Here is a 72,089-nt window from a genome sequence, read left to right on the forward strand (position 1 = left end):
CTGCTTGCTAATAGGTTCCATCAGGCTTTTTATTGAGGGTGGTTTTTTTGTAAGACATACTAAGTGACAGTTACATCTCAAGATTTTGCATCAAAATAACTATGCTTGTATGAAACTTCTTTATCTTGCATGTTTTTACACTTTCATTCCATAAAATCTTATATACTCTTAAGTGACTCTTTCTTTGAAATTTGCAGCAGGTTGCTCTTTTTCAACTCAAAACATAAACAAGTGCTGGCTGTTCATGGCCCAGTACCACACGTAAAATATTTCATTCATATATGAAACCCTGACTTGGCAGATCAGATAAAAAAAAAAAAAAAGCAGAATACACCCTGCACCCAGACCTGCTTTGTGGCTGGAAAACTTAGAATTCTGCTTTATTTGGGATGTTACGGTTATTTTGCCATCCGTTTCTGGTGGCTTTTGTGCTGTCTTTTTCTTCTGCATCACTAACCTCAGCAAGTGAAGAGAATTACATGGCTCAGGGTTTATGCATCCAGTTAGTTCTCCAGCCCTGCTATTTCTTTCTCAAGTGCATGGTTGCAAAAAGCATGAGGTATTCAGCTGTGCATGAAGCAGCCCTCCAAGCCAGGTGCAGCCAATGCACCACATTTAGTTGCCAACAGGAGGGAATGCAGGGCTGACTGAGGAAAGCGTCGGTCAGGCTCTCGAACCGCAGGATGGAACAGGTACATTTTCATGCTGCAGAGTAGTCCTCCTGCAAAAGGTGATGCCTCTTGCTGGACTGTTCTGTGCAGGAAAGCAGCAATGGCATTTAGCCAGAGCCATAGGAGTTACAATTTACCCAGCAAGAGCAGGTGCTGGTGAGCAGCCAGCTGGAATCTGGCTTTGCTAAGTCAAAACAGGACTTGAAAGTAGCTACCACGTCAGTGTTGGGCTCCCCTGCCTTCTGTTCTTGATAGTTATATCTGATTTATCTGATAGTTATAGCAACCACCAGTTAGTTCTCCACCTATGCATGCCCTCCTTTTCCTGTGATAATGTCACCGAATCACAGAATCATACAGAATGGTTGAGGTTGTAAAGGACCTTCGGAGGTCATCTTGTCCAACCCCCCTGCTCAAGCAGAGCCACCTAGAGCTGGTTGCCCAGTACCATGTCCAGGTGGAATATCTCCAAGGAGGGAGACTCCACAACCTCTCAGGGCAATCTGTGCCAGTGCTGAGTCACTCTCACTGTGAAAAAAGTGTTTCCTTGTGATCAGACAGACCCCCCTGTGTTTCAGGTTGTGCCCATTGCCTCCTGATGTCAGGTACTAAACATTTTGCTGTAGCAAGTAGAAGCAGAAATGTAACCTCTGTTACACCTATGATCTATAGAAAAAAGGACAAAAAGGCCATCTACTAACTGAATACTTTGCAGTCTAAGAAAATGCCTCTGTGTTCTTGTTGTCAGTTGAAGGGCTCTTTACACGCATTTCTCCATGGGAAGTACTCACGGGTTGGTCTTACATTTCAAGGAACTTTTCCATCAAGCTTACTTTTTGACTCTGTCCAGCACAAAAAAAGAGCAAAATAGGTTTGTTTTCTTATATATGGGAGAGGATATACCTCTGCACATGCCACAACCTCTGCCTTTTTACCTTCTAGGTGATGTATCTTCAGTTTATGCAAATGGTCCTTGCTACACTGACTTCTGTAGCACTGTACTGGTTCTCACCAGCCTGTCCCTAGGAGTTACGGTCTGATGTCAAATAGTTATCTGATATGTACGTGCATGCATCATACATTTACAACACAGTGTTCCTTGCTTTCTGCCTCCACCTCTTCGTCTTAAGATGTCCAGTAAAAAAACCCTCTTAGTTTCCAGTCCCCATCAGCAATCTCAAATATACAAAAGTGGGTTGTGGATTAGATGAGCGTTGAGTAGAACTGGCTTAATGTCGATTCCAAATTTATTTCTCCTTGTCTGCAACTCCAAGGATGGTATCTGCAGAGGACAGAGGGCTTTTTAACGCTGTGTTTCAGGACCTTGGTTCTGCTTTGTTAACTCCGAAGATGTGTGATATATATGACAAAGGCTGAAAGCCATTAGAGCCCCACGTTCAGTTGACAGTACCATTTTACACAGTAGTTTATTGCCTGCATGTTATCTTTCGGGAAAGTAGGAAGCATCATTGATTTCAACTTGACTTTTCTTTTGTTCACTTATCAAATAGGCATTGTGGAAAAACTCTCGGCTTTACCCAAGTCTTTTCTTTAAATATCACAGATGATTGAGTTAGGCCAAAATACAGCCCTTTGTGAAAAATGAATACAGAACCATAGTGTGAGTATGACTGTTGAAGGAGTTTTCCTAGACTTTGCTGAAAACAAAAAGTTTTAAAGTATGAGCTGTTTTCTGACACTATTGAAATCTCTGAGACAGCAGTATTTTACTGCTTCATAAGGGCTGGTGAATGTAACTCACAAATATCATTTTCATTTGTCCCAAATCTGCCATTGTCTCTGCTAAGTCTTTATGTCATTAAAACTCCCATTCCTATCACAGCTGCAATCAGTGGAGCAATGCGGGGGATGAGGTAACATCAAATAGATCAAACAATTCAATTCCATGACAACAGGGTAAAAAAGCTTTCCTAATTTGAACTAAACTTGATATTTTCTTAAGCTTTCTCTTTATTTGTGAAATAATGTATTAGCCACAAGCAAGAAAATGGTCAGTGAGAGTAATCTTACAGAAAGCTCACAGCACTGAGAGGAGGGTGACCACCGCTTTCAATTTTGCAGGGTCCTGACTGTGCTGTGATATGGCTTTCACAGCAGCCATATCACAGATACACTGAAAATGCTAGAGGGGTCTCCATTGTCCTTGGCTGTTATCTTCGCTCTTGGTCATAAATCTATGTTAGAAAAATGATGAGAGACTCAAAAGAGGAGCCAGCCTTGACTCTTAGTGGTGGGTCTAAGCTGTGCCTGCCGATGTAAAGATGAATGTTGTCAAAACGCTTCCCATTTCCTCTCTGACATGGGTTTTAATTGCGCGTGTTTTCAGTATTTGTTAATTAGGAGCAACTCAAAAAAACATAGTGTGAGGACTGGCAAAGGTTTATCCCTTCACTTGAAAAGAAATGAGGAATAAAATATCATAAATCAGAAAATCAGACTCTTTAAAATGTTTAGCTGCGTACCAGCACCCTGCCCAGTGACAGACACTGAGTAAGCCTCTGTAAGTAGCATTGCCAGTGATACTGGTTCTACCCTGCAGCACCCTGGCTCTCCTGGCACTGGGGCTCTTCTGAGAGGGCCTCCCCCGCTGCCCTGCGCCGTGCCAAACTGGCTGGTGGCCTCCACTTCGGGCAGCTGCTCACTTGGGCTGAGACCACAGCGACATTCTGAAAACTGAGCAGGTAAGTTAGTCAGAAGGGATAAAATGTACTGAAAACAAATCAAGAGAAACCAGGGTAATGGAGACCGATTGATTAATACAATGAAGCGTGGAAATTTTGTCCCTTTGTTTGGTGTCCTTAGGCTGTGATAGTTCTACAGTTTGTGTAGCTGCTTTACTATTTAATGCTAGATCATTTGAAAGAATGGATTGATCTATTGACATTTATAGCAAGGTAGGCATTAAAATACTCTGCTTGACTAGCTAGGGATTTTCTGTCTCGCTGGAGGATTCTGAATACATTGATAAGTAAAAGGAAACTGATGAAAATTTCCTCTTAGGTTTTGCCTGAGCACTGGACTCCATCCTGCCTTTTTCTATTGTTTTGTGAGTCTAGTCCTTTTCTCACGTGCTTTTCTTCCAAGTATCTAAGGCTAAAATGTTCCAGAAAATCATAGGTTTAAAAGTGCTCTGCATTAGCTGGGTGCAGCAGACATGTAAGCAGTGACTTATGTCAGTGATATTAACCCCATCTTCTTTAACAAAGAGAAATTGGAACTAAGCATATAATCTATGAAATCAGGCTGTCTTGTCTGCTTCTTGTAGCATAGCATAGATTTTTGTCCAGTTATTCTTGTATTGAACACAGATCCCTGTGTTTATGTGGTGTCTGGGTTTCAGACAAGATACCTTGTACCTATTAGAAGAGTTTAGAGGCAGTGGATATTCTTTTCCTTCAGTACTTTCTTCCAGTGGTTAACCCCGTTCATTGCCAGCGTGCGTAACTTCTCTTTTGAAATTGTCTAACAGATTTCAACTTGTTGGTTCTTTTGCTGTTGACAGGCTCTCTCAGCGTGATAACTGTGTGTAAGACCTATCATCTGAATTTGCCTTTCAGTCAAACAGAATTAAATCCTTTAAGGTCTTCTTTACACAGCCACGTTCCTCAGCTCAGAAGACTTTTGGCCCTCAATGCTGCTTCTTTAATAGCCTTTGTAGAGTATGTTTAAAATGAAAATGTATTTAAAAAGGAAGTTCAAGTATCATTCTTGCCAATGCTGTGTGCTGTTGTGAGAGAACCACCCTTTCTAGCTTGCTGTTCTCTCTTGAACCATGCAAGCTTTGTGTTAATCCCCTCAACCTGAGCATCACCCTGCAAGTTGTTTTTCAGTTTTTTCGTCTTCTGTGATTCCTGCATCTTTCATACCGTAGAGCATCTATATAACAATGCATAGGGGAAAGAAATGAAGTGCTATAGTCAAGTGCCTTTGTCCCTCAAGCAGGTTATTGGAGATTTGTGTAATAGGGATATGGTGGGGGCGAGGTAACGCCATGAAATCTCCTAAGAATTTTAATTTGTTTTTGAAAGGCAAATGTGTTCCTCAGCCAATTCCAGTGAACCTGTATTTAGTGAGTCTTTGGGAGAGATATTCAGCCATTCTGGAAAGAAAAAGTGAAACAGTAGATCTTTGAGATGGGAGAAGCCAGTATGAGTGATCTACTCTGTCAACATGTTACTTAGCTCTGTAGGACTGACCACTTCAGTGCATTTTCTGGGTTTTGTGTGTGTGTGTGGTGTTTATTCAGGGAATTTGTCCAAGCATTCAGTTTCAGTATGAATTAGTCTTACTTTGTTCTTTGCATTTTATGTGAAAACACCTGGAGGGCCATGCATTCGGTAAGTTTTAAATTGTGGCACTGTTATAAAGTTTCAGGCTCAAGAAATATGTTAGAAAGGATCAAGGTGTTTTGATCAGGGATTAAGTGTGAGAAAAGTTGGTTGTTTCATAGACAGAATGCACAAGTAAAAGTTGCCTGCACCAATGAGCCAAATTTTCTGACCATTAAGAGCGAAAGTCGCAGAGATTCTCTGGATTCATTTGCCCTTTGCTTTACTTTAAAGTTTTGCCGTAGAAGTTGCATACAGAGGGTAGGCTCAGGTCTCTTACAGCTACCAAGGAACCAGGATGCCTCAGCAGCCCTGGTTAGTTCTTTCTGCTCACAGAACATGGTGGTGGTTTTCAACAGGGGAAAACACCTGAGGATCTCATCCGTGTGGTATCACTGCACAGGTGTCACTCTGCACAATATTGTTGCAATACCAATTTTTTATGGCTAAAGAAAACCATTTGCTGTGTTTTTCCTATTTTTATTCTGGTTTAAACCCAGAAACTTAAATTCAGAGTATGCAGTTTTCATGGCATTGTATTTTTTCCATCTGTTTGCAGTAAACTTCCAATACGGTTTAAACTTTCTTACTGTTCAGAGAACTGACCAATCTCAAACTGTTTTGTGAGTTTGAATATTACTGGATGGACTGCTGTAGATAAGGAATTCTTAGTGCTATCTTACTGGGATGTGATACTGTGGGGTCGTTTTGCTCTCCCTATCAAAACAGCATGGATTTTTTTTCTCACACTGCTTTTTTTTTTATTTCCTTCAAGTACTTTAACTCACTGACTGTTTAACTGATCAGTGTGACAAAAATTCACTTTTAGTTCAGCCACTGACTCTTATAAATGCTAGGCTTGAAGAAAAGCATCTTTTTAATGGCTCTTTGAAAACTGAGATTAAAAGCAATCAAAGAATACAGATATTTCTTGACTTGGGGCTATGTTTGAACACGTGGAGTAGAAAAGGCTCATACAAATCTAGTTAGGCAAACAGTTTAGTTTCCATAGCCCCCCCAAGAAGGGAAACTGATATATCTGAATCTTTGGAATTTCTTTGAAGTTTGTTTCAGAAAGCTGATATGTTTTCAACCCCACAAGCCCCCACAATGCAGTGTTTCTAGCTGTCGATATTCTTCTACATTCTTATTTCCCGTCAGCACCATAACATCACTGTCATGAATCAAGAGCATGCACTGGTGATGATCAGAACAGCTCAGTCAGAAAAGCCCCTGTGTTACAGGGGCTGGGCAGTTATCACTTGAGAGCATGGGGATTAGTGGTGGAAGCCTTATTGCTTCCCCTGAATTGATAATTAAAAAAATAAAGTGTCTTGTCCTTTGGTGAATATGCTTGTTCCTTTTTGAGTTGTAGAATGACAGCAGTGTGAAAAGTATACAGAAAGGATACAGAAAGGTTAAAAATTATAGATATGCAGGTGACTTTATATACTCTCAAGTCTTCTTGCATGATAACTAGTGAACTAGCGTAGGCTGATTGGCACTAATACACAATAACTACAATGAGATTAAGAATGTGTATTCCCTTTTTTCAAGAAATACGGGTTCTTTAGATTCTTCCTACCAAAAGAATGACATACCTATTTAATCAAAATCAGAACATTTTTCATTGCCCTCAACTCAGAGCACTTTGCTGCAAATCGGCTCAAATTAGTCTGGTATGTCCAGTGTCTCTCTGCGTCTGCCTTCCTCTTTTCTTTAGACTGTATCATAGGTTGGTCTCGGTGCCTTGTGCTGGAAGGATATTCCCCTGACTGTGTGATACGTGATACCGCATAGGCAAGCAAAATCATCATGAACGGTGCCTCTGCCCAGTTACCCATCAAAGAAAATGTGTAAAGTTGCCCAGATTCTTAAGACCTCCTGAACACAGCGTCGAGTTGACTCAGAACCAAATCTTTTGATGCAGAAGTGTAAGAGCATCTTAAATTAATCTGGTTGAGAGGAATGTCTCATGAAATGGAGTTAATATTTCTGATTTGTCTGTCTTATTGAAGCTGTGAGTTCTCCAAGTTGGTATTTTGACCTTGCCTTTGTCTCTTTTTTACAGAAACCTCCCAAGGCAAAGTTTGTCTCCTTTGAACTTTCTGCATTCTTTTCTGCCTTTCCTCTCCTGCTTACAGAATATTATAATACATGGGTAAGGCTAATTCTGACCCCACCAGAAGAATTTTTTTATGCCTTTTTCTCTTCACTGGCCAGACACTGTTGCTGCAGTACAGAACCAATTTCATCCTTGTCAGGTAACAGAATTTACTGCTCGATTAAAAAGTAGTCCAATGTAGAGCTTCCAAATAAAACATGTATCCTCATGGTTGTCCTTTTTTTTCCCCCAGTGTCCTAAAATGACTACAGGATGCTACTGCTCTCAACAAAGCTGCTTTTCTTTAATGTCAGTGCTAGCCAGCTCGGCGTTTGGAGCGTCAAAAAGATTTTTAGTCTCAGCGTCCCTGCTTAGAGGGACAGAGATTGTAGGCACATAGCAATTAAAGCATTTTACCTCTCATTACTGGCCATCTTTTTTTCAATATAATTCTAGCAAAGGTCTGAATTGCAGAAATCAATATTTTTGCTGTTAATACTATCAGAAAAGAAGCAGAAGTCTGTGAAGAGGTTGTCAAGGACCCAAGTTGCTCATAAACCGTATGGAAATGAATAGAATGGAAATTCAGCTTTGTAAAAACTATAGAAAGTAACCATTAAAAACCTGTTAAAAGCATAATACAGTAATATACAACAATCTTAATAGAATTTATGTTACTTGCTTTACCTTCTCAATCTGTATTATTCAGTGGAGAGGATGGTCTTTATCTGGGGTTGAATCAAAGCAGCATATTATTTCCAAGACCCTTTTACATTGTTATAGGTCCCATGTAGTAAATACACCAGACATTCACACAGGGGCATTAACATAATATGATGTTAGCCCAAGATTGTTTGCTATACCCCTTGTACAGTATTCCTGTTGGATCCTGAGCAGTTTTTTGTATGGGATCACTAAAAGCAGGATTTAGTTGCCTAAAGATAAGGAGTACCTAATCCAGATACTTCCAAAGGAGACCTGGAGCATATCAGGAGTGAATATGCAGCTCTGGGGATGAGGGGGTGAGCCGTGGGTGGTTTCTCCTTGATCCTGCTGGTTAAAAGACAAGGCTTAGGGAGGAGCAGACCCATCCTGTGGGTCACCATATGGTGTCTCGACTGGTGGTGTTAACAGGGATTTGACTTTTAGGACCGTGGGACCTTTTTTAATGATCAAGGACCCATGGGGAGAGGCAGGATCCACCTAACAAAGTGGAGCAAAAGCATCTTTGTCAAGAGGCTGGCCAACCTGCTGAGGGTAGCTAGGAATGAAGGAGGAGGGAACTTACTAGAGTGAAGGAAATGATTATTGCCCTCTACTCAGCACTAATCAGACTGTATTTAGAATATGTGGTCCAGTGTGCTCCCCCCACTCCCCTTCCCCAGTACAGAAACAAGTATTTTGTTTCATGACATGGACTGGGGAAGACACCAAGGTGGCCAGGCCCTGGGAGGAGAGGCTCCATGACCGGGGCTTGTTTAGGCTGGGGAAAGGGTGTCTTGGGGCCCCCAGCAGCAGCCCTGAGCACCTATGGGGAGGGGACTCAAGAGGTGGAGCTAGGCTCTTTGTAGCATTGGGAGATGACAAAAAACAATGTGCGTAAATTGAAACAGGAGAAGTTCAGACTGGAACTAAGGAAAAACTTTTTACCCGGAAGACAATCAGAATTGCTCAGAGAGATGCCATTTCCATCCGTGGTGGTTTTCAAGCTACAACTGGATAAACCCCTGAGCACCTGGGCTGATGACAGAGCTGACCCTGCTCTGAGCTGGAGGATAGATCAAAGAGATCCTTCCAACCTGAATCATCTCGTGATTGTATGCTCCCATCTTGAGGCAACTCAATTTTGCCATGCCAAAGCCATCTGGCTCATTTTGTGTGAGGCTAGATGGACACACGGTCCTGAATTGCAGATGTGATAAGGATTCATGACAGACAAAAAAGGTCAGTTTTATCTATGCCAATAAAATATAAAACCTGTATTTTAAACTTTAATATAAAATTTTAATTTTTTTCCAAATTCAGGCCTTATGAAGATTGGGTTGGTTTCATTTTTCAAACTAATGTAGTATCTTTGTGCTTCACTGTTTCTATGAAGTGGTTTGTGCACAGTCTTTGTGCAGGTGTTGCAAAATAAATGTGTTATTTACGAACTGGTCACAGCAACTAATGTAGAAGAAAATCCTTGAGGAAATTAATAATTCCATAACAGGATTTTAATCATGTAAAGTGAAGAAGGGATAGGATTACAAATTTAATAAGGGAGATAAAACCTAGAGGTGGGGATCTGCTCATTAAGTGAGCATACGCTGTCTCATGAGTTGACTTGAGTCCTGTGAAAGAAATAGCAGGTGAGCATGTAATTAAACCGAACGTCCATGAGTACTGCGCCTACGTAATGGATACACACAAAGTAGAGGGAATTTAAAATTGAATTGACAAAATCTGCTATAGTTTTTCTTACCTTTTTGTATGCTTCACTACCAACCTTAATGCTTCCTGAAGTAAAAGCTTTTTGGTTTTTTTTTTACCCATTGTTATATCTTTTAATTCCAACGTGCCAACGTGCATATCATGCCAACTGCTCAAAAGAGAAGCAAAATAAAACTCTCAGATAAATTTCACATGCAAGTTACAATCGTTTGGGTGGAATTGAAGCTTCTGCAAAATTATTGATCTGACACATATATATTTGTTGTATATGCTCCAGGTTGTGTCCGGTATCCATGAAGACAGTCGCTTCATGAAAACAACCAGGTTGCAAAATGCCGTCGCGGATGTTGTCAGCTTTTCTTACACTGAAACTTCTGTCCTTGGTGGCCCCTTTCAGGTTGCAGTAGGGCACAATGCAGTCTAACTACAACGCAGCTGTAGCCGTTGGCACTGTGAGCTTTCAATGTACTGAAAGACTTTATTTTTCACATAGTGTGAAATTTGATAGAATGTAGATAGAGTATATACATTTCTCTGGGAGAAAAAAAAAAAGGTTTATATACGAAATTGTAAATCACCAGTATTTACTTTAAATTTTAATGAAATCCAATATGGTACAGACTGCATAAAGCACTTCAAACCGCTTCTTCGTACATGCAGAGAAGTATAAATAAATAGGTCTTTACTCTGTCTCAGTATTTTAGTTATTTAATAAAATTTTCATAGGTAAAAATTTATACAGGAAAATAAACTTATTTTGGAATACGATGGCACAGCCTCAAAACATAGCTTTACAAGTCAGACCAGAGGGGGATTGTTTATGTATAAGCTGAGTAGAAAGAACATACAAATGAATTATTGCTGATAGGCAAAGGGCTCAGCTTGTAAAAAGGTAAAAGCAGAATTGTTCTCACTGCAAAGTACTGTAGGAATATTTGCAGGCAAACAACATGTGCTTTATATCTTTGCTAGAGTAGATAATGACCCTGTAGTGGCAATGAATCTTCTGATAAGACAGGCTTAAACAGTTGAGCGTGTCCTAGCTTATATTAGAAATGGGTTCAGGGCCCCATCGGCTTGAACCTGTGACTCATTTCCAGTGAAAGTGTTTCGAACGGTTGTACATGGTCGTTGCCGTTGGTCTCCTGTCTCGCCTTCACTACTGGTCAAAATGTCTTTGCCCTTTAGACATTGTCCAGGTTGAGCTGGTCAGAACCAGAAAGGATTCGGAAGGAAAATAAATATACGAAGCAGTTTACATTTCACAGGCTTTGAAGCTGATCTGTCCCTTTCTCAGGCTTCATTAAATTTGATGTTTATATCTTTTAAAGTAAACTAGTAATATTTTTCAGGCAAAGGAGAAGTGTCATACAGGGTGGTATCTATTAAGTGAATTTTTTGAATTTTTTATCTCGATAAAAAGCAGTTGCAAAATGGTGTGAAAGACTGAATGTGTTTTACTTTTTCAAGTTTCTATATACAATTTACATGCAGAGGGTCTATTCCTGTGTAACCTGCAATGATGAAATGACTGGCCTACTAGATGAGGGAAGAGCAATGGATGTTGCCTACCTGGAATTTAGGAAGGCTTTCAATACTGTCTCCCGTTAGATCCTCACAGAGAAGCTGATAAAGTATGGGCTGGATGAGCAGACAGGGAGGTGGACTGAGAACTGGCTGAATGGCCAGGGCCAGAGGGTGGTGATCGGTGGCACAAAGTCTTATTGGAGGCCAGTAACTAGCAGCGGACCCCAGGGGTCAAGGCTGGGTCTGATCCTGTTCAACATCTTCTTTAATAATCTGGATGAGGGGGGCAGATTGTACTTTCAGCAAGCTTGCAGAGACACAAAACTCGGAAGACTGACTCTTACCCCAAAGGCTCATGCTGCCATCCAGAGGGACATTAACAATCTGGAGAAATGGGCTGACAGGGACCTCATGAAGTTCAACAAGAAGCACAAAGTCTTGCACCTAAGAAGCAACAACCCCGTGGGCCACCCACATGCAAAGCAGCTTGGCAGAAAGAGACACGGGGGTCCTGGTGAACACTGAGTTGAAGATGAGCCAATGAGGTGCCTGTGCTGCAAAGATGAGTAATCATATCCCGGGCTGCATTATGAGTGTTGGCAGCTGGTGAAGGGAAGTGATACTTCCCCTCTACTCAGCACTAGTGAGGCTGCACCTGGAGTACTGTGTTCATTCTGGGCTCCTCAGTGCAAGAGAGACATGGACATACTGGAGAGAGTCCAACGAAGGACCTCATCACTAAGATGATGAAGGAACTGGAGCATCTTTTTTTATGAGGAAAGACTGAGAGAGCTGAGACCATTCAGTGTGGAGAAGTCAAGCCTCAGGGGTGATCGTATTCATGTATATAAATACCAGAAGGGGGTGTGCATAGAGGGTGGACCCAGACTCTTTTCAGTGCCCAGAGAGGTTGTGGAATCTCTGTCCTTGGAGATACTCAAAAGCTGTCTTGACACAGTCCTGGGCACCTGGTTCTACAGAGGGTTGGATCAGAGGTCCCTACCAACCTCAACCATTCTGTGTTTTTCTGTGATTCAGTAGAGAAAAACATCCACTAGAACTTGGGTACAGCCACGCGCACAAGTGTTTCCTGCTCCACATAACAGGAAAAGAATAAAAATAACAACTTTAGAAGTTGTATAAACTTCAAATCTTTCAAAAGTAGAAATAAAGTAAAAATAAATCCTTTTTTTTTTTTTTACTTTTTTTTTTCATACAGAAACAATCTTCATGGAGGTACAGTGCTATTAAGACTAAGGTACATGATACATGTGAACTGATTAAGCATAACAGAGTAGAAATGGAGCCCGTCCTTAAAAGCATCCATTTTTTTCAAAGTCTGATAGCCTCACCACAGGAGTTACTTTCAGGGTCAAACACTGTCAGCTCTCTTCTTACTGAAAAGCGCAGTGTGATGTACCTTGGGCTGCAGTTCTCCTCGGTGCCACCTAACAAATTTGACAGTCCAAGGCTTTGGCTGAGTTTTGGGTCAGAGTGCCTGCGTTCCTGGTGGAGGCGTGGGCTGCTGTGCCCGGTGCTGGTCCCAGCACTTCAGCTGGTGTCAGGCAGAGTCGGACCCAGGCAGTCACGGGAGGAGCCTGGCAGGGGACAGCTTAAATCGGTATTTTCATACTGCTGTATCTTTAAAAAGCATAACGTTTTCTTTTCATTTCATGCAAGGTTTCGGTCATCCTTTGGAGGAGACTATGTTTTTCATTAACATGCTGATGATTACCGTCATAACTCCCACGGTTCCTTAGTAGAATATAGCACCCTTTACGCCACAGATCAAATGCTTCCCTTATGGCAGAGAACTCCAGAAGGGTGATATAAAAAAATAGCCAAGAGATACTTCACTATGAAAAATAGTTCCCAAATTTGTTGTCAGACTCAGGAAATGAAAAAGAAGAGATTTGTTTCTCTGTTTCTTTAGGAAGCAATAATAAAAGGACGACGCATCTATATCCCAACAAAGAAAAGTGTTTATCCTTTTCTGAATTTTTAACATCAAGTGAAGTATGAAGGAAATTCAGCCATGTCTGTAATAAAAAAAAATAATCTAGCTTTGTTTGTTTTTAAGTGTGGTAAGGAGAAACATATTTAGGAACCAGCCACAAGGCAGTAAAATTGATTTCTGGTTTATCTGGTGTAGCTCTGAGTCTCTCACTGAGCTGGGAAATAATTGATTGCTCGAAGCCTTGTAGCAGTAGTTAAAAATTGATAAATGCTAAAGCCGGCACAGTGTTTTATAGGTTCTCAGGAATTGTGGAGCCTCCATATTTCTTTCTCATCACCAGCTCTAGATCATGAGGTGAAATTTAAAAGACGCTTCATCTTAGTCTTAGTAAATTATATTCAGCAACTCTGAGACCTTTTGCTGTGGGAGACAAAGCAAAATCTTTAGTTACATAGTACAGATCAGTAATGTATGAAGCCAAGTGAGTTTTTTGCAGGTCAACATGTTGTTTTAGATCAGCTGATCAGATTACATTAAAAACCAACAAAACATCTATGTCCATAATCCTGGTTTGTTAAATCAATGTCTAGAAAAATTATTGGTATTGATAGCTAAGATCTCATCCCATGAAATGAACTGCTGTAAAAAATTGCAGAACTGGGTCCTGTTTAGCAAAGAAATGGTGAAAGATTTCATTAACACAAGTTTTCCTGCATTAGTCCAGGAAGTTGGCTTTTTATATCAGCTGACTGCTGACTTTTATACTGAGGTAAAGTTTAACATCTTCATTAAAATATCAGGAGCCAGACCTTCTCTCACCCCTTCTAGATGCTTTACATACTGTCAGCGAGAGAGGGAGGTCCAAAAGTTGCTCAGGTGGTCATTTTGGATGAATATCTAGACTTTCATAACATTATATAGAGTTGTCATGTTGTGAAGAGAGAGAGACATTAAATTCTTTTATTTTAGATACTTACGGGTCTCCTGCACTGAATATAACTTAAAACAGATACTCAGATTAAACTAGAACTTATGGGGTCCGTGACACAGCCCCAAGCTGTAACAGTAGGACGATTTATACAGAGAACCTAGTTACTAAATGACTTATCTCTAGTAATTCTTGTCGTCTTGAGTAGTCCACATAAGAAATCTCGGACACAATGCAACTGTGTACAATATAGTTTAGAACTGTGAGCTGAAACCTAAGTTTTATTTGAACAGTGGCTGAGGCTAAACTGCAAAACTTTAAGGTAGTTTACCAACATGAACCCTTGAAATTAGTTGTAAAATTTACTTTTACTTCAGGTGTACAGAATCAGAGTCAAAGTACAGGAGAAATAAATCACAATTAACTTTTTGTTTTTAAATTGTTAGCTATATGCGCCTTAGTAGAAATTATCACAGCATAATGATGCTATTTCCATATCAGATTAGTAGGTACTTACTTTAGTTTCATAGCTATGCTTCACTGAAATAGAAAAGCAATAAGTGAAATAGAACAATATTGAGGCAAATTTCACTACTAGTTCCTTAACTGTATAGAAAATACAGCAGGCAATAGAGCTCAGACTCTGCCTTTTACATCGTCTTCTTAGATTTAAAGGTAGGGCTCAAATTATTTATTTGCTGACTATTTTGCTTAGCAAACAAAAACATTTTAAATTGTTTCTGTGAACTCAGCAACTCAGTACTTATCTTCACCGTTGCTGGCAACATCTGTGATCAAACTGCAGTTTCCATTTGGAGCTCAGTGAGACAGGTGATTAGCATCAAAATAGCTTGTTTATTCATAAAAGTCCTGCTTTTTATGGCCGTGGGCTTATGCTGATCTTCAAGTCGGAGCACCTCCTGCACGACACAAGCTGTAACATTTCACATTGCGATGGTTGTAGCAAACCCAAGTGCCTTAGGAACACTAGGCAGGATACACTGAGGAACGCAGGTAGGGTATTTGTATTGTTCTTTTCAGTATTATGACTGTTTTAGAACACTTCCAGAATATCAGTTAATCAAGACTTAAAATGCAATTACAATAATGATGAAAGTAAATCCTTCACCTCCATTTGCGCCCATTCTTTTTCTGCTTTAGGGTGGGTCTATCTACTGCCCCAACAGCGAGGACAGAGAGGGAAAGAAATACAGGCAAACAGAAAGGTATTCTGAAGGTGCTGCTTTCTCCCTGAATCAGAAAGCACTGAATAAACGCTAATCAGAACGCTTATGGAGAGACTGACTTTTTTTTTTTTTTTAAAATCTGGTTCTCCTTCCCCCATTTCACCTCACAGGCTGTGGGGTCGTCTGGGGCTCCCATCAGAGCTGAGGAGCCTGCGAGGTTTCAGCTTTCTCCTCACCCTGCACACACGCGAACTTTTCTAACCCAATTAACTTCAGTACTCCAGTTTTAGTGATGCTGGCAAAAGAGATAGTAAACACACAGCTTTGTAGCTAGAAGTGCTACATTCTCTCCATGCAAATAAGCGCACATGTGTGCTTTTCATCAGCTTGAGCTAAGAGAGGTGTGTTAATATAATCAGCATGACCTAGACTTGAAGATATGGTGATGACTTGCCACCAAGAATTTCTTGCTGAGGAATGTTATTTGCCACCAGGAATTTCTTGCTGGGGAATGTTAATGTTGCCTTTAAAAATACATAAAATTTAACATGCATTAATTAAATTAAATTATTAAATACATTAGTGGAAATCGCTCCAAAAGACCAAAGACTTCTGCTTGGCCCAACCAGCTAGAGTTTGGATGCTATGAGATAAAATGTAAGTAACCTCTTTGATCTTCACCTGCCCTAATAAAATTTCTTTGACCAGTTTTTAAAGAAAAACCTCTTTAAACAAGAGAAGCTTGAATCATCAGAAATCTACTGTCTTTTACCCCAATCGTTAATTTTGTATGAAGAGTGAATTTGCCCTACTAAAAAAAGAGTGGCTCAAATTGAGCAATAAGGTTCAGTGGATCCCAGATGGTGCTTTGAGTTGTATTTGAAGCATATGTTTAACACTGGCCTCATTCTGTGCCCTTTGCACCTAGTAAGAGTTGAACTTTTTCTAACCGCTTGAAGTTCAGGACTTGCTATCAATCTTCTGAATTCCTGCTCTCGTCTTTCTGCAGCTTTTTGGACTTAAGTGGATACACAGATTCATAGGTGGGACACACTCAGATGCAAATGTTGTGCTCAAAAATACATACCCCCACAAATGCAACACTCTGCTGAGATACAGGCTGAGGGAGTTGGGGGTGTTCAGCCCGGAGAAGAGAAGGCCCCGGGGAGAACTTAGAGCCCCTTCCAGACCCTAAAGGGGCTCCAGGAAGGCTGGGGAGGGACTCTTGATCAGGGAGGGGAGCCATAGGACGAGGGGAAGTGGTTCTAAACTGAAAGAGGGGAGATTTAGATGAGTTATCCGGAAGAAATTCTTTACCGTGAGGGTGGCGAGGCACTGGAACAGGTTGCCCAGGGAAGCTGTGGATGCCCCATCCCTGGAGGTGTTCAAGGCCAGGCTGGATGGGGCTTTGAGCAGCCTGGTCTAGTGGGAGGTGTCCCTGCCCAGGGCAGGGGGGTTGGAACTGGATGATCTTTAAGGTGCCTTCCAACCCAAACCATTCTGTGGTTCTATGATTCTATACTGTGTGAACAATGTATGTCATTCATCTTCCTAATGATATATACTATTAAAAGTAGATAAGTAATAGTGTAGGATGCAAAACAAACAAGCAAAAAAAAAAATTATTTCTTAATGTAGCAAACTCTTGCAGGTTAATAGGGAAAAATCCTCTGATTTTTTTTAAAGAGACTAGATTTAAAAATTGTTACATTTTTAATTAGCTTATCAAATCATCCTACTGAAAGCTGAGCAGAGAACCACCAGTTCCTACTCCAAGCTCTGAGGTATGTCTTTATCTAAAAAGAAACATGATGAATCATCACATTTGCACAGTTCTTTTCTTTAAATATTTTCCATTTCTACACAATTCAGATCACTCTGTTGCAATAAGAATATATTGTCGTTATATGACTTAAAGTATTGTCATATAATATGACAGCATCTTTCATTATGGAATCTAATTCCATTCTTTTGAGTTTAAATTACTTTTCCTTACTCATTACATGTCTTTTCTGTAACTTTCATTACAGGCATTTTTCTTTTGATAATTCACAAACATCCATAACTTCTGATAACTTTGTCTCCAAGGACAGAAAGATAAATAGGGTATCCTTGAATAGTTCTAATCTTCTTGATCTTGAAAATGCAACCACATTTTATGACGGGTGTTTAGCAGCATACAAACAGAAGAAAACTGATTAATTGCTCTTTAAACAAATCTAGCATTAGAAATGCAGATCACCTCTAGCAGTGAGCTAAAAATCTTCAAGTAGCTGTCAAACATGTTTCCAGCCAATATTTAAAAGTTGAACTGGGTTTATCATGCTATGTTGTAAGACTTCATAAAATGGAATCTTATAAAAAAACTTAAAAATTCTTTATGATTTCTCTGAAAAAGGGGGGAAAGGGGGGGAAAAAAGGGATTCAAGCATATTCAGATGTCTATACCAGCCTGTGAAGTCCACAGAACAACACGAATAAAATCATGGGATCATGTACCTAGCTAATGTGTGTCTGCATCATGGTCTGCGTCACTGGCACATGACAGTTCAATCCCAGATGCACCAGTAACAGAGGAGTACGTGGCTGGACATTCTAGAAAAGGCAGCTCACTCCACGCAGCACTTTGGTCTGTGTAGTCCAAGAAATGAGATTTTTGCCTTTATTGCTGACAGGCCGTTGGCCTATTGACCTGAAGGAGCTGGGTCCCAGGACTGGGCTTGCCTTGGGCTGAACTGGTTTTAGCTTGTTTTTACAATTGCCTGGTGGTCAAGCAACTCCTCTCCAGCCCTTTTGAGCTCCAGCCCTGAAAATACTGTGTAGGGTAAATTTCTGACAGCCTGGTGTAACCACTCTGTGACGCGCAATAGCACTTTGTGGCGGTTGGGGCTGGGGGAAGCTGTTACACAGTGCCAAGGGGTCTTAGCCTTTTACACAGCTCAGGGCCTTTCATTGCAACTCGATATCCTACCTCTCACTGCAGCTCTGCACGCTTTCACCCACGCTGCTCTGGCAACATCTTCCAGGGCCCCCTTGGGATTATTTATCACTGTTTGTCCTCATGCTGCTGTCCTTGCGGTGTTTTTCTCACAGCCTTGCGCCTGCAAACATCAATATTGTTATCACGGAGGGTTCTTGTGGGGAGTGACTGCCACCAGTGGGAGAATAACCCCTACTTCCTCCCTTTTTTGTACCCCTTGGGTGTAGTTTTTGGTTTACATTGGGAGATCCAGTAAAAGGGATGCGCAAAGCTTAACAACAGCCAGCCCCTGATCAAAATACGCTCCAACAACTGCAGCCCTGGACTTCAGGTGAGAAGATTCTGGCCTCCTCGGGGATGTGCTTGGAAAACACCCAGGGGATACAGCCCTGGAGAGAAAGGGTCAAGGAGAGCTGGTTAATTTTCAAGGATCAGCTCCTTCAAGTGTTGGTCCATCCCAACACGCTAGAAGTCAGGCAAAGGCAGCAAAAGACCTGTATAGGTGAACAAGGATCTCATGACAAAACTCAGTTATAAAAAGGATGCATACAAGACATGAAAGCAGGGTCAGATGACACAGGAGGGTTATAGAGCCACTGTCGGAGTGTGCAGAGATTGGATTAGGAAATGCAAAGTCCACCTGGAGTTGAATCTGCTGGGGGACGTGGAGGACAACAAGAACGGCTACTAGAGGTAAATCAGCAGTAAGAAAGAGCAGGGAAATACGAGCCCTCTGCTGAATGAGGCAGAGGACCTGGTGGCATAGGACATGGAAATGGCCAAGATACTCAATGTCTTCTTCACTACATTCTTTACTGGTAAGGTTTGCCTTCAGGAATCCCAAGCGTCTGAGACCAGTGGGAAGGCGTGGAGCAACAAAGACAGAGGGATTGGATCTGCCAGTGTTCAATAAAACTCCTACAGGCCTGAGTGGCTTTTAGAAATAGTTTGAAGGGCTTTAAATTAGTTAGGCTCTTAGGTCACTTCAACAGTTTAGAACTGGACCAAAGGGGTTGGAAAAGCAAGACTGCTTCCCCAAAATTGCATTAAATAGTTGACAAATCTGAGTAAAGAAAGCTTTCTCCTCAAGGCACTATCTGCTTTTAAAAATTAAGAACTTGGTTCCAGGACGATGACATAAAGGTGTCTCAATTTGTTGTAGGATTTTAGTACAAGTTAGGTTACTAACTAGGATTTATGACTTCCTTTGTATATTTGGACCCCAATTCACAGTCCTGTGAGAAGGTCCCTGGAGGTTATAGAGCTTGCAGACCGGGCCCATCTCTATAATGTTTAGTAATGAAAAAGACAGATTTAGAAATAAGAAATTGTAAGTAAATATGACTGCTTCACAAAAAAAAATAAAGATGTCAATTTCTTTTTATGGGCCGTTGGATTTTCTTTGGATTCAACATTTTTATTGCTGCTGAAAGGTTTTTAGTGCTGAAAAATGAAATATAGAAGTAATCCTAAAACATCGGAGTTTGGGAGAATGGCCACATTGGTAATTACCCATAAGCCTTCACAAAACAGCAAGGAACGTTTCTATGATTTATTTCTATTGCTTAGAAAAATCTAGAAAGCCTGTACAATATAGCGTGCCCAGATATTAGCTTTACCTCAGCAACCTTACTGAAGCTTAACTTAATGAAGTAATAAATTCAGAAATGTGTTTCTGCATGCATTTGTTTCATAGATTTATTATAGATAAATCCACTTATAAAATGCATCGGGATGAAAAGTCGACACTGCAGAAACTTCCTAAATACTGATGCATGTATTAGAGTCTCCATTACCAATAATATATAGACGGCAGAACATTTACTTTAATGATGACGAACAGAGGCTAGACACAGACTGACTGCTGTACAATACGTCAGTATGGTTAAGTGTAATTCTCAATAGCTGTTAAAAGGAAAAGGATATTGCCTCCCTATAACAGGTAAATAACTTCGTATTTGTGCAATATATTCGCTGTTGTTCCTATTTAACCTATATTGAGACTATAGACTTAAGAGCAGTTAGGCAAATCTACTTATATGAATATACAAATAGTCTAGATCCGTATGAGTCTGCTCCAGTCATCACCAGATTGAGCAGAAATATTTTCATTTACATTGCATCAGCCCCTTCTGGGTGAAATGTTTAGGGTAAAATTGAGATTTTTCTCAAAAATAGTAGCAAGTTTCCACTAACATTTCTGAAACCCCACACTGGCAAAAGTTTTGGTGGGCTTGGCACACTATTTATCAAAACATGTTTTATTTTGTAAAGCGTGGGTATGCTTATTACAAAAGAATAATGCTTTCAAATGTTTTAATCTTCAACCTTGAAGCTAACAACATTAATGAACATTTAACAATGGTCATGTCTGTGAAAGACCCTGCCAGTGAAATCACCACAATACCTAGCAAAATTCTGCTCATCGCCTTAAGGAGCTCATCACTGTACGAGGAAAGAGAACACGAGGTCCGTCAAATTACTTTTAACTCGGTATCACCTGGACTTATATTAAGAGTTAAAAGTAATTCAGAAATCACTTTTGCAATGTTTGGGGACCTCCCCTTCCCTTCTCTCAGCTTTTATTTTAAGAAGCTCTTTCGGACGTGCTGGAATGCGCAGAGATGCATGGTGCTTGAGTGGTTGTCATTGGAAAGACTTCACTTATGGATGACAATGAGAAATAAAGTATTTAATATTGACTCAGGTAAACCATAATATTTAGCTATCTGAGCTGCTGAGATACCTCTTAAAACTTTATTCATGAAGTCCCTACAGTATTCCTTCTTAAGAGAGCCTTCCAGAAAAAGGTATTCTCTGTGATGTATTGTGGGCTTCAGAGCACTTGGGGAGGCTGGTTACTGTAGCAGGGTGTGACGCTCATGTGAAAGGAGCCTGGCCTGAGTAGGGCCCAAACTGTAAGAAGACTGTCTTCTCTTGAGACATTAGGGCTGCACAGGTAGCTATTGGAATGCATGTTAACTCACTTGAAAAGTTTTGTATCCACCTGAGGTAAAAATGAAATATTTTCGACCCAATTGAAATTAGGTTTTGACAATTTTATTGGATTGCACTGGAAGCAATATGTTTCTGCAAAGCATAACTTAGTCAAATTTGTAGTTTCAGAAGAAAAGTGTTTTATTAAGAAAACTTTCCCCTAGTTCTGTCCTTTATAAGCATAGTGCCTGCACTTCGTGGTTGCCCATTGCTTATCACGGTAAGCACATAAAGAAAGTACAGACGTTTTCAGCTGAATTTCTTCAATAGCCCCGTGGATCTCATTTCTGATTTGCTTTCTAAGTATCACCAGAAATGAGAATGAAATACTAATCTGTGAAGTCATACCAGTTGAAGAAACTTGTAACCATCTACTTGTCTTATATATGCATTCTTTTTGAAATCTCCTATAACAGCAGGTGTTGGTGTGCATATGTTTGAGCAGGTACATGCTTATGACTTTAACATGCCCGTGGACCTTTGAGCTGTGCTTTCCACACACCTGTGCATACTTATAAATCTTAGAAGGTATAACGGTACATGAATAGTAACTTCTCTCAAGGCTTGTTGCGGAGGTGCACAAGATACCTTGAAAACATGACTGCAAATCACAGCTTCAAAATGGTTTGTTTGTATCATTCTCCCCATTTCTCCTTCATGTCTCCATGCAAAGACAAGATAATGCATGGCCTCTGATGGTCTAGATATGGAATTATGTACACGTTCATACCGAAGAACATTTGACAAGAGCTTCATTTTCAAGCGTCTTGCAAATTTCAGTGCATTGTATTAAATCTCATAGAGATGGCTGCAAGAATGTATCATTGTACTATTGCTTTTAAACAGACTTGCAAAATTTAGAGGCATTAGGATTATGCAACTGGAATTATTTGTATGTATGTTAACTACCATAAAGTTGTGATTACATCATGGACCTGCTGAGTAAATAAATTATTTAATAAAAAAAAAGACAAGGTGTTTCCGTAGGGTGACTTCTGCCTTCCTTGGGGCCTTCAGAGAAACTACTGGACATTTTATCCATTTGAAAACAATGATGTGATGCACAAATTCACTGGTGAAAATACTGGCCTGTTGTTCTTCGCAAGTGCACATGTGCATGCAAATGAGAACAGAGTTTGGCCTGGAAGTTACGGACACAGCCTACACTGTTACCCAGCATTTTCTAAGAACATCTGCAGCGTATCCTGAGACTCTTTTCTGTGACTCTGTGCTTTGGGGATCTTAATATAGTAATTCAAAGCCTCTTCAGTACAGACAACAACTGCGTATTGTTTAGTCTGTGAGACTCCATTAAATGACAAAACTCAAAGTGCTTTTCACTAACGAAGGAAGCGGCTTGCATTATTACAAGTCCTGGGGAAGCAGCTATAGATGTACACAGTTAGCATATGGATGTTTGTACAATTGCATCTAACTGCAGATGATATTTTTGAACCATATTTAATGCTTATTGAATTAAGTTCCATTCACATACATATCCCTTATCAAGAATATGTGAAGACAGCAATAATCTAAGGAGGCAAACCTATTTTAACATGCATAAGTTACACACAGATCATACTATACGTGCATATACGTGTTCTGTGGTACACTTGAATACTCTCAGAACATGTGATCTAATGTTGTCCTCCTTATAGCTTATTCTATTCAGCAAATTTAGATCCAAATACATAAATAGTTATGCTGTCTGGCACTGCATGTTTTGGTGAATTCTGGTTCATGTTGAAATGAAAGCTTATTACACAGCTTTAGTATGTGGGCCTTGGGATTTTATCTTTCTGATAAGGAACCCCTCCTCACAGCCTTGCTCTTATTCTTTTTTAAGTTCCCTTGTCAGATTAGTTTCCCCTTGTGTTTGCAACTGTTCCCAACTTGGAGGTGTTTTGTAAATATTAGTACAGCAGGACACAACTGTTTGTACTGGATAAAGAAATAGGCTTGCTATTTTTGGTATAATTGCTCAAAAATTCTCACAACTAACAAGAAGTTCTACTGTTCATGGTCTGATGGGCCAGAAAAGCTGCCTGGACCATGATGGGAGAACCACCGGATTTTTTAATAAATTCAATAATTACTGGAAAATATAGTGCACTGTATAGGGAGAAGACTTTTCTATCATCATCTGATGACTACAAAGAGTATTACAGGTGCCTGACAAATTCCAACAGTAATTCTTACTGAGAAATTCAATTAATAACACCCCTCAGCCCAGACTACATCTTTGCTAGAAACGCAGCTGCTGCCGAGGCTGGAGGAGCCTGAAGTACAAGGGGGAAAGTGATCGATTGGCACCTGCAGGAGGGGCCAGTCGTCAGAGCAGTTACGTGGGTGCCTCTTGTTCTCCAACACACTAACGACGGCTGTGACGCTGCCTTCCCCAGGCCACCAGAAACCAGCTACAGTACGCCAGTGACACACTGATTGTGTTTTCTGATTGAAAGTGGGTCTTGTAACTTCCATTTCTACTACTACACGCGTGCTAATTGCAGTACCGGCAGCTACCGCCACCGGATCAGGGGCTCTGCACTGTGCTGGGGGTAAGAGGTGACAACCTGACCAGAAGTCAGCTGAAGAGCTGTGAGAAGACTAATGGGAGTAGCTGCCCTTCCAAAAACCAGCGTTTACTGTTTGTAATTGCACAATGAGATATAAGAAAGCGTGTCTTACTTGTAGGGCCTAGCAGATGCATTGACTGCTTTCTAGTTGGATTAAAAGGCGTCCTTTCAGTCTTCTCCACTGCCAGAGCTGATTTCACACATCATGCAATGTCCAGCAATGAGTTTCAGTGTCTTTTGTTTTCAACGTTTATAGAGGAAAAACATTGTTAGGAAAGATGAGAGGCCTCCATGTAAAGGAGCAAGCCCCATTGCTGGGGAGGGCAGTGTGAAAAGCTCTGATGCCCGTACAAGGTGCAACCCAGGAAGGTCTCTAATGTCAGAAGAGTCACAGAAGTGGCAGATCTGCCTCCATAGCCGGCACATGATGGAGCCTCTGATGGGAAAGATGACCCAGAGAAAAGGAGCAAGCCAAACAGCTTGACACCTAGGAAATTTGGTACCTTGTCTATCTCCAGGTGCCAGAACTGTGGAGTGGGACCAATTTGGGTCATTGAGAAACTGGAGGAGCTGGACTTGAAGTTGAGAGAGAGACACAAAATAGTCCCTAGATGCTTGCAGCAGTGCGTAGCTTCAATAGGGTGTGATTTCTCCTTTGAGCAAGACTCTGATGGGGAAATGCAAGGGGCAAAGAGGGTCAGGAAGAGACGTGTGGCAGAAGAGAGTATGGTGAGGAGCAGGCAACGGTTTTGTAGCTATCATCCCGCTGGGCGCTAACAAGTGGCACAGTTGGCAGAGGATGGCTTGGCCAGCTGGGGTCCAAAGGAGGCCATATCTCTCAAGCCACAGTGTCAGTCCCTGGCAAGAGTCAGCAAACTTTTCAAATGTATTTCACTGCTGCTGTTAGCAATGACATGGACAAACGCCCCAAGTCACCAACTGAAAGAAAGAGTCATTTACTGGGGAGCTTAGAAAAACAACAAATTTCCAATGAACTGGAAATCCTGCTGTTTAACCAGCCCTAAAGGTAAGCAGAGTGCTGTATCAATTGCTTTCAACACAGCAACTGTCACTTCTTTTGGAAATTTGCATCTTTTAATGCATATTTTCAATCAACACTTTAGACTTCAGAGCTGTCACTGCCTTCACATGCCACTGCCGTTACTGCAATCACAAGTCGTTGCTTATCAGACTGACTGCCAGCAGTGCACTTCTGCCAAAACTGTCAACGCAGGTAGTTATAAGCTTTAATAAAATAGTTTAAAGTGTGTGTGCGTGCATGTGTGACTGGGGGAGATAGAGAGGGAGAGAGAGAAAAGAGACTGAATTGCACTTTTCAGTGCTCAGGTGGGAGAGCTGTTAGAGGATTACACAACGAGGACAAAACAGAATGAAGTTATCAACAGTTCTCATTTAAAAAAAAAAAAAAAAGGAAAGAAAAAAAAAAAGAAAACCAAAACCAAAACCCACAAAACAACACAAACCCAAAGCTCTCCGGTAATAATCAAGTATGGAGATGTGCATTTCTAACACTGTTTTGGCATGAAATAAGCAACAGAAATCAGGCAACCCCTAGGCATGCATAACAACTCATATTTGTGACAACCTACAATAAGGATTTTAATTACAGTGGGTTTTCTGCAGAGAATCCTGTTCACGTATATCTGAGGACCACCAGCAGGTGAACTGTTTGGGTTGCCAAATGGTAACTAACACTACAAATTATACAAAATTTCCTGATGTCTCTAACAACAGCTGTCAACATTATTTTTTATTGTAGTCTCAGAGCCCTCAAGATGGGGGGAAAGGCATGACCTTCTGATTTAAAATAGAAAGTGCAGAAAAGTTTTGAAGGTCTATTGGAGATCCCACAGGCATGAGACTGTTGTAGTCCTTGCGTGTTAAATCATCCTGTTACAAAGCTCAAGTTTATGAGCACTTAGCCAAGGTAGACTCATTGGTACTGAGCAAGGCTGACAGCATAACTAGAGCTGATTCAAAGTTTTCTGAGATTTGTTTGCTGTGGAAAACATTAATTCATTTGACTAAGCATATTTTGCTGGAAGAAATTTAATTAGAATTTTTGTGACAAGCATTGTATCATTATTAGTAATCTTTTACAAAGCATTTTAGGTATTTATAAGTATTGTACCATAAAACTTAAAGATGATTTGCAAATTTCGGTATTATTTAGTGAAATTCTTTGATCTTTGCAAGATAAATTCTGAAATAATAAGTGGTTTTCCCTGAAATTCATATCTGTGATGAGATTTTTTGATTAAGTTCCAGTAAATGGATTTTCTCTCACTATGCCTTAATTTATACTCATTTTACTTGTCTCTTCCCTGAAAAAAAAAGTGGGCATGCAAGTTAAAAGCAAATATTAGAGCTGCATTCTGGCAGAATAATACCCTATCAAGTTGATGGTACTTCATGCAATCCTGGCAAACCAAAACACTAAATATTTTTTGTATAACTAATACTAGAAACATCTCAGTTATGAGGCTCATGACTGGGTTACTCTTAGACACTTGATGAGGCTGAAATAAAATACGCAAAAAGTAATGACTTGCATTCCACTCGTGTGCATCTTCTATAAATATGTTAAAGGAAAGCCTGCTTTGAGCAAATTCTAATCCTTCCAGATGGTGGTCCTCAATATCTGTGTCACCGATACGCTAATTTTACTGTGGAAGTTATCATTCGGTTCTAGAGATGTACAAGTAGCCATTTTTGGTTTGTAGTTACTAATGTTAAATGTGCTTTAATTTTATTTCCCTTTGTGATTTAAACCCTTTGCCTTTCCTCCTGTCTTTCTCCCATACAAACAAAGTTAGACGTGTTTAAAAAAACCCCCCACATTCCAGTGGGGGATTGTCATGACACGCTAAACTCTTTTTAAATGCGAAGCCGTGGGTTTATGGCACAGCGATATTTCCCTTGGTTTGTGTGCTTTAAGTAATTTAAATTCCTCGGGCAGGATGACGGCATGATTTACAGCAGCATTGCAGGGTCACCGTTTATTGCAAGCCTGTGTGAGGGTGCGTGTAAGTCCAGCAGCTGCTGCAATGGAGCTGGGGAAGGCCGCACTGCTTTATGAAATTCTGGAGTTTAGCTGGGTTTGTTTGCGTGTCTCCTTGCCTTTTTATAAATGTCTGCAACATCAACTGCCATTGCGATCAATGTGGTTTTAGCAGATTTCAGTCAAAGTCGGGTAAGAAACAAGTAGGTGGACAGACCAATGAAGTGATCATGCAGATCTTTGTTTACGTGAGTAGGTCATACTAGAGCAGCCTAAATTAAATAACAGATTTAATGCCAATCCAGCTGGTAATAAGAATCCTGCAGATAACACCCCGGCTGTGATGGGAGTGATGGCTTTTACAGAATAAGGAAAAGTCCTGTAATGCATTTTCACCATTGCATTTGAAGTGAGATATAGCAAAATATGGTCCTGCCTATTTTGTTCAGCTACTTTGATATGTAAATTATAGGCGTACCGACCAAAGATCTCTCATTTTCTATTTTAAAACTACTAAGTTCCTGTTTTCTTCAGTTCAAAGTAACATCATCCTGAAACAAAACTCTGTTAGGCACCATTGATTTGACTGTAATACGCCACACAATATTCAGCAGGACAGCAATATACAACATTCAGCAGAAAATCCATTACAACCATGTGTGATCCCTTTTAATTCTTACGAGTGAGCTGCAAGATAAGAATCTTCTCAGCCTCAATAGAAACACATTTTTAAAGGACAATTATTTGTTGTACACGTGTAATGTAAAATGGAATGGAGATGGTTACATCCTAAACTCTCATCGACAAGGCTGTAATTCCCATTAAGTGTTTTGTGTGGTTAATATTTTTTCCTGCACCGAGTCTATATTTCACTTGGGAGACCAGAATGTGTGATGGATCATCCTGAAATCTGCTCAGTAGCCGATGAAATGATCTCCCACTGCTCTTCCGTTATCGCTTGGAAGTGTGCTAGTTTCCAGCAGGGAAGTCCCGTGGCCGATGGAAGGAGAGCAGAGGAAATCTGGTCCCTGGCAAGGCGTCCAAGCCTCTGACAGAAGCAGGCTGCTGCAGGCGATTTTAAGTGGTGCACTGGGACCCACCAGGTGTTCAAATCTCATAGTTCTCGGAAGATAAAGTACCTGCCTCAGCTCTGTCAGAAGAAAGTTTGCACACCAGGAACACAGAGAAAATCTCTGAATTACTGTGTAACCAGAACAAGCACTCAAACCTTTTCCTAGCTTGATAGGGCTGGATTAACTCCGTCTTCAGCACTGCTATATCAATAGTTTTTTATTGAGTAGAACCAGAGATGTGAAACATTGCAGTGGCTAAGCTGACCAGGATGAGGCGGACTGAGATCAGACAAAAAAAGTAAGATGTCAACAAAAATAGCCACATGATGAGTGATGGCTTAAACACCCAGATCTCATACTCCCTAAATGAATGCCCAAAGAATTGCCCAATTGCAATGAATTCCCAAAGACAATTATTATTCTGGGGTTCATCCCTCTGTTATTCTCGGTCGAGTTACTCAAATATTTAGAGAGTCAGAGAGAAAATGAAAATGATTCTGTAGTTTGAGCATCCACCAGGGACACCCAGAGCCTCTTCTCGGCTCTCATACAAAGCAGAACAGCTTCATCTGATTAAGACCTGGTCCAGAATACAAATCAGACAAAATACGAATTAAATTTTAGGAGCTACACATCCTTAATGTCAAAGAGTATATAGGGTGGTGGTGTCTCCTCCTGGGATGCTTTGAAAGGCCAGCTTCAATATTTTGTAACTACACAATAGTCCTTTTCTTTTTTTGTCTCCTTACTACGGTGGTTGATATAAACAATGTTATTCTCATTTCCTAATGCTATTTGACAACACTTAATTAATGATTTTTCATATTGCCTTGATTTTTCTATTGTCTGTTCCTTATTTTTATTCACTTTAGCTATACAAGTCAGTAGCATTATATTGTCTTGATTTTGGCTGTTCTTCCTTTTGCTGGAAGTTTTTACCTCTGTCTAGAGTAATATCTGCTTTTTTTCCCCAAATAAAATTTCCTTTCATAGGAAAAAGTCAATGTATTTGAAGCTATTGTGAGGAAAGGCTACATTTTGGAGAAGTTTTTAGTATGAAAAATAGGAAAACAAATAATCTGAAGTCATCGAATAACGGTGTTATATAACTTTAAAAATGAAGATTATTCAATTATTTTCCTTTTTTAAATTTCCATTCATTATTTTGTCAGCAATTCTGCTATGTTACAGAATAATGCAAGTTTTTTCTCTGCTGACTAATTCCAAACAGATCGAAGTTGTACCTAAGTGAGAAAATATTTTTATCAGTTTTGTTGGTGTCCCTTTCAAACATGATTAAGAGCTTTGACAAGGCTGAAAGAATTCAAGTGCTTCCTCTGTTTTCTCCAGTCCATGGCTCCACAATCGCCATGACACTGAGCTACCAGCACCGCAGTACCATACCTTTTATTTTTATACAGCAGCCTTCATATACTATCTCACAAAAAGCCTTGTGGATGCAATTATCACGATCTACATGGAAAATGATGGCTTTACAGTAGGATTTACCAAGCAAAACTGGTAATACCTGTGAGGGAAGAAGTGAGAGGATGTCAGGTAGCTCAGCGTGGCTAAGCCCCCCCAGCCCGGAGGCAGGGGAGCAGGGCAGGCGCTGAGGCCGAGGATGCTCAGTAAGACCTTAGGAACTCTTCACAGGCTGAGGGCGACAGGAGAATGGAGGCAGCAACTGGAGATACAGGAGAAAGTGACTGTAGACAACAAAATAATTGTGTGTGCCCAGTATTTCTCACTGTTTGTACTGTGGCTCGTCCTTGTGCTGCTCAGGGATGAGTTTCCTTCCTTCCTCCCGCTCACCTTTCCTCTCTCTGTTTCTCCCTCCCTTCCTCTATTTCTTTTTTCCTTTTTCTCTTCCTCTCTGTTGTAAGGGTAAGGGGTAGGAAGGTAAGGAATTTTAGACTCTCCAATTTCTATTTACAGTTCTGTCTGTTGTATGACACAGACAGAAGTTTCAAAATATTATTTAACATAGCCCCCGTGTCCCTTCACTTGCCAGCTGTAATTAGACAAACAGTGGATGTTGCCCTGCCCTCCAATTTCTAAAAGTTTTTCTATAGCAACGGGTCTCAAGACTCATGTGTTGGAGGGCTGTTTTTTTTCCAGAGCTGTGAACATTCACCTATACCAGCACATGTGTGCTTGCTATCACCTTCAAGTTGCATCATACTGAGACTTTCTGAAATATTGTCACCATTTTTTTTCTATGGCAGACGAGGAGAGATGCGACCGAAATGTACTATTAACTCAGTGCCTGGTGAGGAGCTCTCTTTTATTGCAAAGGTCTGGGTTACAGGACATCAAGACCAAGGAGCTTCTCTGTTTTGTACCTTCTCTACGCCTCACTTTCAGTTTTAGTGTGGCCCACCGTATCATACAACTTCCCCACAAGACAGACGCTTGCTTTATCCTGCTTTCCTCAGTGAAGGTTTGGTGTCATTTATTTGGCCATATTTTCTGTTGAATACAGGACACGGGTCCCGCTGAGCTCTGGAGTCTTTCTCACTTATCCATGTAACATCTTTCGCTGTTTGGTTTCATTTTTTGAAGTCCATACTGTGTGCCCTCCTTTGTTCGTCGAGTGAATGGATGAAGCTCTCCCACATTGCTCGCTTCCATGCGAAGGGAATGGAGGACATAAGGAGACATTTTTCTCGGTGCAGGCAGTCCAGCACAATCCCTCTGCAGCACAGAGACGCCTGCTAAGAGAAACACCTGTCACCACTGAAATCAATGGGAATTTTGGCATTTACTTCAGTGGATGTGGTGTTGACTTCGTCAGGGTTTGGTCCAAAAGTTAATTGGCATCCCTAGCCATTAAGCTGATTAATTCATGTGGCTCACATAAATGCCAATGCCAGTAAGGGACAGAATCCCCTTCATAACTGATCCAATGAGCAAACTATAAATGTTGCTCATAAATACACCCACTCGTCCTCCCAGAGATGCTATCCCTCTTGCACTGGATGGGAAGCCAGCACCCGTTTACTATGTGTGTCTGGAGATAAGGCCAGAATTCAGCCCTAAGCTGCCTTTGCTGGCCATATTGCTGACTCCCGTATGCCACTTCACTCTGCTGTTCTAATTTCTGTGCATGCTTTCAGATATTCATTGCTCACTGATACACAAACTGCTTAATCTTCCTCCAATTTAGCTTTTAGTATCATCAGTCTCTCACCTCTGTGCAGATCACTTGTTTCAATTTCCCAGTGTGCTTTTAGTAATCAGGTATACATTCGTTTCATCTACAGCTTACCAAAACATTAATGCATCTGTCTCGTAATCTCTACAAGAGGCCTCTCAGGGGATATTTCAACTTTTTTATTTATTTGGTGAGCGTAAACCTTGTTTAAAGGTACTGAAATGGGAGGACCAGGAACACAAGATTTCTAGTATTACACTTGGCAAGTGCCAGGCACATTCCAGTCCGTATTGCCAATATATCTTCATTTTAGACTGAGCCTATTAGAGCTAGCTGTTATACAGGCCCCTGCTGAGAAACTGTTGGGAAGAGTCTTCAGATTCCTTCTCTCTGAGTGTTCACTGTGATTCACTGCAAAGGACGTGGCTGTCATCCTCCTATGCTAGCGTGAAATTTGTACTGCGTTTTACCTACACCAGAACCGTGGCAAGAAGCAGCAGGGTCATAACCTGGTGAAGGAGGGCATGCATATGATTTACTCCTCTTTTAAAGGTCTTGCATTGAATTTCCAGGCTATCCTGCAGCTGGAAGCAAAGGGGAATTCCTCACGAGGAGAAGTGTGGGAAGGATGGTGTTAACCAACGAGGCAGATGATGCTTCTACTACAGCTCCTTATGACTCAAGCGTAGCATGGCTTGTGATGGCTTAACTGGCAACTGGCACAGAAGCCACAGACAACATAGAATTTCTTTAACATTGATGTGAGAAATAATACAATAAGTAAGAGTTTTAACTGTCTGCTGATCAGAGAGAGAAAGTGTGGGACATGTATTAGTATTTAGTAAGAAACATCAGAAAACGACAACAAAAACCGGCCTGAAAATTGGAACAATTTGAGACACGATTTTGGTGTTAATTTTGCCATTTCTAATGTCACATTTGTAACACACTCACTCCTGTCCAACTAAGAATTGCTTGACCTCTCCTTTATCTACATTTAAGAGTTCTGTTACTTCTGATTGATGCTTTCCATGCTTCATATCTGCTAATGATGCGACTGATCTTTGCAGTGTAACACGGACCTTCTACATGTCTTTGTATAAATGGCTGAAAATATCTTGGGGTGTATTTTCTGAGAAGTCTCGGCAGGTGGGGACTTTAGGGAACTTTGAGATTCTTGCAACATTTTTAGCACAGCCATGAGTCTAAATAGCCACTGTCTTTCCACACGCATTATTTTCAGGTGTATGGGCACGGTTAGGAAAGGAAGAAAAACTTATACATATGTCTGTTTTCAAATAACACCCATACAAATCCTAGCAATATAAGATTGATGGGGCTAAATACAGAGGGAAACTGTGAGAGCATATTTATATCAGATAATAATGAAAGTACAGTTCTGCTAACATTGGTTTCCTTGCTACTTTCTTTATTACAGATATTGCTTTTCTCAGAAGATAAGCAATTTGTAAAGTAGTGACTTTTTAATGATGTTCTAAGTGCAGCTCTCAACACACTCTTCAGTATGGCTTGACGCTTGTTTGGGTACTGCATGACTGTATTTATCTTTTGAGTTACAAGCAGCAGGAGCAAAATGAAACAAAGTTTAAATGGAACTGAGTGCTTGAAAGACACTTTGTGGAGAAAGAACATATTGCACTGTGTTAATCTTCTCATGTGGGACAGAGACATCTAAAAAAAAGTGTAAATTTGCTTGTTTTAGGTGGTTCTTTAGACTGTAGTGGACTTTCTCCTCTTTGAAGTTATGGAAGAGGGCAGGCTGGCAGCCTCCTCAAGTGGCCCTGGTGAGACAGAAGGCAAAGGCCTCCTCCGTTCCTTCAGAAACGAGGTATTCTTTCTCTGATGCCTCTTTAAATAAGAAACTTGCTTATAGAAAACATAATGCTCATGGAAACTCCTTGACAGCACTAAATCAACAATCTTCATGCCAGTTGCCTGTTAGCGATATAGATATACTTTCGTCTTTTGCTGATAAGCACACTGAAATCTGTCAGGATATATTCTGTTACCTCCTTTTAATTAAAGATAAAACCCCAGCATTTTATGTTACTGAAACTGAGCCTGATTACCTATCTTGAGAAGCTGAGCTATTGCCGCGCTGAGGACTAGGAAACGTTGTTTATCAAACTGAGCAGAACTGAAATTGGAACAAAATTTCTGGGCTTTGTTTGAACAATAGCTGCTTTCCCTGCAAATCTCAGGACAAAGTAAATACCCCAGTTTGCTGATAAACATTTTTTTCCCTACCAATTTTATTCATGCCTTAAAGGTCTTCTGTAGCTTGTTTCTTGCAGAATGCATGCTTGAAGCGGCGAGAAACTTTTCCCACAACAATAAGCCTTCATGGATCACAATTACAACTACGGGCTTTTATGCTCTTTTTTCCACTTATCATGAGAAAATCACTGGCTGCTACTTCCCATCTCCCTTCACAACACCTTTAGCTGCCTTCCACTAAATGTTTACAAGTATCTGAGTAAGAAAGAAAGGAAATTGCTTCTGCAATTAAACATTACTAAGAATATTTTGTAGAGAACGGTCTTCACAAGTTTATATTTTGGGCCCAATTCATAAATTTTTGATCACACAGTTTTTCAGAATGAACACTTTAACTATTAAAACCTCAAAATATATGACATGAGGCTCCAAAATAGAGCTAAGTCTTCCAAAACCACTGAGCAAAATGTTTCTATTCAGATTTTTTTTTTAATTTAAAGAAAACAAAACAAATCATGATTCATAAAATTCTACTAATCCAGACAGAACTACATTCAACATAAAAATACTAAATGTCTTGTCATGTGACATAGAACAAGCTTTGCAAAATATACCTTCTTCGTTCTTATTTATCTATCTATGAATTTAGAGGCATGCAGAAGAAACCCACAGATAGACATTTTATGTAGTCTAAATAATTGTCACTTGAAAGAAGAATATTCCTTATAATTTGAAAAGGTAAAAATCAAAATGAAAGCAGAAGATAACTTCTATGCTGCAAGCAAATATTTTGCAAAGTTCAGTTGCCAAGTCCATTTGCTAAGTTCCGTTCCCAATTCTTGCACGTGCAAACGTGTCAAGTAAGCCCTTCTGTATCCATAGTCCCAAATCTAACATAGTTTAAATACAAGTTGAAATTTAAAATTATCCCTGCAATTTTGTAGACAATAATATTTTGTGTTTGCAAGTGTTCACAAGAAGAAACCATTTCAATGGATTCATAGTGACTCACAATTTAGGGATTACTCTGTTTCTGCAGAAAATGGCCTGAGTTTGGGATGCTGTGACCTACTATAGTACCATTTTTAATATGAAATAATAGTAACTTTTTTTTAAAAGCTCCACAGCATCTTGTTGATATAAATAAACTTCCAAATGAAGGAAAATTTGGAACAGAAATAATCATAGAATTTGATCACTTACCCAAACACTATGTAAAGTATTTTGCGTTTCCAAGTATATTAACCACAGCAGAGAGACCGGCTTTTTTTGGAAATATTTCTAATACTTCCTCATTCTTCTCTTGATTAACTATGCTGTGAGTTTAGTGTGCTCTCTGGGGTCTCCACCACTGTAAATCTTTCTTACTGCCCGAGTTTCCTGATTTGTGATCCGATCTGTTTTCTGTACAGACCTTTTTTGGATACCATAGAATCATAGGGTTGGAAGGGACCTCTGGAGATCATCTAGTCGAACCCCCCCCTGCCAGAGCAGGGTCACCCAGAGCAGGGTGCACAGGAACGCGTCCAGGTGGGTTTGGAATGTCTCCAGAGACGGAGACTCCACCACCTCTCTGGGCAGCCTGTGCCAGTGCTCTGCCACCCTCAAAGTAAAGATCATCCTCATGTTTAGGTGGAACTTCCTATGCTCAAGTTTGTGCCCATTACCCCTTGTGCTGTCACTGGGCACCACTGAAAAGAGCCTGTCCCCATCCTCCTGACACCCATCCTGTAAGTATTTATAAGTGTTGATAAGATCACCCCTCAGCTGTCTTTTTTTCTCCGGACTGAAGAGACTTTCTTCATAAGAGAAAAGATCATAAGATCCCTCAGCCTTTCTTCATAAGAGAGGTGTCCCAGTCCCCTCATCATCTTGGTAGCCCTTTGCTGCACCCTCTCCAGCAGTTCCCTGTCCCTCTTGAACCGGGGAGCCCAGAACTGGACACAGCACTCCAGGTGCGCCCTCACCAGGGCAGAGTAGAGGCGGAGGATGACCTCCCCCGACCTGCTGGCCACACTCCTCTTGATGCAGCCCAGGATGCCATTTGCCTTCTTGGCCACAAGGGCACATTGCTGGCTCATGGTCATCCTGTTGTCCACCAGCACTCCCAGGTCTCTTTCCACTGAGCTGCTCTCCAGCAGGTCAGCCCCCAACCTGTACTGGTGCATGGGGTTATTCCTCCCCAGGTGCAGCACCCTGCACTTGCCCTTGTTGAATTTCATAAGGTTCCTCTTTGCCCAAATCTCCAACCTGTCCAGGTCTCTCTGTATGGTGGCATAGCCTTCCGGTGTGTCAGCCACCCCACCAGCTTTGTGTCATTGTCAAACTTGCTGAGTGTGCCCTCTATCCCTTCATCCAGGTCATTGATTAATATATTGAAGAGGACTGGACCCAGTACTGACCCCTGGGGAACACCACTCGTCACTGACCTCCAACTAGACTCTGTGCCCCTAATCACGACCCTCTGAGCTCCGTCTTTCAACCAGTTATCTGTCCACCTTACTGTCCATTCATCAAGCCCATTCTTCCTAAGCTTCCCTATAAGGATGCTGTGGGTGACCGTGTTGACCTTGCTTAAGTCAAGGTAGACCACATCTACCGCCCTCCCCTCATCTATCCATCCAGTCATGCCATCGTAGAAGGCTATCAGATTAGTCAGACATGATTTCCCCTTGGTGAATCCATGTTGAGTACTTCTGATAGCTTTCTTTTCCTCCACATGACTTGAGATGATGCTCAGAACGAGCTGTTCCATCATCTTTCCAGGGACGGAGGTGAGGCTGACCATTTGGATAAGCACTGCAGATTGTGCTAATGCTTTCAGAACTTGTGCTTGCTTTGTGATTTCACAGATTTCCATTTATCTGTAATGCCACAAAGACTGTATGAATATCAAGTCCTACTTTTTCAAGACTATACAATACACAAGAATCCTTGCACAGAGGTGCTACAGGATTTCTCAGTGGCTAGATAGGAAGACATAGCAAGGAGCACAATTGTTAGCTGTTAGAAAGCATATAGAAATATCTGCAATCCGTTAAATAAATGTTGCAATGGAGCTGAGAATGGCAAAGGAAACTGCGGCTGATTTTAATGAAATCTGGGGAGAAGATTCTGGCAACAAAGGCATGCTGCTTTTGGAATTAGGGGTTAGGAGCTATTTCAAAGCCAGGCCCCTAGAAGCCAGAAAAGAAAATCTGTAATAAAAGATTACATGGAAACAAAGAGGTTAAAATTAGTTACATTTTGATTTGAGGCTCAGTGAAGAAGGCAATATCTCTACGTTGTCTTGGGTTCCAGTTTTTTCAATTCAGTCAGTACAAAAGCTGATGCACTGGCAGTCATGTAAGGTTGGTTGAAAGCTCAGACTTAGAAATACGGTTTTAACTGGAGTAAATTAGCACGGCAAACTGACAGCAGTGGATCTCGCTATATTTATTCCATATGAAGCTGTGATAAAATTTAACACTGGATTACATGGTGACGTAATATACCTGTATGAACTTTCGTTTAGATGCTGCCTGTATATACTTTCTATGTCTCCACTACACTAGACTGATTGTACAATGGCAGCCTAAAGGCTGATTTTCATCTCCAGAGCAGCATAAAACAGCAAGGGTGTTTAAGCCCAGTTGGTCCTTGAAAGCAGTGCAGCTTCCCTTATTTTGTCACTCAGGACGGCCTCCAAACAGGAACATAAACCAGTAGAAGAATATCCAAAAGGAAAACAAAATAAGTAACATATCTTTTGAACATAATATGGCCTAACCTGTAATGTATTATACTAGTAAAACTATGCAACTCTACTAGGAATGTTTAGTAGGCACTGCACTGCCCTCATCATTTTTAATAGAATTTTGCCTGGAATTTATAGGTTGTGAGGACAACAGATATTTTCATCTGTTATTTACTACTTGCTTTGATCTCCCATTGTGTCTCCAGGCTCCAAGATACATACAACACAGACTTCTTGGACTGTCCTTCTGAAAATCTTCCACAAGAAATAACACTGTTTGGGCCCCTAAGTGTGAGTTTAGTGCTAAGCTTTAAGACATTAAACAGGGGATCTTTGCATGAAGAGTTTTTATTTTTTGTGTACAGTCTAAATTATTTCAAACCTTCTTACAAAAACAAACTGGTGATGAAATTAAACCCAGCATATTTCATCTGTGTTAATAGAAAATTACAGTGCCTAAGAAGTCTTGTATGTACCTTATTGCCAAAAATCAACTACACTGAAGTCTAATCCTCACAATGTGGATTTTTATGCAATTGCTATGCATTTTTTCATCCACGTTAGCTTTCAATGTCTTTCTAAAGAAAATCAAAGTAGCTTTATTACATTCACTGCAGAGCTTCCAAGGACTGCTGGGCACCAGAACAGTGCACGGTTGCAGGAGCTTTAAATGGGTGAGGAAGACAAAGGCCTTTCTGAGACTGTGCAGTCTATTGTATGGTCAATGCACAGGCCAACAGAGGAATAAAAAAAACCCAACTGTCTACAGAGAGAGAAGGAGGACAAGGTAATACTGGAAGAAGGTATGCTTCCAAGCTTTGGTCTATGTCAACCAGAAGACATCACACAGTGGTGAGAAAAATCCCTGAGGAAATAGTCTATATTCCAGAACTATCCAGTGCTTGAAACCATTGTCAGTTTAGACTTTGACTCAAGTGTAAAAAATGACACTTCTCCACACCGTGCTGTACTCTATACAGCAAGCAGAAGACAAATTCATTAAGGAAAGGAATCTGTCATGGAGAGCGGAGGTGGCTGACTCTGAAAGTCAAGGCATAGCACCACATAGCACCACACGATCCATGAAGTGTTGTGAGTGATGCTGTGGTAGATTAGTCAGCTCAACTAGACTCCTTCCACCACCAAAGCTAGTTCAGCTATGGCAACACCACACCACCACCAGCCGTGCAGATGTACTAGCTCTTAAGTTTGCTAAACTGACTGGGGATTAAAAGGTGTTTTGGGGAAATTGACTTTTGACATATAACATTGGCTCACACTGTCTAGTTCTTCATCTTCATATTATCTTTTTTCCGGACCTTAAATTATGACTAAATTAACACTAGCTGTTTCCTTAATAAAGCTTAGGTTTATTTTAAAATAGAATCAACCAGAAGAAGTTGTTAGGAAAATCATAAATTTAAGACTTTCCTCAGCTATAGACCTAACATGGCACACATATTCTGTAGCTATATCCAGCTTATGTAACGCGACATGCTGTCAAAGAACGACACTTTTTTTCTGCACTTGAATTTAGTTATTTAAATATGACTAAGTCACTGAGTTAAACAAAGTTTTAATGTTATTCCAATGTTACCAAAAACATAATTTTGCCTGGAGTTTGTTGTTTTGTTTTGTTTTTTTAAACATCTGGAATCCAGGGAATAATTATCTTAATTAAGATGTCATTGCTCATTTGGTATTTCTATATTTAACAATTTCAAAAATGTCCATTTCATTGGCAGATGCGTGCCTCCATTACCTTTTTTTTAGCTTTTCCCATTGTGATAGGGAATATTTCTCTTTCAATCAGTATCTTTTAAAATGTAAATGAATAAAGATGAAAGTTACATCTTGTCAACTTCTGTGGTGAAAAACGGGGATAAAAAGAGAGATTCAGGAAGAGGGAAAAAAAATAAAGTGCACCTTGGTGAAGAGTCTCATTGATGACCGTTGTCAGCTTCAGGATAGTGTCATGACTTTTCCTTCAGGAAAGCAGAGTTTAGTCCATTATGGGTCACACTGGAAGACCCGATCAAAGATTGTTTTCTCTGTTTCTCATGGACAGGAGCTAACAAATGTGTATTTTGCAGGGTTCCCTGTAAAATCAGCTTCCACCTCTGTGCCCAGTATGTTTGCCACCACTGCCAGCAGTGTAAAAGGGAAGATGCCGAAAATCACAGGTGCAGATATAAAACCAGCCCTCTTTTCTAAAAGTTACTCAGATGGTTTTACTCTCAAAGATTTTCACAGAAGTTCATAATTAATTTTTCAAATAACCTTTTAATACAAAAAAATTAATTCAACAAAGCCCACATAACTGTGAACAGTCTCAAAGTACATTAACATCGTTCTGAAGCTGTCATATCATTCTAAGACAAGACGGCGGCATATGGAATAGTAAAATGAAGGACAGTCTCTTTCTTGGAGGTGGTTGACTCTGGTTAGAAGGCGACTTTTACATTAGTATGACTGTGCAGAAAACCAAAGGTGTCCTAATGTGGTGTGTTGTCTTCTTTCTAGAGAAAATACTGTTAAGCTAAATCTTTCAAAACCAATAAAGAAAAAAGGTTTCATTTTGCTTTAATTAGACTTCACCATGATGCGCTTCATCAGGACTTATAAAGGAGGAATCCAGACACATATTAGAGCCTAAGAAAGAAAAGTTCGGACCAGACAGAGAAACAATAGCATGGGTTAACTTCCCTGGGAAGTTTTTTTCCACCTTTCCATGCCGAGTTTAACAACCCAAGTCAAGTGCTGACAGGCTTTACTTCAAGGATGCAGCGAACGCAGAAAACTCTGTACCTGGCTACCCATAGAGTTTGCTTTGCCAAACAATGGCTCTGCTGAGTCCAAGAATTACACTTTTTTGGTGTTAATGAGGTATAAATTCATAGAGTAGATGGTAATTTTGAGTGCAGTAATTTGTACCTTTCGTGATGCTTGGAGGAACAGCAGTGAAACCATATACAGGCTTACACCCCATCCCACCCCCTGGTCCTTTCGCTTTTGTTCTTGGAAGTCACTTCCTGAAGGCCACATCTCCTTGGGTTTTTTTATCAGATTGTATTTTATCCTTGTATGAAACAAAGTTATCAGTCAGTAAGATGTGTTGCATTGACCAGAAAAGACAGCCATATATGCCTTCTTCAAGCTTTCTTAAAATAAACACTGACAACGCTAATCTTAGCAATGGTGTTTGGCCATGAGGCGTTTTTTTTCAAGCAATCTGTGAAACAAAACATCCGTTTCGTTTCACTCATAATTGCTAATTATGTTTATCACTAATTAACTTTTCCTTTACAGATGGCTTGTGAGGAAGAACTTCAGGTCAAAATACATTTCCAAGTCTTATTTTTCACTGACATGCCTTTAACTAACTCTTTCTCCCATCTGCAACTCAAATAAGCATGTTTGCTTTGTCATTTGATTGGGAATATTCACTTTTAATCTGAAGTATATCTCAATATAACATGTATCACCATAGGCACTGAGCACGTCATAATCTCTAGCGTAACTTCATGTGAAGCCTGAAAAGTAAAGGAAATTTCTACATTTACTATCAGGAGCTGACACACAGGGAAGTTCAGGACTTACTTTAACAAATTATTTGGGATCAGACATTTAGAGATCCTTGCTGATGAAGGAAAACCAGGACCCAAAGGCAGAGGCTGCCCAGGCTTGATATATATCAAGGATAAGGACTTGGGTGGATTCTAGGTACTTCTAGGGCTAGATGTTTCACTGTTAGACAGAAGAAATAAAGGTAGAGAAAGGTAATCCAGTTTCAGACTTAAGAAACTAAAAGCCCCTCTAAGTTCTAATTCAGCAGCAAAATCCTTTATATCATCTAGCTGTAGGCTAACATCTTGTCTACTGTCTGTGTCAGAGCAGACATTGAGTGCTTGTTTGTAACGGTCCACATCATCACACTAACCATTAGCTGTCAAATCCTATGTGATGAGGCCCTTGCAAGGTTGTTAATTGCAGTTCAAGATATAGTCCGTATAACCTAGTACACAGTCATTCTTTTGATGTGTTGGCTGCTATGCAGTGACTAGCACAACATTGTATTTTATAAAATATCTCTCTGATAATTCATATAAACCTTAACTTAGTCTTCAGGGGAATACAAATGGAGAAATAAAGCAAAATAAAATGAGGCACAACACTGAAATAAGTTAAAGTCTATCATAACAAAACCTAACTTCTCTCTTGAATATCAAGCAGTGAATTTATGTGGTATATCACTTTCAAATTGCATGATAGATAGAATTTTGTAATATTTCAAAGTAAAAAGCATTCTGGATTGGCTATCTTTCCGTTATCCTTGAAATTACATATTTCGGTTCCTGATGTCAAAGAGAGGCTATCCAATTATCAGAAGCCTTCAACCAAGACATGATGGTTAAAATGGCTTTCTGGATATGGTAAAATCTTCCCTGAAGTGTGACTAGTCCCTAGTGGTCTCCAATCAGTCAAACTGCATATGGAAGGCCCCTCCACCTACCTCCTTGGGAATTATGCAGCGTGAGCTCCAGCAGTCCCAAGAGCATTGGGTTTTTGAAGGCGGTTCTTGGACTGCTGTAAAGAAAGGGTTCCTTATCCTTGAGAAATGTTTCCCTGGGGCTGAAGATTCTGGAAGTGAAATAAAACAAAGGAGAAATATTCAGACTGTGGTGATTTTTACTCTTTTACTCTGTAGTTGATAACACCATCTGCTCAAGGATTTTCTGCAAGCAGGCTAAATTCATTGAATAAACTGTTCACTCCAGATTGTTTGCTCCGCTCTATATAGCAATCTACAATTGTTGATTAATTAAAGTGCACAGTTCCCCAGTGAGAAAGGTATGTACTGTCATTCACAGATGGGGAAACTAAGGCACAGGCAGTTTATCTGACCTGTGAAAAGTAGCTGGAGAATTCAGTTTTAAATAGTAGATTGCCGGAGCAACCTGTCACCACCATTACATAGCATCCTGAAATAGTCTGTCATATGCTTTCTTTTTACTAGTTCTTTGAGCAGTGAGAATTTGGGGAAGGAACTCTACTAAAACGTCCTTTCGCTTACCTTCAGAAGCAGTTGCAACTGCTGGTGATAAATAATGAAAAGTGTACATTGCCATCTGATGTCAGACTGCTTTGCCTAGTTTATACCCTGAAATTTTGTAAATCGGGGTTTTCTTTGACTGGATGAAAATCATAGCTGGATCTTGCAAACACATACCAGATGATCTGAACCATTGTGTTGATCCTTCTGCCTGGAAATGAATCAGATAAACATGCATTCGAGGTTAAAACTACACATTCCTCACTCGTCAAAATAGGAGGGATGGCTGAAATAAAGTATTAAAAGGGTTAAATTACTAACCTGGTGCCTGGGCAACAGGAATGCAACCCAGGAGTGAAAATTGTTATGTAAGCAGAAAAACTAAATAGGCTAACAAATGAAGTTTGAAGACAATCCAGGAGACTCACAAAATGAAGACAAATACACCTTCTCACCACAGAAGATCTAGAAAATAATTGTAGACCTTTTTTGTGTATAGAAATCTTTGGTTTCATGCTCTGCGTGCAGTTTGTGTGTGTACAGCTCTGTAGACTGCATTTAGATTAGTACGGATGATTTAGCATATATAGGATTTAAAAAACAGTGAAGGCTATAATCACTGCATCCCTAAGCTTCCAGTGTAGTTTGAACAGGGATGGCTGTATGGCAATATTCCAGGAAGGAAGAGATATTATTGAGAAGAAGCTTTGAGCCTTGAGAGAGCTGGGGAGAAAAGAGCAGGTTCTTGGCAGTGAAAAGACAAGCCCCACAGCGTGGCGGAGTTTTGCAGAGCGCCTGCAATCGGGAGACGATGCAGTCAGAGTAGAGCATGTACTGACTTCTGTTGTGTTTGGTGGGGATCGTGCTGTCACGCCGTGACCACAACTTGTCGTTAATGGGAAAGGGGCTCAGCAGGGCCAGACGTACCAGCGTAGGAACTAGAAACTCAAATGAGCTCTCTCACACATTAGCAACAAAATTAAATTAAAACTAAATTAAAATTAACCCTACACACTGTGTAGGGTTAGAGATGAATGGTTTAAAGTAAGAAATGAAATACGTTTAAAGCAGAGCTCTGGTGCCAGGGCAAGACAAGATGATGGTTAGATGAGATGGGGGTATAAAAAAATCTGCCTGCAGAAACTGTCATTTAGTCCTGATTACTTCAGCTTTGGATAGAGAAACTTAGAAATGAACCAATGAATAACTCAGGCAATGGGTGTGTCTGAATTTTGACTTCCAAATTCAGGATAAGCACTACCACGTTAAGCAGAAAACTGCAAAACATACCTGGGCAAAGACACCAGAAGGGAAGAGGATTGGTTTGGAAGTTTCCCACAGGCCTTTGCAGCAAAGTTATTTTTCTCATTCGCTTCAGGTACTCATGACATATGATATTAATTGATATTAATTGATTATATTCCCTTTTCGTGATTCATAGGCACTTATAGCTCTGACAAGTTAATTCTGCAGTAACTGTTTTTTTTTTTATTTTAGCATTTTCTTCTTTAACAGAGACTAAATTATTCTCTACTTTAGTACTAAATTTAAAATGTCCTATTCATCTCATATCAAGAAAATTATCACTTCTTGCATCAGCAATTTCAACTGGCCTCTGCTGCATGAAAATTGGTGCTAACAACTGGTAAAATGCCAAGTACACCAAATGGTATTTGCTGTGTTGGTTTTGCATTGTAATAGCCTGTCCCCAAACGTACAATACCCTTGACAACTAAGTATGTCAGGCTAAATTCTGATCAGACGAATTCTGGGGTAGATCCAAACTGAATTACTTTAATGAGCTGAAGAGCAAATTTTCCTTTTACCAAAGATGTAGGTTACTGGCTTAGTTCCATGTAAGATTCTAATGCTGTTTGGCAAGTTGTGGGGAAAAAACGTGAAGAGCTGAGTTAAAATAGTTCGTGGTTGGTCTGAGATGCTGGAAAGAAAATAATACTCTTGAAACTACATTTTGTATTAAAGCAGAGGGCCTGATGGAGATATGAATCACCTAAAATGCAGAAAGACCTCAGTGGTAACAATATGTTTTGTGCAGCTGTAACATTTTCAGAGCCCAGAGTCTTGCTGAGTTTGGCGGCAGCCTAATAAAGAAACTCAAGTTCCTGTCCCAAAGATCTTGCAGTCCAAGCAGTTGAGAAAGAGGTGAATATAGTGAGGAGAGAGATGAACAGAAATAATAATGAATGCTTCACTTCTAAGTAGTAATAACACGAACAATGTGTTGTGATAAACAGATGTTAAGAACTCCTTCATATTAGATTTGTATTCATCACGAAGGAAGGGATGTATCACTTTTTTTAAAAGAGAATGGACACCCTGCACAACATTTGCCCCTGTATTAAGAGCATTAAGACCAGAAATTCACAACGGGGTGAAATATATTTAGCTTATTCTGCAAGACAGAGATGGACCATTTAAAAATTCTATCACTCAGAAATGGGTGCACACACACACACACACACAAACACACACATTCTCTTTCTTCAGAGAATACAACTTCATTTTTCACACCATGTGCTCCCTCCATAGCATTTTACTCTTCCCTTCGTGCTGCCTCATCACTCCAGGATTTGATTCGTTTTCTTGAAAGTAGTCCCATTATTTTTTGCTTATAAAGTGTTACGATTTCCATGCAGCAAAATGTTTTGCACAGCTCTGTGTTGTTACCATGCCGCTTCGCTGTAAGCTGTTTTATCGTTGTTGACATAAAAACCCAGCTTCTTGTACATATATAATGAAAACCTTAAATGTTTTCCAAATATCTATCTGAAATGTATTACTTCTAATTAAAAAACATCCTGCAGATTTACTGTTGAGACTAATGATGTAAAAAAATAAAAACATCTTTCTTAGTGCTTCAATGGTCTAGGCAGTGGGCCAGTCCGATGCGTATGATATATCCACTCTGACTTTTATTTTTTAAGTGTGGGGCAGTTTTTAGAACGATACCAAAGACAGTAAGTTTTCCCTCGAGTGGTTTCTTGATAGTGGTATCACCTTGTACTGTATTTATCTTCCAGCTGCTCACCATGATTCTGTGCCTGTAACTTCAGCCTAACGCTGGACTAAAATGCCTGGAATCATTGTATGTAATGGGGTGTGGTTCTTCCTTGGGTCTTTCAGGATTACAATGACTTAACGATGGTATCATACAGCAGAGCAACCATTTTCTTTGTATTCCTATTGTCAGCTGGAGACTGCAATGTAAATCTGGACAAAGAGGGCTTAATTGCCCACACCATGCCATTTAAATAAAAAATAGTGATGTCAACATACCAAAAAAAAAAGGTGGGTGGGGGGTAGGGGATTTTAGTTACTAAATGCTAGCAAACATGCACAGTAGGAAGGAACTCGCTGGGAGGATTAGACCCATTCCCTGCTCTTGCTTCGTGATAGAAACACTAAAGAGCAAAGTCTGATTTCCAGCCTCACTGGTTGGGTAATGAAGAGAGTCTCTGTTTTCCAGTCTTGCCACGTTCATGGGTGCTTTACACACTTTTGGTTTCATGCCAACATTATACGGTGGTTCAGTCTTTTGGGTTTTTTCTCTCTGTTGCTTTCCCCTCCTCGTGCATCCTTGGAGAGCTGACTTATCGCCTCTGCCAGTGATGTGCTCAGCTGCCTGAGCCTGGCTCTCTTGGGCTTTTCTTACGAAATAGGATCTATTCCTCGAACCTTTCTTGTGGTTCATCTCTGCACCTGATCCTGTCTGAACTTACTTCCTAGCCTGTAAAACCCTGAGTCGTTAGCAATATCATGTTCTTTAGGCTCTTTGGCTGTCATTCTCAGTGCCTCCCACACATTGATACTGTACTGCAAGGACATAAACGTTCAAAGCCTCCACTCCGTTATCAGAACCCATATGAGTCTTTTTTTCTCATTCCTGTCTGAAACAAAACCCTCTTCGAGTTTTTGATGAATTGCACTAAGTTCCTCTTTCTCTGCAATGTTACATTCCTCAGTGACTGGGAATTGGAAGGGAAAATAGTCAGAAAAGTGCTAGGTTTGATTAGAGCCATCTGCATCAAGCCTTAGAATCTTGTGGTAAAATACCGTGTACCTATGCTTGGCCCTCATGTAATTTCAAATTACCACACATTTACAGTGTTAGGAATATGGATAATTTGGATGAGTATTTGGGCTTGTAAATACTATGGAGTCTGCTCTGAAGCCTTCAGAAAAGTATCCATTGCTCATCACAGATACATAAAATATCTCTCCTGTCCCAACAGGTGAACTCTGTTACTGCAGTGATTTCTAGAAAAAGTTAATTTCCTGACTATTTTGTTCTACAGTTCATTCTTCTAAATATTTTCCATTAATGTCCTTGTGTCTGCATTTGAAAAGGAAATGCAAGTGTTTGTATGTGGTTAGAGCATGCATGAATGCCTTTGCCTCAGTCTGTCTTTCTTTTTTATATCTTTCACTAACTCATCATCTTTCATTAGAGTTCCACCATGCTACCAACTATAGAAACAGGAATGATTGACCGTGACTTACCAATGTATTCAAGCTAGTCCACTAAGATTCATCCAGTAGCATTGTCCTCCCAAGCAGGTTATGTTTTATTCATCCAGACCACCCTGAGAGAGCTGAACGTGGCAAACAGTAGTGCTGGAGAGGTGCCATGAAAACAGGATAATTGCTTGCTAAGCATTATGCTCTCCTGTCTCAATGTGAGAACCCAGTTTTTTAAAAAAGTTATGATATTTACTCAAATGATATATGAAAAACTTTATAGAATCTATTTTTTTTATATATATATATATAAACTTCAAATGATATATAAAAAAAGATATGTACAGAGAGGTGAAGCTGCAAATGCATTTCTCAGCAGGTATGAACTGCTCATTTCATTAATACTGCATTAATATCAAGGCAGCACTATCCTCGACTTTATGCAATCAACCACGTGTTTACTTCTCCTAATTACCAAAGACCCTGGAGGAAATAGTTGTGTACCCCTTTTCACATAAAGCTACAACCTGCTCCTAAGCAATTAAACAGAGTCCAGCTGGGCTGAAGGTGGTTTGAGTGGGACACGGAGCAGATGATGATGCTGTCCAGCAAATGGTCACCTGACAAAACCAGTGACAGCTTCAATGCTCCCTGCTCTATTTTTCTCTACTCCTTTGAAGCTGAAGGCATATCAAAGTTCTTAAATTTGAGAAACAAAAGAGACTTCACCTGAGAATAAAGTGGTGCTGTTGATTTCTTCTTTCACAGTTGCCAACTCAGCAGGGTGAACCTATCCAACATAACGCATGAGACTTTCATCCTGCTACTTGAAGTTCGTATTAAGCTCAGGCCCTTTAAACAAAGTAATTTTTCCTCACTGTCCCCTGCCATTCCTAGATTTTCTTTTTCCTTATACTTAAAGCAACGGTGAAATATTACTATTAAAGTCCTTGCAAGTCCTGTACATAATACTTCAGTTGCTGTCAAGAACAGGCTTAAGCATCACCATCCAGCAGAGCCTATTCGAGCTGCATGGGGAATGTCAGACAGTAAGAAAAGCAAACAAAACCTGTTGTTTGATTCTGTATGCCATATGCTCAAATCTATGAAAGCAAATGACCTGTAGACGGTAACAGGTAACCAGTTATATAATCATTTAAAAGACCATACCAAAATTAAAACAAAATCTACCTTATAAAGTGCTGGTTATGACTGAAAACTTTCATTGTAATAAGTCATCCTGGGAGGGAGGAAAAGCCATCACACAGAATGCCTCAAATGTGAGACAAAGTTAATCAATGAAATACGTGAAGGTTTGGAGTCTGCCTTCTAACAAGAATCAAATCAAAGTTCTACATAAAGGTAGACACAACAGCTGAGTTCGTGTTATTCATAAAACGTTCAGCAAGAGGCTCCGCAGATACTGATATGTAATACAATGTGGAAGATGCATAAGAGTTTATAAAATGTATAGTAAAAAAAAAAAGTTTGTGGTGATAGAAAGCAGCTGAGAGGCTGAAAAAGTCCTGTCTGAGGAGAAACTGAAGCAACTTGTTCATCCGCGCATTTACTTTGGCAGTCAATCACCAAAAAGTCTTTAGTATACACGTACCAAAGAGTGGACATAAAACAAGGTAAAAAGTGTAGGAAGAAAAAATAATTTGAGAAAGTAACGAGACTCTAGATGAAGCAGACAACGTGGGCAAGGGCTGAGCAATAGGCTCAGGGACAAGCTACACTCGCAGTAGAGCTGATGATGGCCTGCCTCGCCCTAGCACTTACCTGGATGCGGGCAGCGCCTTAAGCCAGGCCCCCCAGCCCTGTCCCAGATGAAGATGTTCTCAAGGGACAAATCTTTTTGCAGTGTGCCCCTTCCTTTACGACATCCCAGGTGCCCGCTCCCAGTGGAGCTCTCACCGTTGTCGCTTTCCCAACCCCAGCTGTTATAACCCTTACCCAGAAAAACAGAGGCACGTTATCCCTGGTCTGGCCACACAGTCTTGCTAAATGCCAGGCACAGTGTTCAAAACTCAGCATACAAATTTGAAGCCAGGTGTACCTTTGGGTTGCCATGAAATTCAGGTGTCACCGTGCTTTACCTTCTCATTACTGAGGCTCTGCTACTTGTAATCTGATGAAGCTGTTTTTGTAAACTGGCCCCTGGGTAGTGAAAACATTAATTAAAGCAGCAGGCCCACAACTATTGAAAAGGCGGCATTTCTAGATTGAGGTTGCTATTTTTGCTAGGTCTGATGGATGTTCGTAAGCATCAAAGACTGAAGGAGGCCAAGAAACTGTGAAGATTCCATTCTGTGTTTTCCCCTGATATTTACGTAAAGAAAAACAAATCCTTCTTGTGTACAGAAATGACAGACAATAGTGGCACTACTCTCAGACACCTTATCACAAAATGGAACAGAGACACAGCTAATATCTGTTAAAGAACAGCTTGTAATTATTTGCATCCACAGTGCAGTGCAATCGCTAACGTTAATAGTGTGGATGAGAGGAACTGTGGGAAAATGGAGGTTATTCACTTCTAATTTTAGCACTATAATGAATACCTAACTCCTCAAATGTACTGAACAAATGAACTTACACACTCTGTATTTATCATTACACAACTCATTAACATGGTGATAATTAACTCTATGTAAAGTTTCAGAGTCTGAGGCACTATAATAATTAATATATTAACAGGTTTTATATGGTCATTATTCATGCTAGTGCAACTTAGGACCGTTTGCTGATTGTTTTATAGAACTGAACATGCCGCTTCACTGATCAGCAGTCAAGATTCAAGTTTCTCAGTCATATAACTTGAAAAATAGCTGGGAAATCTCTCTTACAAATGTAAGTACTTCAAAATGTGCTGTAGATTTTATTTCTTCATTCTTTTCCCTTGGTGTCTGTATGTTTTTCCTTCCTTTGGCCTCTTTATTTTCTTCTGTTCCAAAGCAGCATCAGCTTTCTTATTCTTGTCATATTTATTCATTCAATTGGAGAAAGATATGGAAAATTCTTCTCCTTTTTAAAAAAAAATAAAGCATGTCAATTACTTCTAATGTTTTCTATTCTCTTTGTCAGAAACCATTGGGTTATAATTTTTCTTCAGAACTTTAAAATAACATGCTGAGAAAGCCGTCATATGTGGATTCATGACTGTCTCCTCTGTCTAAGGTCCACTGGATTTTGACATTCCTCGGGGGATATCAGAGCTTTGCAGGAGTGACAAACGGAAATGGAGAAATATCAAGATTCAGAAGTTCAGCTAATTCAAATCTCACTCTGTCAGACCTCAAGTAAGATACCCTGCTGACAACTAGCAAAGGTCTGAGACAGATGTACTTCTGATTTGTGTAAATCAAATGTAAATTTTGTTTCAGACTCTTGAAAGAAAGCAGCTGCAAGGTCTGGTTTTAAACTGGAAGTTCCCTGTTGTTTGGGGATATGCAGATGAGGAATACATTTTCATAGCTTCTAGAGATACCTAACTCCTAACAAGGTAGCAGGTAATTTCGCTTTTGATGGAAAGCGATGCCTCTCCTTCCAAAGCAGGAAAATATTCTTTTTGGGCTTGCTGGAAATCTTCAACTTCCCTGAAAAAAAAACAAACCAGACCTCCAAAAGGTAAACTGTATGACATACCTGTGTTAAGAAACGATTTAACTGCGCCTCACAGGGACATCCATTTAGGTAATTAACGTCATAACTCTCTTTAGAGGCCAAAAAATGCCAAGTGCCCTGCTCACAGAGCCACATGGGACTCCCAGTTTACACTGCATCATGGTATTCAACTTAGGCCCATAAAAGAGAATAAGGCACAAAGCATCTACTTATACGTTAAATAATATATCCCTGTGACATTTTCCAAAGTTCTAATTTTCTGAATCTTTGTGGTGGTTTGGCTGAAACAGTAATTTTTAGTACTTATTTTTTGAGAAATTTTCAACAAGCGTAAGTATAAAATTTAGATAAGGTCATAAGAGATTACTGGGATGGGACAACCCACCCGCTTCCTATTTTTCCAAGTTCTGCAGAAAAGCCGGCATTTCCAACATGTGCAACAGGACACAACCACCTTCTCCTTCTCCATTGTCTTCTCCCTGTATCTGACAGTTCTCAAAGCATCTACAGAGTGTAAAGAGTTTATTATACGAGTAGAAAGGCACATACGATTGGAAAGAGATGTAAAAGAAGATGCCTAGATTTTTATCAGTCTCATTTTTTCTCAGCCCCCCAGTGAATACAAATGTGGAAAGTGAAGAAAGGTTTAAAATAAGCCTTGGGGTACCTAAGGCTAAATACCACAACCACAAGTGAGATAGTGATGACACTCAATTATCTCCTCAGAAAATGTACTCTATGTTTGGGATAATCAAATCAAAGAAAAATTTTTCACCTGGTGGGTTTTCCAATTCTCCCAGAAGAAACAAGAAAACAACTCGTATTTGACCCAGCCACTGTCCCTGACTCCTGCTCTTATAAAGCTTGATAAAATAGGTTTATCTTGGTCCCTCACTCCGTGAAAATATCACAGAGCCACCTCTAGCATTATTTTCAATGTATAATTCCAGCGACAAGGGCCTATAAAAAAAAAAACCCAAACAGCTTCTTATTCATGCCCCAGCTGACTTGACTGAAGATATTAAATGTTATTTCTGTTAGCACTGAATAGACAATGCATCTCTGGGAGAAAGTTAGTTTGGTTCCCAAATCATTAATATAATTATTAGAGCCTGAGAGTGTCCAAATAGGCTAAATGAATTAGACATACAAGTCTTACAGAAATTTGGAGAGGTGGATATCAAAGTATCGAGATGCTATTTTAAGCTCCCATGGCAAAATCTGTTTGATTCCTGAGCCTGGAAGTCTGAATGATGGCTCTCAGATTCCAGGCCAATTTCCCGGCATCATCTTAATGAATAACAACTGAAACCTGTTTCTCTGTAAATGGGGTACATTTGCCTAGAAGTTGTTAAAAGCATAAACATGGTATTTCTAATTCCATATTTCAATGTCACTTTTCAGGACAGAATATGTATGATATATAATTATTTTGGGTATCAGTTCTTTTCCTTTTAAACTACCTAACAGCATCACAAAAGGAAAGTGAAAAGCACGTTTACTAAATTCCAGTCTGTTATCGCCAAAAATTTAGACACCTGAAAAAACCTTTGTCAATCAATAACATTATCAAGGTCAACAGATTGAGAGTCATAAATTAACAGAGAAATTTGTCCCAGTGCTATTGTAAATGAAACCACACAAGGGGGAAAATAAATCGTATCGTTTACAGTGATTCTGTTCAATCATAAAGTGCATTACATTCATTTAAACAAAAAAAAGGAGAAAATAGAGAGGAAAACCCCATCAGGACAAGCAACAGATAGGACTTGTACAATACAGGTTGTTTCCCTGTGTGTCCATTACAATCTGTAATCACAGACTTTTTTTTTTTTGATGAAAGTTCATGATTATAAAGTTCATATTTGTGTGCTAACAAGAAGGGAATATGAAAAAGGGAATATTGGCATTTTGATAATATATTTGAAGAGTCATTTTTATTTTTATGCACATTCTGTAGACACAGAGTATTCAGTAAATACAAATAAAGAGTAAATAATTTATAAATATTTTGGATTAATATGATCTCCTTTTTTTCAGAAACAATAAAAATTGACAGGAATCAATTTCAGACCCACTTTCTAGCTCCAAGCATAATGCTGAAGGAAGCAGGTGGAAGCAAAAATAGCAAGCATGCACTGTAAATGTTTGTGGTGTGAATATATGAGGACTGGAATTATGCCAATGAAGCTACGATTTCACCATATTTTTTAAGTTTCACCCTTACACTGCCTGTAGCAATATAACATTTTTGTATGTGTCTCATTAAGTTAATCTCACTGCTGTGGGATGACAAGTGATGGTCTGCAGAGCAAGCGAGCCGTTATGGCCGTAGCCCCAGCCCCTCGGTCACATGTGCAGCCCAGGCTCAGTTAAATTGTGAGTCATCATTCAGGCTGTGAAGGTTTTAGAGTACAAAGAGTTAATTCAGTAACATAAAATAATATACAAAGACAGACAGTGGCGTCCGTTATCAGATATGAGACCTGGCAAATGCACCTGGCAAACAGAAAGGAGCGGCAATTAATCAGTATCAAGCACCACATTCAAAGGTAGTGGGAAGAAAACTGTAACAGTATGTGGTGCAGTTCTTAGTGACGATCTTAAACAAGTATGAATTTATTTTGTCACAAATTAAGCTCAAAAGAATTCCAGACAAGGTCATTGGTAAATTCCCTCGAAGCCCATTTCAGTGCAGATAATGTGATAAAGGTTGGTCCACTCTCCAGTAGGCTATGATTTTACTGGATATTCTCATTGGACGCATAGAGGAAAATTCAAGGATAATGTAAAGAACATTCCTGTGAGGGTGACAGGATACAGCTGAATAAGTGGGAACCATCTCTCAGGCCTACCATTAAGTTCCATATAGGCTTCCCACTTTTTTTTTTTTCCTCCCAAATACTGTTACCTGCTTTTTTTTTTTATACCAAACTGATAGCAGCTTATTCATAAAGTCAAATAGCTAAACAGTATAATAAAGATACTATGTGATTTATAGCCTACTGTAGTCTTTGAACATAATTTGGTTTCCTCATGCTCTCAAAACAGTGCATTTTAGAGCTAAAAGCAGGCCCATGTCTTTGTGTACATTACAAACATCCCATTCTAGAAGACACAGAAGAAATTCCGCTCCTTACGTTCCTTTTTGTTAATAGAAAAGATTTTTTTAAAGCTTTTTCCTCCTACAAAAAGACTTCCACTTAGAGGCAGGATTACCTTTATATACTATATATATACACACACACACTACATACTTTTATATATTATATTAATATAATTATATATACACTATATATAATTAGCATCCTTATTAACACTCTACTACTCCTGGAAGCGTTCATCAGTCCCTACTATCATGAAACTTTTATTACAGCTTGATTCAGTTGTATAGATTTTTTTCAAGTTTGACTTATCCATTAATGCCCTTACCAAAAATCGTATTATATGACTGGTATTACTATTTAAGATGCAGACAAAGTGAGCGTGTTTAACTTTGGAAAAGTTCAACCTATCCTTTCTTTACATAGCCTTCTTATAATGCTACTCTCAAGGCTGTGTCATGGTTGGTCTTAGTCCTCCAGCCTGGCAGTGGACATCAGGTGTCTACCATCAGATCCATCAGATGTGATTACAGAAATGCTAATGCTGATGTACTCTGCAGCACACAGTTCTTAGGTCAGCTTTTGACCTTTAATAGTTAGTAAGTTCTTCTTTGCTGAAAACTAACCCAATATCACTGTTGGTACCATAACTCAGTGGCTACATCACAGGGTTTAGTTATGTTCAGCAGCAGCTTACTCTAGTTCTAAGCTTTGTGGCAGTTAAATCTTGTGCAGAGACACACCTAAATAATAATTTCCCATAAGAAGCACAGTATAATCATTTTTTCTCAAATCATGACTAACAAAATGGAGAAGGTTTCTCACCTTTTTCACAATAGCATAATGGAGAAGTCGTCAGAACCCAAAACTCAAATGGCTTTGTATTCAAGCTTCTCTTATCATAGAGGAGTGCCACAATGTCCAAGCTACAGGGAAAGGAAAATGATACTGAGACTGGATAAAAATATGTAGAGACAAATGGTGTCAGAAAAAAAGCCCATCTTCTTTCCTGTTCAAAGCCCTGCCCAAAAGGTAGAGATGTGCATCCTCTTGTACGGCTCCTTCTAGTCTTCTGGTTCTTCTATTCTTGCTCGTTTGTGGCCTGTCACAGCCTGATAGTTACACTACCTACTTGGGATATAAGAGCTAGGATGAAGGATGAAGACTCACACTTTCCAAATTAGAGGCCAGTTCAGAACCAGTGCCTCCCATTACGTGACACCACACGGTGGCCATTGCTTGACTATTGAAACAAGAGGTATCAGTTACTGCCTCTGCCCTTGCTAAGCACTTGGTTGCAGACCTCATCACCCAACATCCAGGAGAGCTGAAGGATACTTAATTTTTGGCTTGGTGCTTCATGGACTCACTGTGTATGAACAGTAGGCATAGGCAGTTTCTAGTCCAGACCTTAAGCTTCCTCCATTACCCTGTAGAAGTGCCCAATTTTTGCCACAGACATCGGCATCTAATTCAGCTGCTCTGTGGCACCCTACTGCTGCAATAGTTATCTTATTTTTAAATGTTGAAGTCTACCACAGGTGTCTGTCTTCACCAGCTGGAAACTGACACAGAGATGTTTAATTCAAGGCATTGAGTGCTGGCAGGAAAAGAGAGCCCTTCGGCTTTGGAACCACAAACTCTTAATGCAGAGTAGCTGGGGAGAGCGTCCATGAAAATAAAACACGTTCCAAATTAAACTGCCACCGTTAGCCAGAGGCATGACAGTCCAAATAAATAAAAGCAGAACTGTTTCTGCATAAACTCCATCAGTAGACTGAGCCTGAGTCAAAGACCACAAGGGACCCTTCAGATGAAAAATTTCTCATGCGATGATCCCTTTTCCATCCCACACCGTCCTCCTGCAGCCCTTTTCTAGCCCCACTCCCACTGCAGCTCAAGCACTTGTCTCTATCCCAACCCCAAACCTAGTACTGGGATGGGCCAAAAATTTTGAAACGAAAGGGTTGTGATATTGAGAATCACTTAGCTAATTTTCATTCAAATAAATGTTTTGGTGGGAGAGAGATCTAATCATGTCAGATTACATGCAAACCTGAATTAAGTCCTCCAATAAAACCCACAAATTCTTTTATGTGTTTACAGCTATGTAAACAATTTGCATTTTCCAATGGATATCTCCTTAATAATTTCCTCTCGTCTTACAATAAACAAAGCATATCTAGAATTACATACCTGGGAAAAGAGAAAATTTCAAAACAGTCAAGCTTGCAGCACTTCCGCTGCCTTCAGTGAAGTTCTACCAAGAGATGAATTTCGATTCTTCTTCTTTATACACTGAGACTACTTTTCAATAACAAAACCATGAAAAACATAAAACAAAGGTAGAATTATTACAATTGTATGAATAATAGAAACAATGTTAAAATTACCTTAATTTGTTAAAGTTTTTTTTCACTTATTGCAATATCTTAGTTTTCTAGTCATCATTAAAATTTTTATGTGGAGAAGTACCATTATACTGGTAGACAAATAATTCCGTGCAATATCCGCTATTCAAGAAAATTAACTGTATTGCAACATAATTATCTCAGATGACATACTGACTGACTCCTAATTACAACAGATATAGCTAATTACTTTAGTTCATCCTGTAAATAGCTCAGCATGTATCTTTATGAGAATTCAGTAATGACACGTTGCTCAGTGGGACTGTATATGTAGATTGATTCTCAAGTTTTTTACGCATAAAGTTCTTATTTTTCAATATCTGTGTAAGTTTTCCTTCAAACAACTTCTTAGAAACTTAATGACAGCAAATAGAGGAACATTGAGGGGAACACAAGTGCTACAAATTGGTATGGTTGGTTTTTTTGGACACTGTTCTCAGTAACTAAACAGGAACTGAACCCCAGAGTCAGATTTGCCACCATACCCCCTTAAAAAGTTTTTTTTTCTCTGACAGGGACTCCAAATGGGTCTGTTCTATAAAAACTGATCTATCCTCTTCCTCCTTGAGTTACACCATGGAAAAATAGTGGAGATTTGATGAAATCCATCCAAATAGATGAAAGCTGTGTAGTGTTTCTGCTACCTGGCTGCAGAGGTGAGGCATGAGGAGGAAACTGCCATGATGGATACAAAGTACCCAAATGCAATCAAAATTCAGTGGAAAACAGATGGAATCCTAAGTCTACTTAAAAACAAATCCCACTTGCATTGTTTAGATCCTACACGACAAGCCATAGTCTGTCAGCAAAAAGCTATGCAATAGGAAACATCAAATGTGCAACTTTCTATTCTGCCAAAAATGCTAATTTTTGTTTGATTTTGTCCTAATTTGTCCTCAAAAGGTAGAAATACAACAAAAATGCAAGAAACTCTTATCACAAAATATTTTTATTCAAGTACATTTAAATTTTTTAATAAGAATATTTAATGTTGGCTATTGAAGCAGTATAACATATGTAGTGGACAAATTAAGAGACTACAGTGACTTTGGAATATCTTTTTTATTCTGAGTCATTATGGAAGTTTTAAAATCAACTGTTAATTGAACTTCGCACATTTGTACTATAGATGAAAACTCTAAAAATATTCCTTGACCGGTTTCAAGTGTATGGCATTACATTTTCTTCCCTCTTAGTATGTTTTCAACCAAGTAGTCCACCAATCTGGTTTAGGTTCTGCATTTTTTACTGGAATAAAGACTCAAAAGTCTCTCTCAAAGACTTTCACCAACTCCTGATACCAACCAAATGTGAGAATAATAAAAATGGATTTCATGCATATACAAACTTGTCTTTATCAATTCTAGGTTGCATACTTTATTATGAAGTATAGTATTATTAAACAAACAAACAAACAAATCAAACTGTCTCTTGTTAGAATTTTACTTAAGCCAGCAAAGGTGATCCAAGCATGACAGTGGTATCTTCTCTTGCACTAAAAATTGACTGACAAGAAAGCATATTTGTCTTTTCTACTGCAGTATATCTGGAAGGTGCTTTTCAACAAGTGCTCCTATCTACCTAGCCCCAGAAAAATTCGAAGCGTTTTTCTTATTAGTAGTACTTTACTGTAAATGCCCTGGCCAAATTTACATCCTAGTGTGTATTCTCCTTTTCTTATCGTAGATTGAACACAGTCCTTACTTTTTGTCCAAGCTCCGCTACCTACTGCCCAAAAAAAAACGGTTTTACATCTCCAGAGACAGCTGTATTTCAGTTGCAAAGAGAGTGATGTAATTTGTAAAATGCTTTATATTCCATTAGGGCAAATAGCAATATATAAGTTGAAGACATTTTGAAACAGCTCCTCAGGTGGTGCGCTATGAGGTTGCTTCACAGAAATTATGGAGACAGGTGGTGTAAATCTGCAAGCACCTGCCTCTGTATAATCTCTTGGGTTGAGGATTGATTCTGTTTCACTTAAAAAGGTGAGAATAACAACCTTGATAGAGAACCTGGCAAAAAGGTTGTGACTCTGCCTAAATTAGAATTCTACTTTTGCAATTGCCCCACTCCTCCCTATCATTAATTAGACCATTAAAGAAGTCGTCTCACATTTAGATGCACACAGCTGTGTCTTCAAAGCATTTATATAAACAGAAATGGTGCAAGTTTTTAAATCCCACTTTACACTTTCTTATATGTCTTCATATTCATATAGACCTATGTAAAATCTTTGTTACATAGACATTAAATAAAAAATAACACTTCTTGCTCAGAGAGTTCTTGATCACAGGTTGAATTGCAATATTCTTTGCATTTGGATTACCATTTTTTGACATGGGCATTCAAAATTAGAGCAAAATATGCTTCCTGAAACACCTCTGCAATATCAGAGAACAGTAGTATGAATCATGATTCTTTACTTCATTAAACATTACACCCCTGTCAATTAAAACACCACAGGTGGCATCTGCTGCGGCAGCTTTAAGCACTGCTTCCCAAATTTTTTGATCATTGACCACCTTCAAAAATTTATCAAAATCCATTCTGTAGAATTCAATTAAAAGCTTAAGTAATGTGGGCTTGCAGTTGTCTTGGAGATTGTTTACCATGCTTTCGGTTCAGATTTCTACAGAATGTTTGCAATTTAACATTTCATTTGTAAGCAGCAAATTGCCAAAGATCAAGTCTCAACATGACAGGAACACAAAAAGGAATCAGTACTCATGGAAGACTCCGAACTACAAAATCCTGGAAGTGATACATCCTACTGAATTTAGAATATTGAGTTCCCAATCAATCTTTAGATCAGTGAGGTTAAAATCAGCAGTCTATGGTTTGTTTGGAATGCCACCTCACCTTTTATTACTCCACTTAACAAACGTCAACTCATTAAGATGACTATCTCTGAGTCTCATCTTCCCTGAGAAGGTATTTTTCATGTCTTGTGGTATCATTAAAAAGCATGCTTTCGTGGTTTGATTTATTCATGTAAAAGTAATGAAGCTAAAAATTCACATTGAAAAATTACGTTTACAGAAAGACTGTGATGCTAGCACATAAGAAATACATTTTTAAAGGCACAGAAATTGGTTAGAATTTATTAAAATGCAGCGCCAGCATTGAAGCATAGAAGCAAATACAAATGGAAATTAATATTGGATAGCCAGAGATGAGTAAGAATTAAGATTAGGGTATTTCCAGATTTCTGGTGGGAGTTTGTTATTAAAGAAATATTTTTTTCCATTCAAGTTGGAGACATGATATTGTTGATCTTTGAAACGGTTTTACCTTAATATTTATGATGACATTTTGTTTTAATTTATAGTTTCTAATTATTTCAGAATGGCACACAAAAAAGAAAAAAATGAAGCAACTACAACAGGGTTTTTTAGGAAGTAATCAATTTCTGAATGATAGAAATTGACAGGCAGATTGTTAGCAAATTATTTTAATTATCAATAATTATAACTGTTTTAGAGACTTACATCACCAGACAGTTGGCTGTGATTTTTGTAATAGGAGAAACTATTAGGATTTTCTGTCTTCTGGCAAAATTTTCTCAAAGTGGAAAAAAAAAAACAGTCATGCAAGTTATGTGTGATAAGGACCATCTCAATTTCCCTCTATGATATTTTTGGTATATTTTGCATGTCAACAAGTTGTTGTGTGACTTCTTGTGTGTACTGGAAGCTACAGTGACCATCTTAATGCTTATTTATTTCTATTACCAATACGTCTGTATGAGCTCACGTCAAGTATTAAGACCTTTGTGCAAAATAAGGAAGAAAAAAGGGGAAGAAATAAAACAACCTGGACAGGTCATTCAGATTTGTAAAGATTTTTCATATATTATTGTAAGTTTAAAAAGTGCCCTTGGCAGCTGGCATGCTTTTTTAGACCTTTCGTGGAGACCCAGTCTCTGACTATAGTGTTCTGGACAGACTTCAGCAACTATTACTGATGCCAGTAAATCAATCCAGGATATGATGTGCTGTATGAAATGTTGGGAGAATCTTGTTTTACAATAATGATCTTAAAGGCAACTAGATAAAGGGGTGATATAAATAATAGTTTAACTTACATTAAAAAATCATGTAGATTTCAAAATTATAGTATTCTGCTGGTGTGGTACTCCCAAGGGAAAGCAGAAAGAGGTATTAGGAAGAGGCAACCAAGTGATTTTTCCAATGTAGCATCATGATGTTTCCTTGGTTATCACATAGCATTTACATGTTGTCTCCACGTTTTTCTTACAAGATTGTCTAATAAGCAAATTTATTCCTACTGTTTCTGGTTCTGTGTGCCATGTTATTTCAAGCAGGTCACCGTCAGGTAGGAAATGGTTATCAGGTCTATAATACCACACAGTTGAGCTTGTCTGGTGAGGCTGCCATCAAGTGAAACGCAGATATCCATGCTGCAGGCACTTCCCCTCTAACACAGACTACACCATTAGTCAATATTAGAGTAAGGTGCATAATTGGACAAATTGCTATCTTTCTCTCTGACTGCAGAAAGTCCCTAAAGGAGACCACACTTTCTCTAGTGTATTTTTCACTTGAATTTTTTTTATTTTCAGCAGGTGATTCTGCAAATCACCCACAAAAATCTAACCTGAGCCTGAAAAGAAATGCAATGTGTATAGTACACAAAGTTCCTTTTTCTTGCTTGTGTCAGTATAAATTCTAATTCACATTAATATCTACAGTCATGAATTTGCATTTTACTTACAGCTGTTCTCTGATATAGAAATATTTGCAAAGTGGCAGATTAATCCTCTCTCATGCCAAAGTGTCTCATATCATCTGTCTTGGCCTTCCTCCTAGATGGTTGACATTGCAACAATTAAAATGTATTCTCATTCATATCTATTTCTGGTGAGCACAAAGTTTTATTTTGCAGATGGTTTCAAGAAAAAAAAAAAAAGGAGGGAAGGGAATGCAGAGATGGAGAGTAACCATTAATTGCTGATCACCATCATTAACCTGCAAAAAAGCTATTTCATTCAAGACATAACTGGGAGTAGTGATAAAGTATAAAATTTAATGGAGTCCTTTGAGATGTAATATGGGAGATTTAAAGTAACTTACCAGGAAAGCCTGACAAATACATATTGCTTTATGATTGCTTGTACCTTTGTTCTTCATTTGTCCTTCTCTCCTGTTTCTTATCCTCTGTTGAGATCTTTTTCTAATATTTTGGTACATACTAAGGCCAGGAAGGTTCATAAACACCTAAGATGATTAACTTCAGCCATGCTTTTGTTATCTTCTTTAGAAAAGCAAATCCAGAGAAAGCCTTCAGCTGAAGTGACAGTAGTCTGGTAAAGAGTCATCCCCCAGAAAAACAAGATCAACAGTGAGTAATGGATTTGTAATCATCAAACAGCTAGCCCATCAGAGGTAGCCAGAAAAGCATGGAAGATGGAGATGAAACATCTGCAAAGATAGCCTCTGTCTTTAAGAGATGACTGAATTAGAAGCACATCTGATTGTTAACCCAATGAGAAATCCTGATCTAGTTCACTAAAGTCTTTTGCATTAATCCTTCAGGTTGTAATTTTGAACCTGCATCTTTCTCTTCACACATGTTTTGCTTTTGTACTTTCCTTTGAACTATAGACCAAAGATACTACCATATTTACCACCTCATTAATCTTGGTAGAGAAAGCACATGTATGTTTTCTTCTTTAGCCACCAACTAATTGAGCGCTGGCCCTGGAACAGAATACAGATTCTGCTATAAAGTTTCATGAAAGGTTAGCAGATTAGGTGTCATTGACTCACCCTGACCACCCTTGGCCAGACAAAGTAACTTCTGTTTAAGATATCAAGGGAATAGAAATGAGTGAAGTATGGAGCTATGGAAAACTGCATTCACATGCGTTACTGAAATGTAATCATATCTATTGAATTGCTTGGCCAATAAGTAAACATTTATTTTTCATCTGTGCTCAAGAAGGGACGTTGCCTAAGTGTCAAGTGTTTATAGAAATATTAGGCTTTTGCAAGAGACCTCTTTGTAAGATCTACCTTGCTGTGAAGGCTTAGTGACATCTTCCCCCCTACTATTTTTGCTACATTTTGAAGAAAATCCACTATGTTGCTGACCTTTCCCTTCCTGTGGCCTCTGGTGACAGAAGTCTACAGGCCACACAGGTTTATGAGGAGATAATGAGGAGATCAAGGGCCTACAGAGACAAGGAGGCAGAAAGCGCCAGTTCCCACATGTGAACATATTACATTATGCCAGGGCTGGGTGGGACATACTGGCTGGGACTCTCCAGCAGCCGCAGTGAGTCTTCTCACTGGCCTCACCAGCACATTAAAGCCTCAGACAGCATCAAGAAACAGTCTGGCTTTTTTCATACCGCCATGAGCATGACTTAGCTCCAGACCTTCATTTCCAGTGCCATTCACAGATGAGCTCAAACACCACAGCAGAAGTAGAACTCATGCGTGCATTCCCCATCTCCTATAAAACACTTTCCTCACTGTCAGATGTGAGGGAGACTGAAAGCATATTTTTATAGGGAAAGCTTCCCAATGTGATGTAACTATAATTTTCATAATTTTTCATATATAAGTTTTGAAAGAAAGCAAACTGTTTAATAAAAGGAGATAGAGGGCGAGGGAGCAGAGCCCAGTTTCACTTCAAGTCTTTTCATTTTGAAAAAGAGAGGTTTCCTTTTGATTCTTCTTCAAAAAAAACTTTGTAAAAAGTCTAAATAATAGTAGCACAGTGCAGAAATGGCCTCATTTCTAAGCTTCCTGGAGAATTTGCTTTTTTTCAGGGACAAAAAAGATGTAATAGGATTTGGAAAAAAAATAAAAAAAATCAACTGTCAGCTTTAATCTTCAGTAAGGTTAGCAGAAATTGCTCTTGAGCAACAAAATTCTGTTATACTACACCTCAGCATTTTGATAGTAAAATAATTTGTTTTTCTCTTTGGTTATTTGAAACCAGTCTTTCACTAGACATACAACTGATAACACGATTCACTTTAGACAACGCTAGTGGGTAGAAAGAATATTCTGATTTGGGTTCTCATACATTTGAGTGCCTGCAAGGCAGATAGAAACATCTTCATTATTTCCAACAAAAATGTATCATACAAGGTAATTTAGGCGTCTCTCATTTCTGTGTCAGGACGTGTTTAGGCCATCTTTGAACAAGTTCTAAGCATTAAAGTACAACATTTTCAGAACACCTGAAAACAATCATAAATATAATATTTCTGATTAAAGACCATGTGAGCTTCTTATCTCACATCAATTGATGTGAAGCCTAGGACTATGAAAAGAAGAAAATTACTGCAGCCATTAGTTTGCAATTTTTTGTTTTTATATTGCTTCAGATTCCTTCAATACACCTTATTAATGGTTAAATGTTTAATAAACACAACATATTTAATAAGCAGCAGTAAAGGGACATTAAACAGCTTTATTTTCAAGGAGCTATCCCTCCCTAAGTATAATTCCACTACATTCTGAAACCAAAGCAACTCATTTTAAGTTAGTGGAACCATACTGTCAGGAAGAAAACTAGTGTTCATGGGAGAAACATGCTTTTTTTTTTTCCCCATGGAATACATGAGTGCACTTGGAGATCTCGGGAGAAGGAATGAAATTACTCTCTACTGCTACCCAGAACAGGTTATCCACAGAATCTCAACTTACTGAAATATCCTACTGCAAACAAGGGGTTTTAGGTTCAAGTGGGGCATGCCAGTTGGCATTTATTACATTCTTAGAAGTATTTGTCTAATACACATACAAATATGAAATTACTTGATATTAGAAACTCAGTAAATAAAAGTATACACAATTCTAAGACAATGAGAAGTCTTACCAAGGTTCATGAAGCAAATAAGCAAGCACCAACTGAAAACACAGTTATTGTCAATCCAAATTGCAAAGCGACTTGTTGTCCTGGGCAACCAACCTGATTTCTCATCCCAGTTCTGCCCTTTACTTACTGTTTTCTTTCAGTGAAACTGTTTCATTTGCCTGGCTCAAGTTCTTACAGCCATTACCCATTTCTCTTTCTATGTTAGGCCTACAGATTGACTGCTTTGTAGATGAGAGTTATGAAAGTTCATCTGAGATTAAAATCTGAATGCACAGAAGTTGAGCTATTTTAAATTGTTATTTTCTTTGGAGGTCTCAGAGCAGGTCTTACAGATCACCTCCACAGAATTTAAAAATGTATTTTTTCTTTTTCAGCCTTAAGTGTCACGTTAGAATCTCTTCACATCAAGATAAACAGACCAAGGGGAAAAAATGATAAAAAAATGTCGGAAACTTTTTAAAAGAGAGTTCAGATGTTATTTTAAAATGCAGAATTGTAGACTGACGTAAGTGCTGATCCTGCAAAGACGCTTTACATGCTTAGCTCACCATGTTTTGGGACATTTCATTTAAATCAACAGGACTACTCACAGGGCCAAAGTTGAACTCGCAGGCAAGCCTTTGTAAATTTAGGTCTATAAATAAAAGGAATATAGTTTCTTTGTGACTTTATTAATCTCTCATCCTTTTTCCAGTTTTGTTCTTTTCAATAATTCCTAAATAGTCCATTTCAGACCTGACCAGGTAGATTAGAGTCCTGTGGCACATTGTTCAGGTAGGGTTGGCGGATTTCTTTTCTCAATTAATCAAAACTAAACAAGTATATTTAGTCATTGAAACTGTTTTTACAACACTGTTTTTTATTACTGAAGTCTTATATCTCCAGTGCAATTCCACTAGCCAGTGGACCAGAAAACAAAACACAAGTAAAATTAATCACAAAGGAGAGAGATTCAATGCATCTATATTCCTGTTGGAGTACTATTTCTTATGCTCTATAGAGTGATGAACTACAACTACAACTCAGTCAACAACACGTATCAGAGTAGTTGCTGGATAATGTTCTGGAATAGCTTTGTAGTCAGATTCTGTGCCAGACATACACAGACAGGGGTCTCCCACTGAGCTGCATCACATACAAAAAGAGACTTAAATTTTCTTGTGCTCATGTCATATTAATATTCCTATTACAAGCTACAAATCTATATCCACAACTTAAATCAGCTGGTCATGAATTTTAAAAGCATTATATTTTTAATTAAACAAAGCCTTTGCATCGGATCCCATTCACTGAATTTACTCTATTACTTTCACCCACGCTAGATGATGAGATTAAAAATGGTGGTAACCAAAATAATTTAAATGCCTCTGTCTCTTAAATTATCAACATGGCTTTAAAAGATGCAACTTGTTAGTTAACTGCTAAAAACAGTCTTTTGGGTTGTATCCATAGAACCAAATCCTCTTGCAGAAGATCTACTAGGGCACAGATACGTTCAATGAACTTACTTGATAAGCTCCTTCTCTCCAAAGCTCTTCTCATCTTTTATCTGAATAAAAATATGGTAACTTTTCCTCGAGCACCATTCAGCTAATTGCTGTCTCTTGGGAAGCAGCAAGGACAGGCTGCTCCTGAGGGGAAGGTGACTGCTGCTGAGGCAGTACCCAACCAGTGAAGCACAGACCCCAGTACCTGAGCCAGGTGAGGAGAGTCAGGCAGCAAGTTCCATTGACAGCTGCAGAGCACTGCAAGAGGATGTGTTATGGCCAAACCCATCCGAGAAGAAAAGGAGACTATGCCCGAGATGAGGCTGGAGACAAGGCTACTAGAGACATCCCGAGGGTCTATCCAGGAAAGAAGCTATTTAGGGCATAGGTCTGAGGTCTGTCCAGAGAGACAAGGCCAGAAACTAGCACTCCTATAACATAGCTTAGGGAAGGAGCAGGTCCCAGGCCTTGGCTTAAATGGAGCCCTGGGGCAGTTTTTGTGGGTGTGAGTCCCAGGTGAAGCTTATCAGGGCCATTATGGCTAATCAGTGTCCTGACAGTGTCATTCTTTTCTGGATTCAACTGCAGAAGAATACAATGGCTCAATTAAAGTTATCATATTAAAAGAAAGTATCTGATTAAACTCATCCTTGCTGTCCTTGTATCATCTAAAAATGTGATTATACCACAAACTATGGTGGGCATACATGCTTGCTGGGTATGTATGCTCCAACTTGTTTATAATCACTTTATATTCCTGCTTCTTGTAAATACTAGGAGGGTGAAATTTTATTTCTAGGAAAATTTCCAGTAAGCATATTTCATTGTAGTACACAAAAAGATGAAAAAAATGTTTTAGAGATGAAATAGAGCAAGAAAGCATTGCTGCTTAAACTGCAAACTAGAGCTATAAAAAGGCCCCAAATTTAACTCCTTTCTTTGCAGAAAGGTCTGAGTTGCTCCATAACCAATTGGAGATGTTAGTAAGAATGTTTCTTAAATATATTACTAACATTTAACTGATTAATACTCCTATTTCGTTTGATCTACAGGCATACCTGTGGCACATACAGAAGTGATGGAAAATGCTTACTTAGTTCTCTAATAATGTAAGGAGTTCTTACATTATTGATTAAAGGCCCAGGTCACTTCTTCCAATAAAGTTAATAGAAAACTTATGTGAGTGATGGAAAATATTAATCTTCCAAAACTATAGGCAGAAAGCAGGCCTGCAAAGTTATTCCTCTTCCCAGATGTTATTCAAGCTCAAAATCTGAAATAATGCTGATGCTCTTTTTGTGCATACCCTAAGAAAGATGTGTAAGAACACTCCCTACTATCTGTGAATTATAGCCTTCTCAAAATGTTCCAGCGATGCTAGTAGTTTGGCAACATCTCTAGCTATTATACCAAGAATTATGTTCCTAATCGATACAAGGTAGTTATTGATAGAGCTGGGGAGAGAGCAGAAAGATTCACAAAAACTAAGTTGTGATTAGAGCTGATTATTAAGCTAATAGGGGCAAAAATATTGAAAACAGCTTAGTCTGGGTTTTTCTATTGAGCTAGGTTCCTAAATCCCACTGAAATGGCATAGAAGTTTGGTCTATAACTATCTTATGCTCATTTTAAAATTGTGTTGTTGCTGGCCTAAGTAGAAGTAAAGCAACAATCTTAGTTAGCTTCCAAAAATCTAAAAGTCGTATGGTATTAACATGGAAATAGCCAAGAAGAACTATGAAAATGCATCAAATAAAAATTAATCTTTATGCTGCTCTAAGCTCAGAATAATTCTTTCTAATAGATGTATTGATTTTCCCATTTTTCCTTAAGGGTGTTGTCAAATTTTTGGAGCCATCACTATAGTATTTCAAAAACAACCAGCCAAGATTTTATGAGAAAAAGTTTTTCACTCTATTATCAAATCCTCTTATTATTTTGCTTGCCAAAGGTTCTGGTAAAATTTCGTTACCTCTTTAGGATATATGGAAATCCTTGTCAACCTTTTGCTCCATCTGTTTAATATGAAGCATAATCTTGCCCGTTAAGTTCAAATTTCCTTGGAAGCATGTCTGGTGGCGAAAAACAAAACACCAAACCCACCAACTCCTTTTTTATTTTTCTTATTTTACTTTCGGTTGTTATTTTACTTCAAAGAGGCTGCAAGCCAGAATAACTCTCATTGCTAAGCTAGCCCTTTTTTCCTTCCTATCTGCCTAACTTGTTTACATGCTAGCAGCCCAACTAGCTGTCACTTCAGTTTAACAACAAAGACACCTGAACAAAGTGTATTTTAACTAAGCTGTGCTTCCCTCCTTCCTCCAGCTGCTCTAGTCCCGCAATACATTCTTTCACTCAACCCCTCTGCCTAACAAGTCAGACTTTAATTGGCAAGTTGAAGATTCAGACACAGAACAGAAAAAATTAGCTGCCAAGACAATATCTGGCGTTCTTTCTGTTTCATACTGCAGGGTAGAGTCATCCTAACGTATTTAGCATAGTCTTAACAATAAGAAAACTTTAAAGAAATCAAAATAAATCATTTGTGGATGAAGAAACGGATGACAAAGCACAGTGTGCTTTGCTTAACAATTGGCTGGTGGAGCTTTGGTGAGACAGTAAGCACTATCACAAAGAGGGGAAGGCACTGAGGCTTTATTAAGAGGGACCAGCAAAGTCTCCCAGTCATCGTGGGGTGGAGGGGAAATCTGTGTTGAAGAAAGCGTCAAAATGCACAAACTCCTCCCAAAAACTAACAGAAAACCAACACAAATTATCTATACCGGGTCTGATAAGACATTATGGCCAGATCTGGACTTCTTCATGACCTGGATATGGAAGGAGGCCCTCGCACTGTAGTTTGCAGAGTAGACTCATTGGCATTACTGCCTCCCCTTGTAGCAGCTGCAGCTCTTTCCACTGGCAGCAAAGCTCCAGCAGAGACCAGGGAGGAAATAGCTGTGCTCCCCTCCCGGCAGCTCAGCAGCTGTAATCAATGGGCTCTCTGGGAAATCTGGACTTTAAGATGTTCTTGCTGTCAGTGAGATCACTCTTCAGAGATACGCTAATTCAGCACTGGAAATATGCATGGAGATTAGCCTCTAACCCCCACACAATCGCTTTACTCCTGAGTTGTCTGAAAGAGGCCAAGAAGGGGACATAGAGGACTGCCCTCCTTTTTATCTACCATGGAAAACTTGGGCTTGGGTCCTTACTGAACGCAAAGAGCCAGTGCTCTCTAGACCTATCACTTTCTAAAAATCTTGTCATATGCAGCAGGGGCTTCATAAAAAAGAATGCAGAACCAGAATGGTCAGTCAAAGCAATTCTTGGATGAAGCTTGTGAAAAGCAAGAACCTCTGAGTAGTCACCCTGCAATGCCTGAAAAGGTGCTGGGGACCAACCACAGACAAGAACATATGGAAGAGTGACTGCTGCTCGGGATGGAGACATCCTGCGTCCCTGGTGCTCTTTCTGTCCCAGCTACCCATGAAGTCCACAACCCAACGCCATAAGAGATTCGTGAATGGGGACCTAGAAAAGACAGACTTTACTATCACAGTGCAACCATAACACTCTTCCTCCAGGTCTTTGGGCAGGAAATGAGCAGCATATGGTCTATAGACAAAGGAGGCACAGTAGAGATTTATTAGACCATATTGTTCATCCAGCTATATCCAACCATTCAGCTAATTCTTTTTAGCTGATCGGCCACTGACAGAAGATTACATGTACTGTGTTGTCTCCTCAGGAGGTTTTAGTAATTACCTGAATCAGCCTCTGGAAGTATGTAAAGATCAGGGATTAGTTAAACTACTTCATGGAAAAGTGCAACCAGTAAAAATATCAGTCCAACTGAAACATCATTAATGACTGAAGCCACGTAGGGCTATTGAGTTTTGAATTGGGCCTTGAAAATCCTAGTTAGGGATTCTTGGGATTCAAATAAAGACTTAGACTGGAGAACTCAAAGGAGGCAGTAAGCTAATCAAATTTATGAATTATTTAAAGGTTGGGAAATGAAACATTAAGTATATTTCAGGAAAGGAATAATAATAAGAGCTTGATAAATTGAAAAAATTAGACTGGCATCAATTATGCAGTTGAATAAAGATATATACAGGCACTTAAATAGAGACAAATAATGAGATGTGAAGAAACAGTAGAAAATAGAGGATAACTATCTCAAGTCCAATATCTGGGTTTGGAGGCTTGAAGATTATACTTCAAAACAGGTAACAAGAAAGCAAATGCAGACTTGAATGGCATTATTAGGAGCATTATGTCTGAAATGAGCAATTAGTATAGTTCCCTTTATTTTACTCTAGTAAGGGCCCAGCTTCAATATTTTTGTCACACTTCAAAAAGAGAATGAACAAAGTAGAGAGTTCACAACCTTGCATGACAGAGAGTGATTAAAAGTTAGGAAAGTGAAGCTGATGATAAAAGAGCATGCTTAGACTCAAGACAAGATAACTCAGGGAAGACAAAATTGTCAGGAAATAACAATAAGAATGTTATAAAAAGACAGGCATCAATTATTCTGACTTCTCCGTGAGGACAAGAACAAAACAGAATGTGCTTAACTTAAACTGCAACACAAATATTCTTTTAGGAATACCAATTTTCAAATGCCAGAAAGTTGGGATAGTGCTAGATATATGGTAAAAAAGGTCACATATCTACCCAGTCTTAGAGAGAAATCTAAATATCAAAAAAAATGCTATGTGAGCATTCTCACATGAGATTGCTATTAACATGTCCCTTACTATAGAATTGTCAATGGAAGAGGAAGGTGTGTCTTGTTGCTAAAAGGAAGAGCAATTCATCATTTAATAAGCTAACTTTTTAAGTAAAAAGTATGAACAGAGACACACAGTCTCTCAGTAAATATTTATGATTCATTTAGAAACTATTTTGGAATTGGTCTGCATGAGTGTTATATAATTTTGATTTGATCAACCATACATGACTCTTGTACAGTCTGTTCCAGTTATCTTGGAGAGTTGGTAAGGCAAATCTTATGAAGTTCATTAACTTGGTATAAAAAAATCTGACTAAACAATTTCCTAACATGTCAGACACATCTGAATTCAATGTAACTTACAAGTATTTTTCAACTGTTCTGAAAAAAAAAGTATGATGAACTGTACTTATTTTAAGGGTGACCACATGATCATTGGTAACTGCACATATAATCTCTGTAGGAAATGTATTTATTATTTTGACATAAACTATGACAGCCTTTGCTCCCAATGCACCCTTTTATGGAACAGTTTGAACGTAAGCAGCCCACAGACCTCTGACCATAATTAACAAATAAGTCCACGTGATTCCTTGAGAATTTAATACGGATTCTTTTAAACATCAGTTACATCTAGTATCTTAGCTTATAGGAGTTTTGTTAAGCATCCATAAATAATTTTATTTCCATTCTCAATTCTATCTTTAGTGTTAAGGGATTCCAACGAAATTCAGAAACTATATTAAACAGATTTTTGTCAACTGCATGCCTGTATGTGAAGCTACTTCTGCCCAGATGCTTATTAGCACTGTAATGCTGTGACTTTGAATGTTGACCTGTCTGTAGTTTCACTACTGACCACATTCTGGCTGCCAGAGTAACTGGATTGTTCTTGCTTGCTTGTTTCATCTGATCGAGGAATGCTGAAACGTACAGTACTCTCTTGTACACATCCATAATGACAAAAGCAATTGGTTGGGACCATCACGATTTTGCAGTGATTTCAGCTGAGTTTTTCTTTATTTTTTTTTTTTTTAAATATTCAACCAATACATGTTTTTAGTTGGTAGCAGGTTTTATAAAACAGTATTGATTGCTTTTGACTAAAATAAATAGCAATGCTCATATTTTCTGACATTTAGATAACTCTGTCTTCATAGCACCTTCCTTTTTTCCCCACAAAACCATGCAACCAGGGGAGTGGATTAAACTTAAATTCTATTTAGTGCTTGAAATCCAGGGTACAATTCCTGAGTGCATTTTTACAGTAAAAAATGGATGAAGCAGTAGGTGGACCAGACGGGGTCTATAAAGGTTTTGATCTGACGTCACTTGCAGTATATGTATCCCTACAGTAAGGGACTGTTCTCTAATTGAAATGGACTAGTAATTTTAACCTAAGCAGTACTCAGCTGTGCCTTCTAATTTTAAATGAAAGCCCTAACAAATTCTCAGAATTCCAGATTAATTCCACCCCGAAATGGAGTTTAGAAGTCCTAAACACAACCACTTCAAATATCCAAAAATGTATGTGGGGGAAAAAAAAAATATCATATCTATCAAATCACTCTCAGTAAAAATCACCGCAAGCAGAGATTCCTAACTGAAGAACCATCTTTCACCAGCAATTGCCTAGAAATAGTTTTTACTATAAGACTAAAAAGAAGAATCTCACAAATAATTTTAACAGTAATTTACAATTAAGCAGATGCACTATGGAGCTCATGCGCCACAACTACATACAAAGCTATAAAACCCCAAAAGCTTGTCGACCAGTTTGTGCATAGGTTTTGCAATAGGTTGTGAGGAATTCTGTGTGGTAAAGTTGTGTACTTTCAGTACCTACCAAGAAGTTATCCATATATTGTATCAAGCTTAGAAATTTATCAGGCACAAAAGCAGAACAGAAAATAAGGACATATGTCATACATGTCAGCTATCTAATATTGTACTTTATCCTACTAAGTACATATTCTAAAAATAATGACATCCCAGCAATACATGAATCGCTCTTTCAGCACTTTTTCCCGATCTTAAATCTTTGCTCAGTGGAAGTGAAAACACTGCCAATTTTTTTGTGCAGATTCATAAAGAACAAGGATTAGCAAAGCACCAGTTAAGAAGGTTATACTGCACTTTGTGAGATGCTGTGAAATCAGAAAGGACCATCTGCCATGCTTTGCATAGCTGCAAAAGGGGTTTGGCCACAGTCACCCAGATGACTGTTAAAAGTCCAATTATAATCCTAGCCATTATTTAATTTTTGTCTCAAAAGTATGACTTCCACATAATAATATGTTCTCTTCACTGTTTTTTCAGAACTGTGAAAATGTTTCATTGAAATTCTGGTTGAAGCGTTCATATTAATAATAATAATCATAACAAAAATACA

This window comes from Rissa tridactyla, chromosome 3, assembly GCF_028500815.1.
Source record: "Rissa tridactyla isolate bRisTri1 chromosome 3, bRisTri1.patW.cur.20221130, whole genome shotgun sequence".
Classification (NCBI taxonomy): domain Eukaryota; kingdom Metazoa; phylum Chordata; class Aves; order Charadriiformes; family Laridae; genus Rissa; species Rissa tridactyla.